Here is a 72,089-nt window from a genome sequence, read left to right as displayed (position 1 = left end):
TTGGGAGATGGAGGGGAAATGCAGGCAGTAGGGGAATTCCTGGGGCTGAGCTACAACCACCAAGGAATGGATACTGCTATTTGGGAGGTTGCCAGGGTTACTGGTGTAAGGAGATTGGAAGAGAAACTTTTTAGCAAGGTGTTTGGGGAGGAAGAGTAGCTGAAATCCACCTTTGGAGGCAGCGGCCTGTGGGTTACAAGCCCGTATGGAAAGGACCATGCCTTGGGGGGGGGGGGGCATGTAGACAACCACACTCATTTAAGGGACTATGCAGTCTGATGGATTTAGAGAGATAACTAGATATTCCCCCACCCTTCCCTTTGCTCCTTGCTGCTAAGAATCTTTGCCAGTTGATGGAAGTAGACTTTTTTTAAAAAAAGAATTTATTGGATTTTACTATTTTATATGTTGGGATATTTTGTCTACATGCCAGTTCTGCAGCTTCACACAAAGCAATTAAGAGTTGGCCAAAAGCCAAGAAGACTGAGCAGAGTTATTCTGCCTAGAGATATGAAACCTTGGATACAGCTCTATTATTGGTAAAGGTCTCCATACAGGCATGATGACTCATGACCTTCCTGACTGGATAGTGTGTTGGTCAGTGTGGTGTTCTGTAAGAAAAGAGTCATTTGGAGTTTGTTGAGAGAGAGCTAGTAAAGATCTGTATCTGTATCTGTTCTTGTATATAGTAACTTGAAGTCTGCTGTAAATAATAAACACCTATAAGTAACCAAGTTACTGGTAGCAGCGTTCTTGTTCCTACTTCATCTATCCTGCTGCAACTGATTGCTTTCTGGAAGTCTGCATATGCTCTGCTGGGTCTGGCTAAGGTCCTGCAACAGGTCAAAGTTGCGAAACACCAATATTATATTCATTACAATACATATTATCTCTTAAGGAAGTTAGAATATTAAGAAAAAAGAAAACAAAGAATTCCCCAGCTCTGCGCCCCCCCCCCCCCGATTTTCCTCATCTTCCCCTTCTGGTTTGTTACATTGATTGCTGTATTCTGCATGTATACATACTATTCCTTGTTGTTACATTGTCGTCCTCCATTTTTTAAATCAATAAAATTGTGAAAGTTTATTCAAATACTGCCAATGAGTCCATTTCTTTTTGTTGTTTCTGCAAATAATTTGTAAAAGGTTCCCATTCCTTTTTGAAGTCACTATTGTCTCTTTCATGTAATTTGTTTGTTAACTTTGCTAATTCTGCATAGTTCAACAGTTTTTCTTGCCATTTTTCTTTCATTGGTATTTCTCCAGATTTCCAATTCTGAGCTATTAGGATTCTTGCCGCAGTTGTCGCATACATGAATAATTTACATTTCCCTTTTGGTAGATCTTGACCTAAAATACCTATTAAAAAGGCTTCTGGTTTTTTTTTACAATTGTCATTTTAAACATTTCATTATATATCATTTCCCTTTTTAAAATAATTCTGCATTCCCAGCACATATGATAAAAAGTACCCTCCTTTTCTTTACATCTCCAACATTTATTTGATTCTGTTTTATACATTTTTGCCATTTTAACTGGTGTTATATTGCATCTATACATCATCTTCATGTAATTCTCTTTCAACAATATGCAATATGTGAATTTCAGATTCACTTTCCAAAGTTTTTCCCAATCTTCAAATTGCATATTATGCCCAACATCTTGTGCCTATTTAATCATTACCGATTTGACTTCTTCATCCTTAGTTTCCCATTCTAATAATAAATTATACGCTTTTTTAATAATTTGGAATTTTCCTCTATGATTTCTTTTTGAAATCTGGAAATTGTATAACTAAATCCTTTCTTATTGTCTTCCTTGAAAATCTCATTTAATTGTCTGTGATGAAGCGAGGTTTGGACGTATTCCTTTAAGTCTTCATATTCTTTTAATTTTAGCTTCCCTTCTTGTTCTATTAATAAATCTCTATATGTCGGCCAAATTCCCCTCTTGTTTATCAATTTAAGTGATGATGCTTCTATGGGTGATAGCCACCATGGTGTTTTGGATTCTAATAAATCTTTATATTTTTCCCATACCTTCATTAATGATTTCCTTATACACACACTACACTTGATCTTAGCCAAAAGGCCGAGAAGCAATCATCGTTCCCATATTCAAGAAAGGCTGTAAACTTGATCCAGCCAATTACAGACCAATCAGTCTCTTAAGCATCATTAGCAAACTTTATGCAACTCACTTACGTGAAAAGTTTGCGGACTGGCTGGAACAGGAGCACATCCTAAAGGAAGCCCAGGCTGGTTTCAGGGCACATAGATCAACTCTAGACCAAGGACTGGTATTGCAACATCTAGTGGAGAAATACACCTCAAAGAAAGGAGGCTCTCTCTATGTAGCCTTTATAGATTTCAAATCAGCTTTCGATTTGATACCCCGGCACAGACTTTGGGAAAAATTAAATGCCACAAACATCGATAGACGTCTTTTGCTTCTTATCCGTAGACTACATGAAAATACTCGGATCCGTGTTAGATGCGACCGTTATGGGAACCTATCAAAGGAAATCCAAAGTTTCCATGGTGTCAAGCAAGGCTGTGTTCTTGCCCCTATTCTATTTAACTACTATATAAACTCCTTAGTCGGAAAGATGGAGGAAGCAAGTACTCATTCCCCAAACTTAAACAATACACCAATCCCAGTCCTTTTGTACGCAGATGATGCGGCACTTATTTCCTTCTCTTGTGTGGGTCTAAGAAAACTTTTACGAGCTCTTACAGAGTATTGCGAAGCTGAACACCTAATAATAAATTACACTAAATCAAAAATTATGGTGTTCTCCAAGAGAAAACTCCGACATAAATGGAAAATTAATAACCAACCTATTGAGCAAGTAACATCTTTTAGATATCTTGGAATAATTTTCGATGAGAAGGGATCTTGGTGCCATCAGATTAAGAATTCCATTGTAAATGCGCAAAGATCTTTCAGAGCTATCATAAGATTCTTTTACAGAAAAGGAGGTCAATATGTTCCTGCTGCCTCCCAGGTCTTTGTTGCAAAAATACTTCCACAATTGATGTATGGCACCCAGATATTTAATTCTCAAAAACTCAAGTCCCTGGAATCTGTACAAACTAAATTTTACCGCTCCCTACTAGGGTTACCTACCTGTGTCTCCAACACTGCCATTAGGCTGGAGGTAGGTCAACTCCCTATTAATGCCAGGATATGGATCCTGAAGATTCACTTCTGGCTAAAACTCATATTTTCCCCAGTGGGAGTGGCTCCATTGACTCTACTAGACCCGTTCCAGTCTAAATGGAGATTGTCGCTTTATGAAAAATTGAAGGGCCTGGGGCTTTCCCCACAAGAACTTATAGCCTCAGGTTTTGAAAAGGCTAAAATGATGGTGAGCCAGCGAATAGGAGATGTAGAGCTTCAGGACCATATGAGCAAGATAGATAAATACCCAGCTATCCAAGATTATGGAAAAGGGTTTAATCTAACCCCATATTTGCTGGATCTACAAATCGCAAAATATAGGCGGGCGTTTACCCTTACCAGATTTGATGTACTGCCATCTGCCTTACTAAAGGGCAGATACGAGGGCACACCCTATGCTGAACGAGTTTGCCCATGTGGTCTGAAGGAGGTGGAAACGGCTTCACATGTGTTGTTACACTGCGACCTTTACGGGGATATCAGGTCACTGTTTATCTCCCCTATCGTTCAGAAATTTCCAGGTCGATCTGAATCTCAGCGGCTGAAAATCCTACTAGGAGATAAAAACCCAGAAGTAACACTGAAAGTGGCCAAGTTTTCTGCGGCCGCGATCAAGCGGAGGGCATTAGTTGTAAAAAAGTAAAAGATCTGACCCCTGGACAAGCCCCCCCCCCTTTTTTTAAGTCTATACATATACTGTAGTGCATATATGAGTATATATGTGTGGGTGTGTGTGCATATGTGTATTGTTTTTATGTATAATTTTACAACTTTTAATTGACACCATCATTCCCTCGTAAACTACTGTTGCCTTTTATGTTTTTTCTTTTCTTCTGGTCTATGACCGTAATAAATTTATTCATTCATTCATTCTTATTAATATGATTATAAAATCCTTTGTTTACTTTACCTTTCCCATACCACAAACATGCATGCCAGCCAAATCTATTATCATGCTCCTCCAATTCTGTTGTCTCTTTTTCTAATTTGATCCAGTCCTGAATCCAAGTAAGACATGCTGCTTCATAATAGAGTTTAAAGTCCGGAAGAGAGAGGCCTCCTCTTTCTTTTGTATCTGTAAGTATTTTATGTTTAATCCTTGGCCTCCCCGCCCCGATAAAATTTGAGATGTCTTTTTGCCATTTTTTGAAACAAATGCTGTTACATATTATTGGTATTGTTTGAAAGAAGAACAACATTTTTGGCAATGCATTCATTTTAATTGCTGCAATTCTTCCTAACAGGGATAGGTTCATTCTACTCCAGATTTCTAAATTTCTTTTTATCTCATTCCAATTTTTTTCATAATTAATTTTGTAAATATTAAGATTTTTGGATGTTAGCCGTATTCCTAAATATTTCACTTTTTGTGGATTTCTATATCTATAGATTGAGATAATTCTTTCTTTTCTAATTCTTTTAAGTTTTCAAGTAATAATTTGGTCTTATTTTTGTTTAATTTAAATCCTGCCACCTGCCCAAATTCTTGAATTTTTTCTATTACTTTAGGAAAAGACTTTTTTGTTCTTCTACTGTGATTACTAAATCATCTGCAAATACTTTCAGTTCAAATTCATTTTTACTTGTTTTTATTCCTACGATTTCTTTATCAGCTCTAATATTTCTTAATAATACCTCCAGGACCAGAATGAACAAGAGCGATGATAGCGGACAACCTAGTTTTGTTCCTTTCTGTATTTTACATTGATTGGTTATCACCTGGTTTACAGTTAATTTAGCATTTTGTTCTGAATAGATAGCTTGGACCCCCCTTATAAATTTTCCTCCAAAATTTGCTTCCTCTAGAGATTTTTTTTAAGAAGTCCCATGAGACATTATCAAATGCTTTTTCCGCATCTATAAACATCAAGGCAGTTTGTTTTTCATTTCTTACTTCAAGGTATTCTATTATGTTTAAAATATTCTTAATGTTGTCTTTCATTTGTCTGCCTCATAAAAATCCTGCTTGGTCTTGATGGATATATAATTCGAGGATTTTTTTCATTCAGTTAGCTAAAATATGTGCAAATAATTTGTAATCATTATTTAATAATGAAATAGGTCTGTATTTTTTTACTGAGGTTAAATCCGCATCTTGTTTTGGAATTAATGTTATATATGCTTCTTTCCATGCCTCTCGGATTTTGCATCATTCTAAAATCTCATTCATCATATCTTTTTTGGGGGGGGGTCACCAGCGGTTCACTTTTTTTTTGTAGTATTTTGCTGTTAGCCCATCTGGTCCTGGTGATTTACCTGTTTTTGCTTCATTTATCGCTTCTAAAACTTCTTGTACTGTTATTTGATCATTTAATAATCTGAGTTTTTCATCTTTTATCTTTGGTAGGCTGCTATTTTTTATATATTCATCTATCATTCTCTTATTCTCACATCCTTTCTTGAACAGGTCTGTAAAATATTTTACAAAGGCTTCTCTTATTTCCTTGGTTTATCTACTAATTTCCCATTTAATTTAATTTTATTTATGTAATTTTTTTGTTCACTTCTCTTCATTTGCCATGCCAACAGCTTTCCCGGCTTGTTGGCATGTTCAAAATATTTCTGTTTCATTCTCTAAATTTTCCACCCTATTTCATCATTAGTTGTAATGGTTGGGTCTCTCCCACAGAAGCGAGACAACTCCGGGTGCAATTAAATCAGGTTTATTGCTCAAAACACACAAATCACTCTGGAGCTCAGTCACTCAGTATCTGCTTCCAAATTAGCTGTTGCCGAGTCTGAGTTCCGCCCCTTCCTCTTCCCACATTTAAAGCCCCCCTTTGCTTCCTTTCCTGTTCATGCCTCTCATTAATTCTTGCTCACCAGCGCATCATGGGATGGGCTATTTCTGGTGGCCCTCCCTCTGATTCCGAGCCTAAACTGTCAATCTGTGTCTTCCCCCTTGAACTCCCCCCTTCCTTCTCCATGTTCTCGGAGCTCAGGCTTCTACTGCAACTAGGCTGCTCCTCCCTCGTTCCACATTCCTGCCTAATTATCTCCTCCTGTCTCTCCACACTCTTCCCCTCTGTCAGCAATGGGACACAGCTGTAGTAATCATTGAATATTGTGTTTGTAATAATTTAATTGCTTGTTTAACTGATTCTTTATTTGGTTTTTTAACTAACTCTTTTTCTTTCTCTAATATTGCACCCAAAATTTCATTTTTCCTTTTTTCTCTAATCTTTCTTTTAGTTGAATTTTGTTGGACAAACAGTCCCCACATTACTGCTTTACTGGCATCCCACACTACTTGCTGCTTAACTTCAGTATTAAGGTTCAAATCAAAATAGTTTCCTAAAACTGTCAGGACGGCACGTTCCTCTCTTCACAAACAATCACCTCCGGAGACTTCTGGCGCTTTAATGGTCTTTATTTACAATGGTCATCAAGAGTTCATTATCATTCATCAGAGTCATGCAGTTCAGATACCAGTAGAGGCCTCCGCTTACACCACCAACACCACATAAAATGCGGGAAATTGTAGCCCTGCCTTTCAAGTTTTCTCTTGTCCATGCGCCTCGCAAGAGCAGTCATAAATCTCTTCCCAGTTTCTGATCCAGAACTTAACCCTTGCTGTCCCTGTGGAGCTGATGGCTCGCTTGCTGCCTCTTCCTGTCCCTCTATGCCTAAAGACACTGCCCTTCCTTCGCTAGCTCCTCCAGCTCCCTCCCCCTCAGGCACAGCGTCCTCTTCTTCTACCCTGAAGTTCTCTCCCACATCCAGGGAACTCCAACGTACTGACTCAGCCCTGACATCACCCCCCTCTCTAAGCCCCTCCCCATCCCCTTCACTAGCACTGTCTTCGGAGGGGCCAAAACCTACAAACTCTTCCTCCTCTTTGTCAGTTTCACTAAATACTGTATCTCCCTTACCAGCCAATCCTGGGGTTTTGGTTTATGGGGATATCGCTTGTGAAATTCCCTCTGCAAATCTGGCGCATGGATGTTTTCTACTGGTTCCCAAGAATTCTCGGAGGAGTCAAAACCTTTCCAAGCAACTAAGTACTGCACCCCCCCCCCCCCGTGCCTCCTGGAATCTAGGATCCCTTCCACCTTGAATTCCTCCTGGTCTTCCACTATTACCGGAGGGGGCGGTGCTTCCTTTGCTCTCTGATATCTATGAGCCAGCACAAACACTGACAACAGAGACCTATGAAAAACAGGATGTATCCTCATGGTCTCTGGCAACCTGAGTCTGAAAGTCATGGGATTAATCTGCGCCGTTATTTCAAAAGGTCCCAACCTTCTCGGTTCTAGCTTCCTGCACCTCCCTTTGAGTGGTAGGCCCTTTGAAGACAACCAAACCTTACTCCCTATTCTAATTGCCTCCCCCACTTGTCTATGCCTGCCTGCAGCTTTTTTATAGGCTGCCTTCGATACTTCTAAGTCTTCTTTGAATATCTCATGCCAACACCTCAATTCCTCTACCATTTGGCTCAGCTGCCAGCACCAATAACTCTTCTTCTTAGCCCAGAAATGTTCTGGGGTGCAAACCATAGTTTGCCACGAAAGGTGCCCACCTAGTGGATGCGTGTACCGTGAACTCTACCAAACTTAACCTTTTTGCCCAATCATCTTGCTGGTAGCCTGTGTAACACCTCAGATACTGCTTTAATGTGCCTTTCGTTCGCTTCGCCTCCCCATTGGTTTGAGGGTGTCTAGCGGAGGTGAGGCTTACTTCCACATCTAACAATTGCATTAACCTTCTCCAAAATTGTGAAGTAAACTATGTTCCTCTATCGGATATTACCCTCGAAGGCATCCCATTTCCACTTGTCTCCCTCTCTGATCCTTATTAGGTTATATGCCCCACGGAGGTCGAGCTTAGTGAAGATTTTCGCCGACCTTACTCTCTCCAGAAGGTCATCTATATGGCGCAAGGGGTACGCCCTCGGTTTTGTTTGGGAATTGAGCAGTCTGTAATCACAAACCAGGTGATGGTCCTCACTTCCTTTCTTTTTTACAAAGAAAACTGGGTAACCTCCCAAGGCAGTTGATTCCCTGATGAAACCCCTCTCCATATTCTTTTGAAGGAACTCTTTTAGGGCTTGAGACTCTGCCTCTGACATGGAGTATATTTTACCAGGGGGTAATTGAGCTCCGGGGGTCAGGTTTACCTGGCAATCATAAGACCTGTGAGGGGGTAACTTGTCAGCCTTTTTCTCACAAAAGACATCTTTATAGGCTGCATACTGTGGGGGTATTAAACTCTCATAACCCGTGAGCCTCCCCTCCACTGCTACCCCCCACTGCTACCCCCATCATTTGCACTGATGTCGCCTCTCCCTTCCCAAACAATGCTTCATACAATAGGAAGAGCCAAGGACCAAGGACCTTTGCCCCCAAGCAATCACCGGGTCATGTTTGGTGAGCCAGCTCACGCCCAGCACCACGGAGTGCCCAGCCATTTTAGTCACATGGAAGGCCCTTGTCTGGGAGTGATGCGCCACCTCCACTCTCGTCAGTGGTGTCTTGTAGGCCACTTCTCCTGCCAACAGTGGTCTGCTGTTGATCGTCTTCGCACCCAATGGGACACACAGGGCAGTAGGGCTAGCCTGTGCTCCCGCACCAAGTCTGTGTCTGTAAAATCGGCTGAAGCTCTCGATTCCAGCAGGGAGTCAACTTCCACCCAACGGCCGTTTGGGAGTTGTAGTTTCACCTTCACCATGATTCCTGTGTCAGAGGGGGATTTTCCACTGGTGGCAGATGACAGAAGACTGTGACACCATGAGACTGGTGTAAAACCAAATTAAATAAAGACTTTATTTCAAAACAACAAACAGAAACGCTTGTGGGTGTTTTTCCCGCAGGCAAGGTTCAAACTGCAGCTTTTCTCCTTTTGTAGCCATGGCCAGCTGCAACCAATTAGCCCAGAGCTCACAAAAACTGTTCTTAAAGGTACAAACATGTTTCTGTGCAGAATGTCTCCCAACATCCTGGCACTGGTGCGTATGCTTGAGATCCCTTTACTGCTTCTCCACCCAGCTGCTGGCCCTCACTTCCAGCCGGGGGTGCTTGTTTCCCTGCTGCATTTCCTTTGGTTCCGCTTCTCCTCCCATGTCTGCACCCGACAGTGACTCCCAGCCCTTAAGACTTTGACACTGCCGTGCAATATGACCCGGTTTCCCACAGATGAAGCAGTGCCTCATTTCTCTCCAACGCCTCTTGGTTCCTTTCCCGGGGGCAGCTGTGGAACCAGGAAGGGCCTTCGCTGCACCTATTTCCATCGGCACCCCTTCTTCTTTGCTAGGTGCACCGCCAGCTCTACGCTCAGGAATGTCTGGAATGCTGTTTTCGCACCAACGCCGCCTGTCCTGTTCCTTATGCTCCCCTGCTCTCCGTTCTTGTCTTAAACCCAACAGAAGACAGGCTTTAATCAGGGCGTCAAAGGATTCGGGCTCCGGCATCTTGGCCAACTGGTCTAGTATTTCACTGTTCAGTCCTTCCCTAAACAGGGCTGCCACTGGCGCAGAGTTCAGATCCCATTTCAGCCGCTGCACCAGTAAGCTGAACAAAGACCAGTAAACCCCCACAGTGTCCTTCCCTTGTTTCAGGCGCAGCAACTGTTGGGCCGTGGCCACTTCATGTGCAGGATCCAGAAAGATCGAGTCCAAAACCTGCATGAAGGACTTGAGATTTCCCAGTGCCGCATCACGGCTCGCCATAAGGGGCACCACACAATCTTTTGCCCTCCCATCCAAAAAACTTATAATATACACAATTCTCTCCCGGTCTGATTTAAATTCCATGGTTCTCAGTTCCAGGAGATATAAAATCTCAGTCTTAAAAGACAAATATTCTGAGCTATTGCCCGTGAATCTGCATGGGTGGGCTACTACTGGCTTACTTGCCTTCTCCGTCCACTCCGCTTGAAAAAGCACCCATTGTTCTGTCAAGGCTGCTGTCAGGACATCCACCTGGCTCTTTAGCTGGAGGTTCTGTTGCCATAAATCTTGGAGCGTGAGCTGGACCACCACAGGTGGTTCGCCTCCGCTGACTGCTCCTTGATCTTGCATGCTTCCTCCTGCTTTTCCTCACCGTGAAGAGAGAGGTCTATACTGTCAGGGTGGTGCATTCCTCTCTTCACAAACAATCACCTCCAGAGACTTCTGGCACTTTAATGGTCTTTATTTACAATATTTACAATGGTCATCAAGAGTTCATTGTCATTCATCGGAGTCACTCAGTTCAGAGGCCTCGACTTACGCCGCCAACTGTTAAAACTCTGAAGCCTGTGAGCACTTTCTGAAGTCCTTTTGCATGAAACTAGGACCAGTCTCTTCACCTCTAAACTTCTTCAATGATACACAACTTAGCAGAGTAGTGCAGCTTTTCCTAGGCAACAATCGAGACTGCTCAGTCAGGATGACAATCAGGAACAAAGCTGACAACTAGTAACTTGATTTTGTAGTTTATTATATACGGCAGTAAACTCACAAGCTATATACAATTTACTATATACAGACACGAACTTCATCACTTGCCAAGCTCTTCAGATTACTCCTAACTAGCCAAACAATGTCATAGGTCATGCTGCCTATATGAGAGACCTCAGCCAATCACAGAGCTGTTACTAGGTCCTCTTATCTCCAGGCAAATTTCTCCCATGCTCTGTCTCCCTAGCCTGTAGTCAAAACACTAATTGCTCACTTTCCAAGCTGCACGTAGACTATGAACTCCAACACCAACACCTCATAAAATGTGGGAATTTATTGCCGCACCTTTCAAGTTTCCACTTGTCCACTCACCTCGCGAGAGCAGTCGTAAATCTCTTGCCAATCTCTGATCCAGAACTTAACCTTTGCTGTCCCTGTGGAGCTGCTGGCTCACTTGCTGCCTCTTCCTGTCCCTCTACACCTAAAGACACTGCCCTTCCTTTGCTAGCTCCTCCCACTCAGGCACACCGTCCTCTTCTTCTACCCTGAAGTTCTCTTTTTTAAAAAAAATAATATTTATTACTTTTCCAACAATTTAAACACTACAAAAAAGGAAAAAACACACAATACAATACAATACCAAAACACTACATAACACTTAACACATTAAATTAACAAAACAAAGCAAAAAACGCATCTGTCAGGGGCTCAGGAGCAGAGGCACAGGAAAGGGAAGAAATAGAGAGCGAGGGGGAGGAATCCGAAGGAAATGTTAGCGATGACAGCGGTCCGAGGTCTCTGAGTCTTTCCAGCGAATCGGAGGATTCACAGAAAGGGGCTCCCATGGTCAGAGCAAGGGGGGTGCCGAGGGGGACACCCCAGGAAAAGGGGGCCAGAGGGGACTCAGAGAGCAGCAGTTGGAAATCAGGACCAGCTTCCCCACCAGAGCGCAGTAGGGGGGAGGAGTCCCAGGCATCGGGAGCAGGCGGCTCACCGCCAGCGGGAGGACATGAGTCAGGATTGGCCACGCCTCCATCGGGGAGCGAGGAAACGGTCAAGAGGAAGGTTGGAGGCTGGGCGCGCGCGCCAAGTTCAAATGTACAGGAGGGCGGCGCAGTTGGCAGCCCGGATAGGGAGCCAGGTCCCAAAGCCCGCCGAAAAGAGGGGGAGGAGTCAGGGGGGTCAGCGTCAGAAGAGTCCAGAAAGGAGGAGACCCCGGGGGGCAGAAGGACCCAGAGGAGAAAGGAGAGACGGAAAAGGTGGAGTAAGATTAGAGCCTTAAGTTGGTGTACAGGGGGTGGAGACTCAGATGGAGCTTCGCCGGTCTAGCCTCTAAGACGTAGAGCTGGGGCGCTGCGGCTTGGAAATGGAAACTGTACTTCAATAAAGACTTTTGTACATTACTACCGGCTAGCGTGGGTCCTCTGTGAGCTGGGACCTGGAGCCAGCTCTGACAGCATCAAACAACATCGAACATCATCAAATCAACATCAAACAATTTCAATTCCTTATCTTTCATTCACTTATTTCAACGACCTCCTCACACCTCCCTTTTTGTATTCCACTTCTGTTAATTGTTTCAGCAATTCCTTTCCATCTTCCTCTGTTTTCTATCCTATAATTATCTTAACACATTCTAACCTTATTTTTTCCTTTAATACTCTATTAATTTTATACCTAGTTCCTTATAACATTTCTACTAAAGCCATATAACTTCATTCCAACATTTTTCTAACATTCATTAATATTACAATATTTCTGTAGATAGTCTTTAAACTTTTTCCAGTCTTCTTCCACCGACTCTTCTCCCTGGTCTCGGATTCTGCCAGTCATTTCCGCCAGTTCCATATAGTCCATCAACTTCATCTGCTATTCTTCCCGGGTGGGTAAATCTTGTGTCTTCCAATACTTCGCGATAAGTATTCTTGCTGCTGTTGTTGCATACATTAAAAAAGTTCTATCCTTCTTTGGCACCATTTGGCCAACCATGCCCAAGAGAAAGGCCTCTGGTTTCTTCAGAAAAGTATATTTGAGAGCCAGTGTGGTGTAGTGGTTAAGAGCGGTAGTCACGTAATCTGGGGAACCGGGTTCGTGTCTCCGCTCCTCCACATGCAGCTGCTGGGTGACCTTGGGCCAGTCACACTTCTTTGAAGTCTCTCAGCCCCACTCACCTCACAGAGTGTTTGTTGTGGGGGAGGAAGGGAAAGGAGATTGTTAGCCGCTTTGAGACTCCTGAAGGGGAGTGAAAGGCGGGATATCAAATCCAAACTCTTCTTCTTCTTCTTCTTTTTCATTTCATTATAAATCATCTCCCAGAATGTCTTAATCCTTGGGCATGTCCACCAAAGGTGAAAGAATGTACATTCAGTCTCATTACATTTCCAACATTTATTATCGGGCAAATGGTAAATTTTTGCAAGCTTGACTGGTGTCATGTACCACCTATAAATCATTTTCATTAAATTTTCTCTTAGGGTATTACATGCCGTGAATTTCATACCTGTGGTCCATAACTGTTCCCAGTCAGCCATCATTATGTTATGTCCAACATCTTGTGCCCATTTAATCATAGCTGATTTCACCATTTCATCCTGAGTGTTCCATTTCAACAGCAAGTTATACATTCTTGACAAATTCTTGATTTTTGGATCTAACAACTCTGTTTCCAATTTTGATTTTTCCACCTGGAAACCAACTTTTTTGTCCAAATTGTATGCCTCCATTATTTGGTAATAATGGAGCCAATCTCGCACTTTGTTTTTCAATTTTTCAAAGCTCTGCAATTTTATTCTGTCTCCATCTTGTTCCAGAATTTCCCAATATTTCGGCCATTTGGCCTCCATATTGAGTTTTTTCTGTGCCTTGGCTTCCATTGGTGACAACCATCTTGGGGTTTTCTTTTCTAACAAATCCTTATATCTTATCCAAACATTAAACAATGCTTTCCTAACAATATGATTTTTAAACGCTTTATGTGCTTTTACCTTATCGTACCACAGATATGCATGCCAGCCAAATGCATTATTGAAACCTTCTAAATCCAACACGTCAGTGTTTTCAAGAAGCAGCCATTCTCTCAGCCAGCAAAAAGCAGCTGATTCATAATAAAGTTTAAGGTCTGGCAGGGCAAATCCACCTCTTTCTTTGGCATCAGTTAATATCCTTCTACCCTGAAGTTCTCTTCCACATCCGGGGAACTCAAATGTACTGACCCAGCGCTGACAAAAACTTTTTTTGCTTTTTCCAAAAAGATTTTATGATCAAGTAAATCTTCATTTAGCCTCCATCGAAAGGAGGATTGATTTTCTTTTTGGATTTCCATCGTTAAAGAATTGTGATCTGAAAAAGTTCTAGGATTTATCTCTATTTTTTTAACCTTTGGTTCCATTTCTTTTGAAATCCAAACCGCATCTAATCTCACACTACTTTCATGTACATGGGAGAAAACTGTGTGTGTGACTGTTTGTCAAACAAATGTTTCACTCTCCAAATATCTACCAATTTTAGTGTTTCAACCATTTCAAAAAAAGTTTTTGGCCATCTTCCTTCTTTGGTTTCTTTTTTCCTAATTGTTCTATCCATTTCTAGTGATGGTACCCCATTTAAGTCTCCCATTAGTATTAATTTTTCATCTGCAAATTCCAACAACTCCATTTCTAACTTTTGAAAAAAATCTGCCCTATTTTCATTTGGTGCATAGATGCCTATCAATATTATTTTCTCTCCCTGTACCTTAATCTGTATTATTAAAGTTCTTCCCTTTTCGTCCTTTTGAATCAATTTGGGTTCAAGTGCAGGTTTAATGTAGAAGAACACCCCTCATCTTTTTGGCATTATCTGCTGATATGAAATCCATTCCCAATTTTTTGTTAGTCAAGACTCTTTTATGTTTTTTTGCAATATGTGTTTCCTGAAGGTACATTATGTCTAGTTTTTGTTTGAGAATTGCATGTTCAATTCTATTTCGTTTTCCTTTATTGTTAAGTCCATTAACATTCCAATGTAGTACTTTGAGATTTGCCATTGTCACGCTTACTTAAAATTCCTTTTCTCCACCTACTGCTCCTTCTATTGACATCTTTTCCAATTCTTCCCAAACTGCTTTTTGTTTTGTTAAGGGGTTTATCCATTCTTTTGCCCCCTGTCCAAAGTCAAAGTCTCTCCAGTTCTTTTCCCAAAATTATTGGGCCTGACTCTCTGTTGTTAACCTAAATTTTCTCTTTTTATGTGTAAATGAAATCCTCTCCGGGAATTTCCATTTGTATCTTATGTCGGCTTTTTTGAGAGCTGTTGTCAAAAATTTGTATTTTTGTCTCCTTATTCTCAGTTTGAAGGGGATTTCTCGGAATACGTCTACTCTGTTTCCTTCAACCTGGAGACCTTCTTCATAATCCTTCACTCTTTTTGTAACAAAAGTCACCAAACAGTCTCCAGGCTGTCGTCTTTCTTTCGAAAGACTTTCTTTAAAATATATATATATATTATAAGATACAAACGTATTGTGAATATACAAGCATACATTTCATACAATCCTTAAATATATACAAACATACCTACATTCAGTCCCACAGATAATTCCTTTTCCCATCACCATCCACCACCCCCACCCCTCACCCCACCTTTGTGTTAGACTTCCAGTCTACTCAATTGCAATTTCTTTCCACTTAGATTACTTTCTTTCACACACCTTTAACCTAATTTCATGCTTCTTTTTCTATTACACATTGTTATCCATCTTATTTAGTATTTCAGTATTTAAAACGGAGCCTGTTTATTCTAATAGGAGTTCTGATTTTTCAATAAGGTTTTGTAAGTATCCTTTAAACACCTTCGATCCCTGTCTATCTTCTCTTTCGAGATCCTTCCAATTCCTCCCATTGTTTTGGATATATTGTAGTACTCCAATAATTTGGCAAGCCACTCTATTTTTGTCGGTATAATACCACTTTTCCAATTTTTCGCAATCAATAGCTTTGCGGCTACTGTTGCGTACAAATATGTCTTGTCTTCTTCCTTTAGACTTCCTGGTACTATTCCCAATAGAAAACCTTCTGGTGTTTTCCTAAATGAATATCTAAACATTTTTTTCATTTCGTTATATATTGTTTCCCAAAATTGTTTGATGTTTAAACAATTCCACCATATATGTATCATAGTACCTTTTCCAGTGTTGCATCGCCAGCAGATATTGCTACAATTTTTATTCATTTTTGCTATTCTTTCAGGTGTTAAATACCATCTATGTTGTATTTTAAGGAAATTTTCTTTCAATATATAACACATAGTGAATTTCATATCTTCTTTCCACAATTTTCCCCATTGTTCAAACATAATATTTTCCCCAATATCTTGCGCCCATTTAAATCATGGATGCTTTAACCAATTCATCCTTTGTTTCCCACTCTAAAATCAGATTAAACAATTTAGATATATTTTTTTATTTTTCTTGTATTAAGTATTTATCGAATTTTGATATTTCTTTTTCAAATCCTAACTTTTTGTCTTTCGCTAATCTATACTTAATTTGAATATATTGGAACCAGTCACTAATATGAGCTTTAATTTCTGTATAATCCTTTAATTCCAATTCTCCGTTTTCTTCCTTTAATACAATTTTATAGGTAGCCCAATTTTCTTTCATATTTAATTTTTTCACTGCCACAATTTCTGCCGGCGATGCCCACCAAGGAGTTTTCGGTTCTAGGAGTCTTTTATATTTCTCCCATATTTTATATATAGACTTTCTGACTATATGCCCTAGGAAGCCTTTATGTACTTTGACTTTCTCATCTATTAAATAGGCATGCCATCCCAATCTCGTCTCTACTCCCTCTAAATCCAATACATCCGAGTCATCTAATTTGATCCATTCTTTTAGCCAGGTCAGACACACCGCATCATGATATAACTCCATGTCAGGGAGGCCAAATCCTCCTCTCTCTTGTCTATCATTATTTTGTGTTTTATTCTTGGGTTTTTTCCTGACAACATGAATTTGGCCAAATCTCTTTTCCAATTATTAAAACATTTATCTCCTCCTAGTATTGGGATACTTTGAAATAAAAACATCACCCGGGGGGCCACCAGGGGGCGCATTGGAAGATGGCCGACAATAACATCTCTCCGACCCACACGAGGTAATTAAGAAGCTGTGATGGGAGTATGCAGCCTCCCTTGCCCCCCCCCAAGGGAATGAGGGGGACTGCCTTGCCAGCTGTGTCCATAATTCACCCCCGGATTCGAAGGAAGGGGGTGACAGGGCACTTGGCACGAAGCCCTCGCGTGAGGCCGGCTCTCCCTGACGCTATCTCTAATTGCGCACTGGTTAGCATTAGCTCGAAATATATAATTGGAAAGAAGCTAATGCACATACATCAAGTGAAGATCGGGAGTAAAGACTGCTGAATAATGGGATATCTGTGAGCGGAGCAACGGGCTGGACAATAAATCAAGTTTAGAATCAACATTAGAAGATCGGTATGTCGGACTGAACCGGAAAGGGGGGGGGGAGGAAAAAACTTTTCTTTGTCTTATGTGAGTATTTAATAACCCTCCCCTCCAGAGAGAAGAATCATTGCAAATTATTAATCACAAGCAGGAGAATAAGAACTGTGTGGAAAGCAATTACTGATTAAAGACAGGACTGGTGGAAACATGGAGGAATGGAAAGAAAGCTTTATGACGCAGTTACAAATAAGACAGGCTTGCGCATAGATGGACGAGGGGGAGGAGGACCAGGGTCATCGGAATGTGTATGTATGGTGATCGGAATGTGATCTTGTCCTGGCAGAGCCCTTTGAGATATAGATTGGCAAGCCTGTGGAAATCAACGGACAGACTGTGAATGTTTTCTATGGAGGTGTGGAAATGGCATCTGTCCTTTATGAAATATGATTCTTGGAGAGTGTAAAATCCACACAGGAATGTTTGTTTTTCAACCCGCTTGTGAAGATTATCAGAGATCACAAAGAAAGGAATATATGATAATAACAAGAAGATGAGAAAATAACAAAGAGATTATCTGGACAGAACTGGATAGAACAGTGTTTCCCAACCGGTGTTCCGCGGCACACTAGTGTGCCGCGAGACCTTGCCTGGTGTGCCGTGGGAGGGAGGCGGGCGAGTCGGGCGGCGAGAGGCGGGGCGGCGGCGGCGAGGATCCGCGTCGAGCCGGGGGCGGCTCCGCGGTGGCGGTGCCGAGGTTTCTCTCTCCATTCTCCCCTCACACACACACACAGGAAATAACACAGGATCAGCTGACAGGACCCGGCCAATGGGGCGGCGGCGGGGCAGCGCGCGCAAAAGGGAGGAGCGCGAGACAGCGGACGAGGAGGAGGCCGGCATGTCCGGGCAGCAGCAGCAACAACAGCAGCAGCAACTCCCGGCGACGGCTCCTCAAGCCCCGGGCAACCCTACTCCCTCACCGGCCTCGGCCGCCCTCCTGCTCCACCCGCCGCCGCCTCCCCCGCTGCCGCCGGCCACCTCGGCCCCGCCGCCGCCCCCTCCTCCGCCCGCTATCGCCGCCACCACCACAACAGCCGCCGCCGCCTCAGCTGGGCCCATGCCTGCTGGGAGCGGCGGCGGCAGCAGCAGCAGCAGCGCCCCGGCGCCCTTCCCTCACGGCGGCGACCCGGCCCTCCTGGTTCGTGAGGCGGGCGCGAGAGCCTCACCCCTCGGCGCTCGCCAGCTCAAGCGGCGCCTCATGCGGCTCTACCCGGCCGTGGACGAGCAGGAGGAGGAGTTGGAGGAGTCCCTCAGTCCCTCGCTTTGCTGCCTCCTCCCCCCCACCCCCAAAGCTTGGAGGTTCCCCGGCAAGGGGGAGGGGCAAAGGCACACTTGATTGATGAAAAAAATCTCGAGGCACACCACCATTACAGCCCCGTGACGTCAGCGCGCAGCGTCACGCCGGGAGGGACGCACGAAAGTGTAAGTTTCAATTTTTTCCGCTCCCCCTTGCCGGGGAACCTCCAAGCTTTGGGGGTGGGGGGGAGGAGGCAGCAGCTTGAGGCGCCGCTTGAGCTCCTTCTCCTGCTCGTTCAGGGCTGGGTCGCCGCCGTGAGCGGAGGCGGCGTGGGGGACCCCGCAGGTCAGGGCGAGTCGGCTCGTCAGCTGCCACGACAGGAGCAGGGCGGGCGGCGAGGGGGTGGCTGGGTGGGGGAGATCCCCCTCGGATCTGCTCCCTCTCAGGCTCGGTCGGCGCTGTCACGAAGCGAGACGAGGCTGGAAGGCGCCGCTCTCCTCCTCCCTCCGCAGCAAGCGTGGCCTGGCGCGAATCAAATCGCCGCTCCTGTCCCGTGCGCTCAGGTGGGCAGCTCCAAAGGGGCGCCCGCGTGCGCCGGCTTGGGGTGGCTGCCCAAGCGCCTTCTCTCTCTCGCCTCCTCCCACGAGTTCGGGGTCAGCCTCCCGCTCCTCCTCCGCTTCCTCCTGCCAGCCGCCGGGGTCTTTGGTCGCCGCAGCCTCCCGTCCAAGAAGCACCTTCGCCCAGGCAAGGACGCGCGCGGAGCTGGCGAGCGCCGAGGGGTGGGGCTCTCACGCCCGCCTCCCGAACCAGGAGGGCCGGGTCGCCGCCGTGAGGGAAGGGCGCCGGGGCGCTGCTGCTGCTGCTGCCGCCGCCGCTCCCAGCAGGCATGGGCCCAGCTGAGGCGGCGGCGGCTGTTGTGGTGGTGGCGGCGATAGCGGGCGGAGGAGGGGGCGGCGGCGGGGCCGAGGTGGCCGGCGGCGGCGGGGGAGGCGGCGGCGGGTGGAGCAGGAGGGCGGCCGAGGCCGGTGAGGGAGTAGGGTTGCCCGGGGCTTGAGGAGCCGTCGCCGGGAGTTGCTGCTGCTGTTGTTGCTGCTGCTGCCCGGACATGCCGGCCTCCTCCTCGTCCGCTGTCTCGCGCTCCTCCCTTTTGCGCGCGCTGCCCCGCTGCCGCCCCATTGGCCGGGTCCTGTCAGCTGATCCTGTGTTATTTCCTGTGTGTGTGTGTGTGAGGGGAGAATGGAGAGAGAAACCTCGGCACCGCCACCGCGGAGCCGCCCCCGGCTCGACGCGGATCCTCGCCGCCGCCGCCCCGCCTCTCACCGCCCGACTCGCCCGCCTCCCTCCCACGGCACACCAGGCAAGGTCTCGCGGCACACTAGTGTGCCGCGGAACACCGGTTGGGAAACACCGTTCTAAGGTACCCCTGCCAGTACGGGCCAGTCGTGTCCGACTCTAGGGTTGTGCGCTCATCTCACTTAAGAGGCCGGGAGTCAGCGCTGTCCGCAGACACTTCCGGGTCACGTGGCCAGCGTGACGAAGCTGCTCTGGCGAGCCAGCACCAGCGTAGCACACGGAAATGCCATTTACCTTCCCACTATAAAGCGGTACCTATTTATCTACTTGCACTTAGGGGTGCTTTCGAACTGCTAGGTGGGCAGGAGCTGGGACCGAAAGAGGGGAGCTCACCCCGCCGCGGGGATTCGAACCGCCGACCATACGATCGGCAAGTCCTAGGCACTGAAGTTTTACCCACAGCGCCACCCGCGTCCGTCCTCTCTTCTACTTTTATCTTATTTATTAATTTTTCATTTCTTTGTTTCCTTACTTGCCAGGCAAGGACCTTGCCTGGTTTATTTGCCCATTCAAAATTTTTATATTTCCAAAATTTGATTTGTTGTTCCACCTCCTGTTCTATAATTTTTTTGTATTCTACTCTCAATAATTTAATTACTTGATTTAATCTCTCTTTATTTTTGCTTGCATAGGCCAATTTTTCCTTCCTTTTAATTTCTTCTAAAAGCTCCCTTTTCTTTTTTTCTTTATTCTTATATGCTATTGAGTTTTGTTGTATGAAATATCCCCTAACAACTGCCTTCCCAGCATCCCTTTCCTCCAATTGTTTTCAAAATATTCCTTCATCAACTTTCTGGCTCCTTGTATTACTTTTTGGTTTTTTAATAGGAAAACATTCATTCTCCACCTTTCCCCCCCTTTCTCCTCTTTTCCTTTAAGAGTTAATGATACTGGATTGTGATCTGTGAGTGTTTTTGGTAATATTTCGGCATTCTCTGCTTTAATTGTCATATCCTTAGTAATCCATATACTGTCAATTCGACTATACGAATTTTTTGGTTCTGAGAAATATGTGAACTCCTTTTTGACAGGATATTTATATCTTCATATATCCACTAAATCAAAAATCCTTACCATTTCCACAAAGCTTTTTGGCAGCTTCCCTTCATTTCCCCCTCTCTTCTTCTGCGATCTGTCCAATTCTGGTTCCATTACTCCATTTAAATCTCCTAACATAATAATTCTCATATCTATATATTCCATTAATAACGATCTTACTTTAACATAGAATTCTGATTTTCTTTTATTTGATGCATAGATTCCCGCTACTATAATTGGTTCCCCCTCTAGTGATATTTTGACTATTACAATCCTCCCCTCTTTATCTTCATATAACAATTCTGGTTTGTATTTGCTTTTAACATACATTACAACCCCCCTCTTTTTTCTTACATCAGATGCGATGAATTCTTCCCCTAACTTTGGTTTTACCAATAATCTTTTATGCTTAGTATTCATGTGGGTTTCTTGTAAACAAGCAAGGTCCCACTTCTGCCTCTCTAGGATATGTTCTATTTTCTGCCTTTCCCTCCTATTGTTTAAACCATTTACGTTCCAAGATAACAATTTAAATTTCATTCTTTGTTAGTTAAAAAATATATAAAGTTAGTAGAAAGTGTTTAAGTTATCTGCGGTGGTAAAGGAGAAGAGTTTTGTAATAGTTATTGGTCTGATTATTTACCACTGGTGTAGTTCTTTATCCTTCCACCCTTTGCTGAGCTCTTTCTTCTTCCACCTCATCCGATAGCTCTCCCTTTTTTCCTTCCTCATTTCTTACTTCGCTTTTCCCTCCTCCTAATTCTCCTCAATACTTCCTCCAAAACATATCTGCTTCCTCAAATGCCTCAATTTGTCTTCTTTTTCCTTTGAAATTGAAGGAAATCCCCACTGGGTATTCCCATCTGGAGGATATTGATTTGGCCTTTAGTGCTTGTGTTAGAAATTGGAGTTGCTGTCTCTTTTTTATCAACCTGGGTGGGACTTCCCGTAAAATTATTATTTCTTTTCCATCTATGGTTAACTTGTTCTTACTCTTTGCTTGGAGGATCTTATCTTTCATCCAATTCGATGTGAATACAATGATGCAGTCTGCCGGCCATTTGTTCATTTTTGCTTTTCTTGAGTTCACTCTGAAGATTTTCTCTGTTCTATTATGTCTTTTTCCTGTAAATGTAGCCTCTTTGCTAAAGTTTCAATCATCTTCTTCCAAATATCCTCCCTCTCCTCTTCTGGAATATTTCTGAATCTCAAGGTCTTCTCTAGCGCATCCCCAGTAGCTTCCTGGATTGCTTTTTGTTCCTCCATCTCCTTTTTCGATTTGTCCATTTCTTTTCTTTGTTCCCTTTGTTCTTTGCTAATTTTATTCACCATCTCTTCCATTTGTTGATTTGTATTCTTTATTTCTTGTAATTTCTTATCTGTCTCCTTCATTCCTTCTAAGACTTCTGTTAATTTTTTCTTTATTTCTTCATTTTCTTTCATTTTTTTTTTCATTGTGTTTTCTAATTTTTCTAATTTCCCGTCAATTGTATTGATTTTTTCCTCCAACTCTCTTCTCATTCCTCCAATGTCCAACTTCAAACTTATAAGCTCCCTCAAATCCATTTCTTCAAAGCCTGAGTTTCTTCTTAATTGTTGCTGTTGACTTCCAGTTCCAGTCGTCTGTTTAATTGCATGAGACATTTTGCATTCTCTTTTTCAACCACCAGGTCTCCTTCTGTTGCTTCAATTTTCCTTTATTGTTGCTTTTCCTACTTTGTCCACTGGGTGTCACTGTGTTCTTATTTACTCAGCTTGCCAGCTTCTGTCCTCCTTTAACCCTCTCTTTCACTATTTTGTCTTCGTCACTTCCTCCTTCTTGGTGATTACTCAGCGTCTTCAGACCCTCGACGCCATCTTATCTGTTAAATTCCCCTCCTTTCCCCCACAGCGTTCCTTATTCCTTTGTCTTTGTCTTTCCTTCAAGGACCTTCAGTTTCAAAGCGGCTGCTTTACTCCACCCAGCTCCAACAACAGGCAGCCTGCACCGCTTTGCACTTTGTAGTAAGTCCGTTTCAGATAGTATGCTTTTCAAATGGTTTAATTGCAATGTGAGTGATTTCTTTACACTCTCTCTATATTTTTTTTGTTCTGTCTTCCATTTACTTTTGTGGTAGCATTACTTCCCCTCCTCTATTTTTACTCTTTATTTTGTTTTGAGTTTACTCACTCCGTGAGGGGTTTCCCCCCCTGAGTTCCCCTCCCCCCCTTGTCTTATTTCCTTTTAGGTTTTATTGCTGCTGCTACCACTTTACGTTTATTTTAATATAGAAATAGAGATTTTACCATCTTGTTGCTGCTTCAGTGATGTGAGGCTTTTCACCGGTCTGTTTGATGTTCTTCTCTGTGCCTGGATTCCCCCCCACCTCAGCCTTTTTTTTCTTTTGGCGAGGGGTGCCAGGACTCCAAAAAGACACTGCCAAAGTTCCTTTGGCTTGAGCTTCCTTCCAAGCCTTTTCAGGGGTCGTTTAGCCAAACGTTGCCCCTCACAGTACCGGTGTACTTGCTTACTGCGATCAGAGCTCACACTGTTGCAGCTGTGGTAAAAGCGGAAGTCTCTCGAAGGTTTTTCGTTGTCTCACCGTATTTGCATTTTGTTTAAGTTGTAACATCAAAATTTGGTACTCTAGGTCATTCTGTCTATTAGAGATACCTCCAATAGCCCCCACAGCAGCTCCCTGATCTTCTTTTAATTGTTCCACTTCCTCAACTGTTTTTTCAAATTTTCCTGTTTTTGATTCCAAATTTTTTATTCTTCCATCTAATTTTTCAATTTTCTGGGAGAGTATATTCATACTATTCTCAATATCAGTTTTTACTTGCTGGGACAACCCATGCAGGGTCTGTGCCATCTCCTTCCGGAATTCTGCAAATTGAAGTGAAAGAAGTTCAGCAAAATCAGCCTTACCCATTTTTTCTGAAGAGGTTTCCTCTTGAAGAGAAGCCCCCCTTTTCGCTTCACCCACAGCCACAGCTTTTCTTGTTGCCACTGACATTTCTGGTTTATTTTTATCCATGTCTGTTCTCAAAACAAATGCTTCAGTTTAACTGTACTCAAGGTCACAGTTGCAAATTCACTGATTAGCTCAGCAACGGAAAATTCCACTCCTAGGCCAACCAGTTGTACATTTCTATACATAATCACCCCCTCCCTCACAGAACCTACGCTTAAAACAATACACTATGAAAAACGAATCCCCCAAAATAAAAAAATTTTAATACATATCAACATAAAAACTCAAGAGACTTATACTTTGCTGAAGGAATTATGATCAAGAGTAAAGGCAAGAGTAAAGGCAAAAAATAATAAACCATAGGAAGATGCTAAAAATACTTAAGAGTACTAAATATACTTGTGATTGCTCAAAGTCATCAAAATTATTGAAAGCTGTTAACCTTGTTAATGGCTTCTTCTCCTGTATGGCTGGTGTAGATAATGTGATGAGAAGGTCCCTCCTATTCCAAATCTCTAAACAAATTATAATCCAGTCTTTTCTTTTCTTCAGTTTTACTGCATTTGCTTTATTTTGTAAATCCAAAATTTCCACAGATGTAGTTGTAATCCAAATATTGCTTTTCCCCAATGAGTAGCAAATATCAATATTCCAATTAATATACCCTGGTCTTCAGTAATTGTATAAGATTAAAAGCCGATCTAACTCCAGCTATTCCAGGCACTCTGCTTCCTCTGGGTTAACCCCCAAAGTTAGCTGAGTGTTCTCCTGCCAAGCTTCAGTTCCAATTGTGAAGTTCCAGAGTCCTTTAAATCAGCAGAATTCCACTATATGCCAAAATATATTTCACTGCTGTTTGCTTTCTATTTTTGCTTTCTCAACCTTTCTGTTAACAGAGCTGTTTGGTTCCAATGCACAAACAGAGAAAAATAGTTCAAGTTCAAATATATTCATCCAATTCCAACAGGAGGGAGAAACTGTAATATTCCTAAAATGCAGTTAAGATGTTAAAGTCACTCCAAAGGCTGCGGAAAAAAGAAAGCTCCTCTCTCATTCACAAATTGCAGCTTGCAGAGCCTGTCATTCAGAAAATGGAAGTTGACTTCCTGTTTCACTCCTTTTTTGCCAAATTAAACTTTTAAAGGCAAAATTCTTCTCAGCTGAATTTTGGCAATTGATTATCTTAATTGGAAGATCTGTTGCTTACCAGTGGCGGCTTGTGGCTACAGCTGATGGGTGTGTTGGAGCCGTGAGCAGACTCAAGCCGCTTTTCCTCCCTTCCCCCCCCCCCTCGCTGCCGAGACAGCCACGGGCTGCAGAGAGGTCGCAGCGAGTTCTCCCACTCTGATGGTCCCCTCAAGACCCCACTCTTCCATGGGTTTTTTTAGGGGGGTATCTAGCCCTGATACTCTCCTCTGTAGCCCGAACAGCTTGAACCAGTTGTCTTTTTACTCAGACAACACAGAACAAGCTGCCATTCTGCTCCCGCAACAGACCGGAAGTCCCAATGGAAGTAGACTTAGGCAAACATAGCATCTGAGGTCCCGGGTCCTAAGGAAGTCAGATTAGCCTCAACCAGGGCCAGGGCCTTTTCAACACTGGTGGAACGCTCTGTCTCATGAGACCAGGGCCCTGTGGGATCTGATTTCTTTCCGCAGGGCCTGTAAGACAGAGTTGTTCCACCTGGCCTTTGGCTTGGAACAAGCCTGATCCCCTTCCCCTTTCCTTCTGTGATGGAACCCCTATTTGGGGACTTCCCTGGTTTTTCTGGCCCACGTAGAACCAGCCTTGGTGAAGATTTGATGTTTTCTCCCCCCAAACAGTTTTTGATCTGGGCTTCCACTGAAATGAGGCTGCATTTTAAGTAGTATTTTAATCAATTGTTTTTATACCTGATGTTTGCTGCCCAAAGGCCGGTCTTGGCCAGGGAATAAAAATAAAAATAGCAGAGCCCATACAGGCAACCCACCGTTTCCAGCTGGATGAAGATGTCTGGCAGCCATCTCTGCGCCTGGTGTCTCTCCATCTGCCTGGCTGCAGTCAGCAAAAGACGTCCTTTTACTTTTCTTTTTTGTGCTGCCACACTGCTGGGTGAATCAGGTGTTTGGAAGTGTGATGGAAGGTGCAGGGGAATCGGCATAAAGCTGTTTGGAGCATCGAAAGATCCTCTTTCCACCTCTTGCCTCTCCCCCCCCCCCTCCTTCCATCAGGCAAAGCTCCCCCCCCCCTTCCCCTTTCGTAGAGAAAACCTGAGAACTATTAGTGGAGCCGATTTTCCCCCCCAGAAGAATTAAAATAGAGGGTCAGTGTAAAAAACAGGCATAATATATGTCAAGCTCAAATTGCTGTGCAATAAATAATAAAGTGGCAAAGGGGCCTCCCTTCCCTGTGAGCTATCATACTATCACATCAGCGATGGTAAAGCTATGATGTTTGGACTATTTGGATGGAATATTTGGACCGAATTTTGGTTTCGGGACATCTCATATTTCACTTGAACATGATTGTGGTACTGTATATGTTATGTAAAGTATATATTTAAAGAATTGGACACTTGGTGGAATATAAATGTCTTATTCTTGCATTTTGTCATTGGGAATTTCTATAGAATTGCAGAGTTGTTTGAGATGAATCTTTACTTGTCAGGATGGCAACAATGTAACAAGCTGTATTATTTATATATCAAGTTCAACACAATTTGTTTCTGTCCCATGAGCCCGAGAGGGTTTAGTCTTCTTGCTCCAACAACACAGTCTTTTGTAGCAATGCATAAATAATTAGTCCATAGCTTGCCTGTTTTCATAAACTCTTTCAGACACAGTCTACTTGAAGTCTTCATACTTCCATGTTCTCAGTCAACAAAGCAATGGCAAGACAACCAGCCAACCCTCAACTCCCACATTTTGTTCTAGCACTAACACACACACACACACACACACACACACACACACACACACACACACACACTTACTTTTAAAGGCACTTAACAAGGCAATGATTCAGCATGTCTGTGACCTTGATTGGAGTCACCGGCTTTGCAGAGGTTACAGTATATATGTTTTCTTTTCCCCAGTACAATTGTAAAATACATTTTCTAACTAATACAGTACAAATACTAACAGTTACTCCCATGTGTCATCAGGTCTTTGACTGGCTCCTCTAGAAACCCACAGCACCTCTCAGAACATAAATCATGTCACTCAGTTTTACCTGGATTGGTATCTTCCCAGTTTGCACAATATACTGAAGCAGATTCGTGTCATTTGGTTGAGTAACCTATACACACAGATGTGTTCCACATATGGGAGTACAGTTGTACCTCAGAAGTCGAAGGGAATCCGTTCTGGAAGTCCATTCAACTTCCAAAATGTTCAGAAACCAAAGTGTGGCTTCCGATTGGCTGCAGGAAGCTTCTGCAGCCAATCGGAAGCCGTGTCAGACATTCGGGTTTCAAAGAACGTTCACAAACTAGAACACTCATTTCCGGGTTGGTGGCATTCAGGAGCCAAAACATTCGAGAACTAAGCTGGAAGCATTTGCTGGTTACCCCTAGTTCCAAGAACATTCATGGTGACAGTATGCTTTATTTCCTCTACTATGAGTGTGAAAACATTACCCCTGCATCTTTCCATGGGACCAGCAGGAAAACATACTTCATTGCATTCTTCTTCTGTCTTTACATCTCCTTGGGGATGAAACCTTCCAATTATTTGCAGAAGTATGTTTGCTTAACTCACAATCTGTTAGTAGGCTTGTATCCTTGCCCTCTCCCTCAGCTTCATTCACAGCAACCATGATGATGTGTCTCAGCAGAGACTTCACTTTTTTATATATATTATATGCTTGCACAACCTGAGCCATACCCCTTAAGTAGAAGTAGTGAGTTAGATGATGCTGACCTCAAAGATAAGGCCATTTTGCCATCAGATTAATCATGTGTGCTACATCATTCCTGATGTAGCAATAGGGCAAATTTGGCAATCAATCCCCGATTTTCATTCAAAATCTTAGCACACTCATTCAGGTAGCCTGACAGGGATGGAAACTGTGTGAATGCCTGGATACAGGCAGACATGAGAGCTGGGGACATGTCCACAACAACCTCCTTAGGCTATTGTGGCATCTGCATAAAGGTGAACAGCACTTGCTGACAGGTTTTCAGTTGCCATTTTTTTAACAGCTCTCTCTCTTGAAACACTGGACAACTTTCTTTTTTGCAGTTCAATCTTTATTGGTTTATAATCGACACAGACACACAAGGAAAACTTAAAAAAAAACACAAAACACAGCACATAACTCAAAAATAAAAAAAGAAAATAGAACAATACAATGCGAAAATACAAAAATATTTCAGCCATCAACTTCTGACCTCCTTGGTGTGGGTTCTTTGTTTCCTTATTACTTGCCTCTGTTTTCAATAAACTTAGCCTCTATTAAATCTTATTTGTGTTATTTTTACCTTATGTAATTCCAAGAGTTATTCAAAGCATTCTAAAGTTTTTATGTGGGTACAATGTTCTTTTAAATATTGCCTATAAATTTCCAATTCCTTTTTAAACTTTTGGGTTGCTCAATCCCTGGTCTTTTCTGTCATATTTGCTAGTTCCATTATTCAAGCAGTTTTACTTGCCACTCCTCTTCTTTTTTGTTAAATAATTTTTATTAGTTTTCAATTACAAAAATCCAATATATGCCATGTTGTATCAATACCAGATTACCCCACACATTTCTCATTAACATTAAAAAAATAACCCAAAAGAAAACATTTTTACACCCCCCCCAAATCCCCAGACTTCCCTGCACCCCCTCTTCTGGTTCTTTAAATAAACCAAATCATCTTACATTCCAGATCCCTTTACCCAATTTTCCAACTACAGTGGTGCCTCGCAAGACGAAATTAATTCGTTCCGCAAGTTTTTTCTTCTTGCGAGTTTTTCGTCTTGCGAAGCACGGTTTCCCATAGGAATGCATTGAAAATCAATTAATGCGTTCCTATGGAAACCGCTTGCCAGGCTGGCAGTGCGGAGAAGGGCTTTTCTCCCCACCGCAAGCCTTCAGGACAGGTACGGGAACAGAGGGGAAGGCGCGCAGCGCTTTTCCTCTGTTCCCAGGGCTTGCGTGGGAGGAGGGTTTTTCCTCCCCACCGCCAACATTCAGAACAGCATTCTGAATGTTGGCGGTGGGAAAACCCTTCTCCCAACCCAAGTCTTCAGGACAGCCATCCGAAGGCTGGCGCGGGGAGGTCTCTCCGCCCCGCAGCCAGGCTTCGGAGCAACAACCTCCTTAGGCTCGGCGGGGCGGGAACACCTCCTCCCGCCGCCCGGCTTCGGAAGGATGCTCCGAAGCCGGGCAGCGGGGCGGGGACACCTCCTCCCGCCGCCCGGTTTCGGAGCATCCTTCCGAAGCCGGGCGGGAGGCGGTGTCCCCGCCCCGCCGCCCGGCTTCGGAGCAGCCTTCCGAAGCCGGGCGGCGGGAGGTGTTCCCGCCCCGCCGCCCGGCTTCGGAGCATCCTTCCGAAGCCGGGCGGCGGGAGGAGGTGTCCTCGCCCCGCCGCCCGGCTTCGGAGCATCCTTCCGAAGCCGGGCGGCGGGAGGCGGTGTCCCCGCCCCGCTGCCCGGCTTCGGAGCATCCTTCCGAAGCCGGGCGGCGGGAGGAGGTGTCCCCGCCCCGCCGCCAGCCTTCGGAGGAGGTCCGAGGACAGTGGGGAAGACGCGCTGCGCTTCCCCGCTGTCCCGGAGATTTCCCTATGGGCTTTCGTCTTGCGAAGGAAGCCCATAGGGAAATTCGTTTTGCGAAGCGCCTCCAAAACGGAAAACCCTTTCGTCTAGCGGGTTTTCCGTCTTGCGGGGCACCACTGTACTAAACAATTAAACTTGTGATATACTGCACAGATATTTTAAACATTCAAACCACTTTCTACATTACACATCTATGCTTACGGACGATTTCCACTTTTAAAATTATCCTTATTGTTACTTTTTGCAAGCGTTTAATCCATGTCTGATGATGTCCCGATTTATTTACAACCACTGCCCCCTTAATAAAAACCATTTCCCAGACTGTTACCCATTCTTTTTTCTTACTTTGGCATATTTAAATCTCCTCTGGAAGAGGCTTCCCATTAGGACAATTCCCAATTTCAGCCCTCCTTCCTTCCAAATTTCTCTGTCTCCACGGTTGTGATTTCACCAAAATTTCTGTTGAATGGTTTCTTTAAATGTAAAGGTTCATCATTGTTCCACTCGATGTGTATATCTTAAAGGGGCCAGAGCAAGGGCCAGAGCAAGATAACGAGACCCAACTTTAAAGCTGTGAAACATAGCAGGTGCTGCTGAGTTGTATTTGATTAAGGTGTGTCAGCATTTGGGTTTAGTATATAAGGAGCAGCACCTAGCTCTCCCATTACCCTGGGGTTTGGGTTGGTGGTTGGGTCTGGTTTGGTTGTTAATGTATTTAGTGTAAATGGAGTTTTTGTTTTTCTTATTAAAACCTTGTTTAAGTTATTTTTGAGTCCTTTTCATTTTTAATGCATGATCTCCCCAGCAAGCTATCTGCAGCGCTACCATACTGCAAATAGCCAACATCTTTGGTTATGGGCCCAGCTGCTGAGTGGATGACTGCATATTTTTGGACTCTGAGAAAGGTTTGAAAACTCCTTCTCCTGTTAGTGTAATTTTTTGTGGGTCTGGAAGAGTTCCAGAATGGTTGACCGGGTTCCTGAAGCTGAGAAGGCTCTGGTCTTCCCACAGCTAACAGATGAGAACTATAGTTTATGGTCTTTTCGGGTGGAGGCGCTTTTGACCTCTAGAGAAGTATGGACCTATGTAACTGATGACCCTCCTGACCCTGTAACTAATGCTTGGTCGAAAGGAGATGCAAAAGCCAGGGCGATAATTAATTTGGCAGTCAGCGACCAGCAAGTAGTCTATATAAGAAATAAGAAAACTGCCAAAGAAATGTGGGACAGTCTTGTAGCAGTGCATGTTAGAAAAGAGTCAGCATCTGCATTGTCGTTTTTCAAGCAGTTGTACCAGACGAAGTTGCAGCCTGGTGGTGATTTGGCAGCACACTTGAGACGTCTGGAGGCAATACGCGGCGAATTAATTCGAAGGGACATGGTGATACCTGATATTCAGTATGTTTTTATCATCCTTTGTTCCCTTAATGAGGACTTTGATGGTATAGCTAGCCAGATATCTGCTGTTCCACCAGCACAATTAACTGTGGAAGGGGTAACGGCAAGATTAATGGGCGAGTTGGATAGAAGGGAGGCTTGTGCCATAAGCACTCCTATTTCCAGAAAGAATGAGGAACGCCATATGCAAACCTGTGGTGATACAACTGCATTTAAAGCTGCAAAGCGTTGTTGGTTCTGCAATAAGCAAGGACATTTTGCAAAGGACTGCAGAGCCAAAAGAAAGCAAAGTACTCCCAAGTCTGTTTCTGTTCGTCAGTCACGGTTGTCAGCCCAACAGCAGACATCGTATAGTAAAGACAGAAACGAGCCGCGAGCTTTTCATGCTTGGACTACAAATCGCAAAAGAATTAAAGATGCCAAGTGGAAGTCTTTTATTATAGACTCTGGAGCATCTCAGCACATCTGCAATGATCGAAGCTTGTTTATTTCTTTCGAAGAGGAAATTGGTAATGTACATTTAGCCAATTCACAAGTCTTGCAGTCGCTTGGCAGAGGTACTGTTAAACTTGACTCTTTAAACATTACAATAGCAAACTGCATTTACTGCCCGTCAGTGGACAATTTATTGTCAGTAAGGTGCTTTGCTCGTCAAGGCATAACTGTGCGTTTCTTAAAATCAATGTGTGAGTTTTTTGATGGGAACAAACGTTTATTGTATGCCCGGGACTCTGATGGTTTATATAGACTCTATTTTCGCACCTACTCCCAATCGCCTATAAATTGCAGAGCAGCACAGTCAAGCCAGGGGTTGAGGAATGTAAGGCCTCATTCCGGGTGTGTCCATGAGGCGCACAGAATTCTGGGACACCTGAATTTTGCTGATGTAATTAAGACAAAGAATATCGTTAATGGCCTCAACTTAAAACCATGTAAATTATTTATGCAATGTCTATCCTGTTGCAAGAATAAGATTAAGGTTGCACGCAAGGGTAGGTGCTCAGATAGGAAAGTAACTGAACCATTTGAGCGTGTACATTGTGATTTAGTTGGGCCACTCCCACCATCATTAGGAGGTTCTAAGTACTGGCTTACTCTGATAGACCAGTATAGTAGATACTGTTGGACTTATGCAATAGCTGAGAAGTCCCAAGCATTTGAAAAGTATAAAGTTTTTTGCAACTGGGTAAAAACGCACTTTAACAAACCAATTAAGAACCTGTTTTCTGACCGGGGCGGGGAATTTGTTTCTGAGGATTTTGAGAAATTCCTGGAAGCGCAGGAGACTACTCATGAGTTATCTTGCCCCCGAAGTCCCTGGCAAAATGGGCTTGTTGAAGTTGTGCAGCGTGACCTACAGGCAGGGGTTAAAACGTATCTGCATGATGCTAATCTGCCCAAAGACTTTTGGGCTGAAGCACTTAATGCATTTTGTTACATTAGAAATCGCAGTTATCATACTGGTTTAGATGTCACCCCCTATGAGAAACTATTTAAAAAACGCCCTAATCTGAAATACCTCCGCATTTGGGGTTCAGATGTAATTATGCATTATCCTGCTAAGCAAAAATTGGGTGAACGTAGTGTCCAGGGAAAATTAATGGGCTACCAGCAGGGGGCGTACAGAATTTACATACCAGCAACTGGCAAATTTCATATTACCAGAAGCATGATACAAACTGTAAATTGGAATGGAGTTGCTGTCTTCCAAGATACTGATGGTATAGATAATACTGAGGAAGAAGAGGAAGAAACAGCAGAAGAAGCAGCAGGAAATAGTGCTTCTGAATTAATGGGAAAAGACAAAAAGCCTGTTGAGTCTGATAATTTGTTTGATGATTTAAAGTCACAGGCACCCGAGGGGAGGTCAGATTCTCTTGAGTTTTCTGACCATGAGCTTAGCCTACAGGCACCTTTTCAATCTGACAATGATTTACAACCTGAAACTAGTGGTTTACTTAGTCCCATTAAGTCTGAGAAGTCTGACTCTCCTTCTGGACTGAGACGTTCAGATAGAAAGAGACAGAAGCCACAACGATTTGCAGATGAACATTTTAATACTGTGTATGCCAATAAGGTAGTTTTTGAGCCAAAAAGCTACAGTGATGTTCAGAAATTACCTAAGCAACAAGCTGCAAATTGGTATAAAGCTATGAACTCCGAGATAGCTTCTTTAAAAGAGCATAACACTTGGTCTCTTGTACCACAAACCCCAGATATGAGACTTATTGATTCGAAATGGGTTTATAGAGTTAAAACGAATGACAAAAATGAAGTTGTAAGGTACAAAGCAAGATTAGTTGCTAGGGGTTTTCAACAAATTCCAGGCGAAGATTATGATTTGTGTTATTCACCAAGCGTAAAATATGAAACAGTTAAGCTTTTGTTAAAAGATGCATCACAGCGTGGACATTCCGTTTATCACCTAGATATAAAAACTGCATATTTGTTTGCAGATTTAAAAGAACAAATTTTTATGCGTGTTCCTGAAGGCATAGACGCCGCTGAAGGTTTGGTATGCAAATTAAACAAATCCCTTTATGGTCTGCACCAAAGTGGAAGGAATTGGCACCAAACTTTAGCAAAAGAATTGCTGGATATTGGTTTTTCACAAGGAAAGGCAGACAATTGTGTGTTCATAAAGGAAAGGGCAAACTCTGTAACAAAAATATGTGTGTATGTAGATGACGTATTAATTTCTACAAAAACTAAACAGGAATATGAACAGGTGGTATCACAGTTACAGAAGAAATTTGATGTAGTGGAATTAGGCATAGCTAAAAATTACTTATCCATGCAAATTGAGAAAGGCAAAAATGGATCTTTTCTGGTTCATCAAACTGCAAAAATTGATGATCTTGTTGAAATGCTATGTTTAGAAAATGCAAATGGGAAGGAAACACCTATGGTGTGTGGTTTCACCTTTACAGGTGAAGACAAGCCATTTCCTAACAAAACTTTGTATCGTTCTGCTATAGGCAAGCTAAATTTCATTCAAAGAATCTCAAGACCAGATATAACTTATGCTTTTCACTTTCTGGCAAAATTTGTGGAAAAGCCTACTACACAATGTTTCTCTGCTCTTAAGAGAGTGGTAATGTACCTTAAACATACCAAACATTATAGGTTGCAGTTTACAACATGTATTGACAAAGGTTTTGAAATTTTCTGCGATGCATCTCATGCAATGGAACAAAATAATTGCAGGGGTGTGTCTGGTATGGTGTTTTGTTATAACGGTTGTCCATTTGAATGGAAGTCCCAAACACAAACCATTATTTGTCTCTCCACAACAGAAAGTGAATTGTGTGCATGCGTTCAGGCCACTCGTGATGTAGAATGGTATCTGCAAGTGTTTGCAGACCTACAGATGCAAGTAACACTACCAGTAAAAGTTTACCTTGATTCCCAGAGTGGACTTGCTATCCTGTGCTCAGAGACCAATACGCAGCGCACTAGAGTCTTAAGGTTACGTTTAGAATTTGTAAAGCAACTAATTGCTGATGAAATGGTTGTATTTGAATATGTTCCTGGTGACAGTCAAATTGCGGACATTTTTACAAAAGCACTTCCAAAGGTTACACATGAAAAACATGTACAAAGTATGCTTTCTGTTTTTGTTCCACAATGATGAACCGCAGGGGAAATGTTGAATGGTTTCTTTAAATGTAAAGGTTCATCATTGTTCCACTCGATGTGTATATCTTAAAGGGGCCAGAGCAAGGGCCAGAGCAAGATAACGAGACCCAACTTTAAAGCTGTGAAACATAGCAGGTGCTGCTGAGTTGTATTTGATTAAGGTGTGTCAGCATTTGGGTTTAGTATATAAGGAGCAGCACCTAGCTCTCCCATTACCCTGGGGTTTGGGTTGGTGGTTGGGTCTGGTTTGGTTGTTAATGTATTTAGTGTAAATGGAGTTTTTGTTTTTCTTATTAAAACCTTGTTTAAGTTATTTTTGAGTCCTTTTCATTTTTAATGCATGATCTCCCCAGCAAGCTATCTGCAGCGCTACCATACTGCAAATAGCCAACAGTCTGATGATGTCCCGATTTATTTACAACCACTGCCCCCTTAATAAAAACCATTTCCCAGACTGTTACCCATTCTTTTTTCTTACTTTGGCATATTTAAATCTCCTCTGGAAGAGGCTTCCCATTAGGACAATTCCCAATTTCAGCCCTCCTTCCTTCCAAATTTCTCTGTCTCCACGGTTGTGATTTCACCAAAATTTCTCTATTTCCTGTCTGTACTCATATTTAAAGCTCCTCAAGAATGTCAAGGATTAACAAGCAGCTCTCTTCACACAGAAGGCTGGACACTCTGACAGTTTTATAGTCTTAGTTTTATTATTATTTACACAAGAACTCCACCACACTCGTAATCAATCCTCACTGGAGCTAGATGTTGGCACGATTAGCCTCTTTTTACGACCCCAGCATAAAGAGCGCCACCCTTTTCCTGCTTTGCGACATGCGTCATGTTTTTCCCTTATTCTCCCTAAACAACCTGCACGAGGGGACTCATAAACAGTATCATTGCTAGAACTTAACTCCTGCCCTTCTTCTGCTTGCTTGTTTTCACTGACAGTTTCTCTCCCCCCCCCCTTCCTCCCCCTCGCTTTCATTTTCTCTCTCTGCAGCTGTCTCTCCCTCCTGCTCAGAATTTTCATTTTGGCTCATGTCAGGGAAGGCAGGAGGCTCCCTGGCAAAGAAGCTGCTACCAGTTAGGACAATTTCCAATTTCAGCTCCTCTTGTCTTAACATTGGTGATTTTACCAATACTTCCTCAAATGTTTTCTGTGTATGCTGCCCTTCAAATCCCCCTGCTCTTTCCTTTCGGTTTTTCTTCATAACAATTAGCCTTTCCACCTTTACAAACTTTCCCTCCTGTCTTTGCCCAAGAGTCTTCCCTGTGTCTATTATCATTTCTGGTTCTTCCGCTGTGTTGTTATATTGATCCAATCTGGTACTGATGGTCTCAGATATCTTAGCCATAGTTTCCATAAATTCTCTTCTCCATTGGTACAAGAATGCCATAATTTCAGCATCTGAGTTCATCTCTGGCTGCCCTGCCCATCCTTCCAATGTTTTCAGAGCAGCCAGATTCCTCTATCAGACCTGATTAAGTCCAAGGCTATTCAGTAGAGTTTCCCAGTAAACACCAGGGAGATCCAGTACTTTTCCAGAGGAAGCATATTAAAACCACTTGTCCACTTTTCCAAAATGTCTCAGAGTGGGGTACAAAGTCACTTACAAACTGTTCCTTAAAGTCTCAGTTGTGTTTGTGGAGCCAACTTCAAGCTTCTTCCTTCTTTTATTCCTCCCAGCAGGATATCTTATAATCCTCAGCAGAGCTCTTCATATATTTAATCAAAGTCTCTTCTGCCAAGTTCCTCAACACAGTACAAAAATAAATTCCCAATTTTATAATCCAATAGTGATAATATGCAATTATGAATAGATTTCAGTTGCTAAGAACTTTCCTTTCCACAACCATAAGTGAAAGGTTTGAGAAAGTGGTGTTAGGGCTCCCTGATGCTCCCAGAAGTCTGGCACTACCTTCCCTTTTCTGTCTCTCAATACAGCATCGTAGCCACTTTTAAAATCTCCTGATACTGACAATCAGTGAAGGATGGGTTTTGGTGGTTCATCAACAGGCACTTGTCCATATGTTTTTAGTAAAATAAGTTATCCTACTTGCAACTTTTCTCCATGCAATGTAATTTACCCAGAAAGTGAAGGGTGGACCCTTGTGTATCGCCAAATTCAGTCTAATTAAATCCAATCTGATTATATTTCTTTCTTCAAGCAAAACTGTAGAAGATGCAGAATTCTTCTTACCCTTTTATTTCAGCTTGAATATTTTTAGTTGTGAATCTCCTGCTGACAGCAGGCAGCTCGAGAGTCACGGTACAGCTGAGAGCGCTCTCAACCGCTCCCCCCCCCCCCCGCTTGCCCTTCGGCAGCGGTTTTTTCAGGGGGGCGGGAGATTGGCACTCCGCTGGACCACTTGACACTCCACACACCTTTGCGGAGCTCCCCTCTAACCTCTGTGGGGCTCGGGTCTGCCCGGAGATCAGACTCCTCTTTTGAAGGAATTTTATCTCCTTTCCAACCCTTGGCAATCAGCATCCTTACTGACGTTGTTGCATACAAAAAGATCCTCCTTTTCTCTCTTGAGATGTCTGATGCCATAATGCCTAAGAGGAAGGCTTCAGGTTTTTTGATAAACGTTATTTTGAACAGTTTTTTAAAATTCATTATATAAGTTGCCAAAAGCTCTTTATTTATTTTTTTGCAAGCCCAGCGCATGTGGTACATTGTTCCCTCTAACTCTCTACACCTCCAGCATAAATTTGAGTTGGTTTTCTATATTTTAGCTAGTTTGCTGGGGGTGATGTACCACCTGTATAGCATCTTCATAAAGATTTATTTTTTATAGTAAAACAAGCCATAAATTTCAGCTCCCTTCTCCATAAATTTTCCCATTCCACCATCTGTATGTTATATCCAAAGTCCATCGCCCACTTAACCATAACCGATTTTACCTCTTCTTCTTTTATTTCCCAGTTTAGTAATAGTCTGTACATTTTGGAATGCAATTTGTCTCTATTTTTTAATAGACCTCTCTCTAATTCCGATATTTCCGTAGCAAAACCAATTTTTTATCTACCTTAAAGATGTCGTTCAATTGGTGGTATTGTAACCAGTCTGAGATGTCTTATATCCTCAAACTTTCTCAGTTTTAATTGATTTTGTCCTCCTCTAACAGTTCATTATATGTTGCCCAATTCTTATTTATTTATTTTTTCTTTACTGAGAAGGCTTCAAGTGGGGATAACCACCAGGGGGCTTTCTGTTCTAATAAATTCCTATATTTATCCCATACGCCATACAATGCTTTTCTTATCACATGATTTAAAAACCCCTTGTGGACCTTCACTTTCCTGCAACACAAATAAGCATGCCACCCATATAGGTTATCAAATCCCTCAAGAGTTAATAAATCAGTATTCTGTAAATTCATCCAGTCTTTCAACCAGCAGAGACAAGCCACTTCATAGTACAATTTTAAATTCGGTAATGCAACCCCCCCTCTAATGTCAATCAGCAATTTATGTTTTATTCTAAGTTTTTTTTCCTTGCCAGATAAATCTCAATAAGTCCTTTTGCCAATCCTTAAATTTCCCTGCTCCTCCTACCACTGGAATTGATTGGAAAAGATGTAACATCTTGGGTAGTACCATCATTTTTATTACGGATATCCTCCCCCATAGTGAGAGGTTCAACCTATTCTATATCTCTAGATCTTTTTAAATCTCTAACCACATTTTAAAGTTGTTGTTGTTTAGTCATGTCCGACTCTTCGTGACCCCATGGACCAGAGCATGCCAGGTTCTGTCTTCCACTGCCTCCCGCAGTTTGGTCAAACTCTTTAAACAGGTTTATATTTTTCATTGTGAGCCAAATTCTGAGGTATTTTACTTTTTTGGTAATTGAGGTTTTTTGCAGCTCCTCTTTAACTTGTTCTGACATGTTCTTCACTAACATCTTAGTTTTAGTTTTGTTAAGTTTAAATCCTGCCACCTGACAAAATTCTGCAATTCTTCTTAACACTATGGGTAGGCTTTCCATTGGATTTTCTGTTGTAATTACTGTCGTCTGCAAATGCCTTCAATTTAAATGATTTGTTTCCCACTACGATTCCTTTGATCTCACTGTCCTTTCTTATTTTGCTCACTAAAACTTCTAATATCAGGATGAACTGTAGTGTGGACAATGGACATCCCTGCCTTGTACCCTTTGTTATCCTAAAATTTTCTATTAGTCCGTTGTTTATAATTAGTTTGGCTCTTTGATTCTGATATATCACATTTATTCCTCTATTGAAGGTTTCACCTAGATCCATTTTCCCCATCATTTTTAAGGAAATCCCAAGATATATTATTGAAAGCTTTCTCCGCATCAACAAACATTAATATTGCTTGCTTATCACTTCTCATTTCCAAATATTCCAGAATATCAATTCTCATTCTTATATTGTTCTTCATTTGTCTGCCTGGTAAAAAACCCCACTAGGTCTTCCATTTATTATGTCCTTTAATACCCTTTTTAATCTGGTTGCTAGAATGTCTGCAAATAATTTGTAACCATTGTTCAGGAGCGATATTAGTCTATAATTTTGTACCGACTTTGGGTCTAGACCTTGTTTAGGTATTAGAGTTATGAATGCTTTTTGCCAAGTTTCTGGTAGCTTCGCTTTACTTAGAACAACTTTCTTTTCAGGTTGGGTGGATGATTATCATTATCCTGGAACCCCAATTTGCTGTATTACTTGCTGTGCTTTTGGGGGGTGCTGTAAAACATGAGGTTTGCACTGCAAAACGATGCAAAACAATTGCAAACAGCTGAAAGTCTATAATTTTTGATAATAAACCTGATTTGCAATGGGGGTTGAATAATTTTGATTGTAACTGTAATATTCTTCCTACCAGTAACTGAACTGCTGGTGGTCAAGGAGTGGGAGTACACAAGTCTGAAGCAGTTTCAACACAGGACAAAAAAGAGGCACATTTTAATATTTACAAAGCATAGAATTTGGGCTATAAAGGTACCCAACACAGCTAAAAAGAAACCTGCTCCTTCTTAGTTACCTATCTTTCCAAACAGTGGTATACACACATTTAAGGTCACAAGTGTCCCAGTTTCAAAGGAGTAAGACTCAATCTTGCACAACATCTTTAACTCAAGTAGTCCTTTCCTAGACCATCATGCTCCTTTCTTGGGGAAGTGGAAAAGTAAAGCTTTACTAAAGTTTTAAAATGGTTCACTGGCTGGGTTGACGCTGAAAGAACTTTCTGTTTTGTATTTTTTTTTTTTTTTGCTGCTGCAGGGAACCTTGTTAAAAGCAGAAAGATTTAGAATATTGTCAAGAAGTTTTAAAAATGTAATACTATTTATTTTTGCTTCAAAAACATTTCAGCATTCTAAACATACAAAAAACCCCAACATAACATTTTTTGAAATTTTTTGTTTATCTTTTTAAATACAGGGTGTTTTTGAACTTCAATTTTCTGTGCCTTCTCTTCACATTTTAAGCTGAAAACGAAGAGATCTTCAGTTTCCATTTAAAAATTACCCCACTTAATTAAAAAAGGAAAGAAAAGTATCCATACAATTTCTCATGCCAGCTGAAATTCCCCCTCCCCTTCTGCAACTAAGAATGGCAGCAGAATGCTAGTTTCACTATATACAGAAATAAAACTTTAGGCTAAATGGATGCCCACTGTACTGTAAATAGATCTAATTTTGCAGAGTGCGCTTTGAGATACGACCCCTCTGTCCCTCTGTGGAAGAGTGTTACAACCTTCAGGGAGTTACTGCCCATCCCCCTCTGAGGCATCACCACTGAAAGCATGAACCACAAGAATCTGTCTAGTTTTTACAAACTATAGATATGTATAGTTTTATAACCCAGGATTTTCTAACCAATAACCATATAGTTAAACACCACCTTACAAATTAAAAAATAAGATGCTTGAGAAACATTTATAAATGCTTTGTTACACCAACAGGAAAAGTGCACAGAGTTGAGGAGAACACAAGAGTGTCTTGCTTCCACCTTTTTGTTTTAAAAATGCTTGGAAATATGTACAACTTTGTTACAATTTCAGAGTGCCTATGGACACTTAATATAAACCATGGTTTGGTTATATTTAGTTTTTCTTTCCTGGATTTTCCTACCGCAACTTTATTTAATTTAAGCTCCCACCGCTGGTGTGGTCAAAATCTAAATTATGTTATTAAACCTAATAAAAAGGGCAAATAAGACACCCTCTTAAATAAGAAGTGCCTGTTTATTTTCTCTTTTCCAAATGGTGTTTCCCCTACTCTATGGTATTCACATGGAGACAAGTATTATAGTTTCTCATTCCTCCTCCTCCTCCTCGTCTTCCTCCTCCTCGTCTTCGTCATCCTCCTCCTCCTCTACCTTTTTCCGAGCTGCAACAGCCGCTTTGGCCACTGCACTCTTTGCACCATCAAACTTGCCTTTAGACTTGTAGTCTGCGACATCCTGCAAGAGCAAGAGGATGAGTTTCACTGGCCTTTGTGTTATCAACCTATTTGCCTTGTTGGGGGGGGGGGCTTTCAAAATAGCCTATTTCACATGAAATAAGCTAAAGGCACTATTTCACTTATCACTATTCAACACCTTGGGGGAGGTGGGGAGATACGCAGGATTAGACTGATTTATTTATTTTTTAAGCCAGTAAGGAGGGTTATTTTATTACATTGCCACTTCCTCAGTTGGAAACTGGTGGTGGTTGTTAGCAAACTGCAACTATTAACACTTGCAAAACAATGACTTAGATACATAGAACTGTAGGTGTGATGTTACTTGAACAATGGGCCTCCAGTCTCTTGCACCCCGCAAAATTCCACTTCCCATGGAGCTGTACATAATGCAACACAGGAGGGAAGACCCACCTGCACAGCATGAGAAACCCCCTCCCATTCACTCAAGCGGCTCTATGCATTAAGCAAGTGATATCATACTCATTCTGTGCTTTTTAAAAGTAAAAATTCAGTGCCAAAGTAGCCAAAACTCTGTTCCCCCCAAAGTAGGAGTAGCCCCTCTTGGATATGGTTGAACTAAGAACTCCCCAGCAGCCCTGAAAATGGACTGTGCTAGTTAGGGCTGATGGGAGTTGGGATCCAACAACATCTGCTGCAAGTTCCATGGGACCTGCCTCTTTCCACCAGGCCTAGGGTGGGACCCTGACAGACTACAAAGCACTGGGGTTGCCCAGCAGAGAACACTGTTTACACTGGTAAACTGCTTGTAATTGTTTTAATAATTGTAATGATTTTTAACTAGTTTTGTAAGGGCTCTTTGTGGGATGTGCCTGGGAGGAGAGGAGCAGGGGAGGGTGGCAATTACAGTGGTTCAGGGGTAGGGGGAGGTATGGTGTGGGAAGAGGGGCATGTCGTGTAAGGGGCAGTTCGTGATTTTTGTTTCCCATTTGGATTCCCCCCCCCCCCCCCGTTTTTGTTTTTCTTATATTTTCAAAACATGTGCCTGAGAGGAGAGGAGAGGAGCGGAGCGTGGGAGAGCAGGGGGAGGCCCAGTTACAGTGGTTCTGGGTAGGGGGAGGTATGGTGTGGGAGAAGGGGTAGACCAGGTTAGGAGCACACGGCACAGGCAGCTAGTGACTGTGCCATGTGCCAGCCCCTCCTCCAACCTGGGGAATTGTGGTTGCCGTATCAGTCAGCCCTCAGGTCTGAGAATGCTGCTGTTGAATGCCAGGTCAGCCCAGAATAAAATCTCCCTCATCCATGATTTGATTATGGATGAGGCGGCTGATCTGGCATGTATCACTGAAACCTGGGTGGGTGAACAGGGTGGAGTTGGTCTCATCCAGCTGTGCCCACCTGGGTACTCAGTGCAGCATCAGGCCAGACTCGAGAGTCGGGGAGGGGGAGTTGCTGTGGTCTATAGAGATTCATTCTCTCTCTCTCCAGGCTCTCTGTTGAGTCGGGGTGTGTGTGTGTGGGTGGGTGTGTGTGTGATCTAGAGTGTGTTCCTGGCATTGGGCAATCAGGACAGATTAGGGATTCTGCTGGTTTATTGCCCACCTTGTTGCCCAGCAGTCCTCCTGCCTGAGCTGACAGAGCTGGTCTCAGAGGTGGTGTTGAGGATTCCCAGACTGCTGGTGTTGGGGGACTTCAACACCCATGCCAAAGCAATTGGCTTTAGGGCGGCTCAGGACTTCTTGGCTGCCATGACAACTATGGGGCTCTCCCAACATGTCACCGACCCAATGCATGTGGCAGGCCACACTCTGGGCCTTGCTTTCTCAACTGGGCGGGAAGAGGGTGATTTGAAAGTGGGGGACATTGACATCTGTCCCCTTTCATGGTCAGATCTTCTGTTGAGATTTAGGCGGTCATCACCATTTCCCCTCCACAGAGGTGGGGGACCTATTAGGAAGGTCCGCCCTTGGAGGCTGATAGATCCAGTGGGATTCCAAATAGCTCAGGTCATTGACACGATCACCCCTGAGTATCCTCTCCCACTTTGTGGAGCCCCTTTGGCCCCCTGTAAGCCCCCATAGCTTAGAGCGAGGAAACAAGCTGGGAGACGGCTTGAATGCAAGTGGAGGAAAGATCTGAATGAATGCAACCAAACACTGGTAAGGGCTCATTATCAAGCCTACCTAGTGGCAGGGAAGGCAGCAAGGAAGGCATACTTTGCTGCCTCCATTGCATCCTCATTATGGCGTCCAGCAGAGCTATTCCAGGTCATATGGGGCCTTTTACAGGCTGGCCCAAAGGAGGTGGTGGAACCAATGGTAGCTTGCTGTGACTTGTTTGCAAAGCATTTGGAGGATAAAATCATTTGCATCCACAAAGATCTTGACTCTGTTGTTATAGCAGAGGAATCTCATGGGGTGTCCAGAGCACAGTCTAGTCCTGTTGTTTTGGTTGAATTTCTAAATAATAATAATAATAATAATAATAATAATAATAATAATAATTATTATTATTATTATTTATACCCCGCCCATGTGGCTGGGTTTCCCCAGCTACTCTGGGCAGCTTCCAACTGAATATTAAAAACAATACAGCATCAGACATTAAAAACCTCCCTAAACAGTTGTCTTTTAAAAGTAAAATAGTTGTTTATTACCTTGACGTAATAAGGGCAGGAACCACTACCAAGAAGGCCCTCTGCCTGGTTCCCTGTAACCTCAGTTCTCGCAGTGAGGGAACTGCCAGAAGGCCCTCGGTGCTGGACCTCAGTGTCCTGGCTGGATGATGGGGGTGGAGACACTCCTTCAGGTATACAGGACCGAGGCCATTTAGGGCTTTAAAGGTCAGCGCCAACACTTTGAATTGTGTTCGGAAACGCACTGGGAGCCAATGAAGATCTTTCAGGACCGGTGTTATATGGCCTCGGCGGCCACTCCCAGTCACCAGTCTAGCTGCTGCATTCTGGATTAACTACAGTTTCCGAGTCACCTTCAAAGGTAGTCCCACGTAGAACACATTGCAGTAGTCCAAGCGGGAGATAACTAAAGCATGCACCACTCTAGCAAGACAGTCTGCGGGCAGGTAGGGTCTCAACCTGCGTACCAGATGGAGCTGGTAAACAGCTGCCCTGGACACAGAATTAACCTGCGCCTCCATGGACAGCTGTGAGTCCAAAATGACTCCCAGGCTGCGCACCTGGTCCTTCAGGGGCACAGTTACTCCATTCAGGATCAGTGCGTCCTCCACACCAGCCCACCCCCCCATCCCCCAAGAACAGTACTTCTGTCTTGTCAGGATTCATCCTCAATCTGTTAGCTGCCATCCATCCTCCAAGCACCTCCAGACACTCACACAGGACCTTCATCGCCTTCACTGGTTCTGATTTAAAAGAGAGGTAGAGCTGATGATCTCTCCCAGCGGCTGCATGTAGATGTGAAAAAGCATGGGGGAGAGGGCGGAACCCTGAGGCACCCCACAAGTGAGAGCCCAGGGGTCTGAACACTCATCCCCCACACCACTTTCTGGACACAGCCCAGGAGAAAGGAGCGGAACCACTGTATAACAGTGCCCCCAGCTCCCAGCCCCTCAAGACGGTCCAGAAGGATGTTATGGTCGATGGTATCAAAAGCCGCTGAGAGATCCAGCAGAAATAGGAAACAGATCTCACCTTTGTCCCTAGCCCGCCGGAGATCATCGACCAGTGCGACCAAGACAGGTTCAGTCCCGTGGTGAGGTCTAAAGATGTTTTTTTAAGAAGCGGTTTAATGACCGCCTCTTTCAGTCGGCCTGGGAAGACTCCCTCACAGAAGGAAGCATTCACCACCCCACAGAGCCCATCGCCCAGCCCTTCCCAGCTTACTTTTATCAGCCAGGATGGACAAGGATCAAGGAGACAGGTGGTTGGTTTCATTCGTCCAAGCAGCCTGTCCACATCCTCGGGGGTAACAGATTGAAATTGATCCCATATAATACCAGAAAGAAATGGATGTCTCGTATACCCCAGGTAGTGTGGTTGCCGACCTTGAGCCAGACATCCTGGAGAGTGAAGTCAAATGGGCTTTAGAAAGCACTGCTAAGTGGCCAGTGGAAGTGATGATATTCCAGCTGAACTATTTAAAATTTTAAAAGATGAGGCTGTTAAGGTGCTACACTCAATATGCCAGCAAATTTGGAAAACTCAGGAGTGGCCAGAGGATTGGAGAAGATCAGTCTACATCCCAATCCCAAAGAAGGGCAGTGCCAAAGAATGCTCCAACTACCGCACAATTGCACTCATTTCACACGCTAGCAAGGTTATGCTTAAAATTCTACAAGGCAGGCTTAAGCAGTATGTGGACCGAGAACTCCCAGAAGTGCAAGCTGGATTTCAAAGGGGCAGAGGAACCAGAGACCAAATTGCAAACATGCGCTGGATTATGGAGAAAGCTAGAGAGTTCCAGAAAGACATCTACTTCTGCTTCATTGACTATGCAAAAGCCTTTGACTGTGTCGACCACAGCAAACTATGGCAAGTTCTTAAAGAAATGGGAGTGCCTGATCACCTCATCTGTCTCCTGAGAAATCTCTATGTGGGACAAGAAGCTACAGTTAGAACTGGATATGGAACAACTGATTGGTTCAAAATTGGGAAAGGAGTACGGCAAGGCTGTATATTGTCTCCCTGCTTATTTAACTTATATGCAGAATTCATCATGTGAAAGGCTGGGCTGGATGAATCCCAAGCTGGAATTAAGATCGCCGGAAGAAATATCAACAACCTCAGATATGCAGATGACACAACCTTGATGGCAGAAAGTGAGGAGGAATTAAAGAACCTTTTAAGGAGGGTGAAAGAGGAGAGCGCAAAATATGGTCTGAAGCTCAACATCAAAAAAACGAAGATCATGGCCACTGGGCCCATCACCTCCTGGCAAATAGAAGGGGAAGAAATGGAGGCAGTGAGAGATTTTACTTTCTTGGGCTCCATGATCACTGTAGATGGTGACAGCAGCCACGAAATTAAAAGACGCCTGCTCCTTGGGAGAAAGGCGATGGCAAACCTAGACAGCATCTTAAAAAGCAGAGATATCACCTTGCCAACAAAGGTCCGTATTGTAAAAGCCATGGTTTTCCCAGTAGTGATGTATGGAAGCGAGAGCTGGACCATAAAGAAGGCTGATCGCCGAAGAATTGATGCTTTTGCATTATGGTGCTGGAGGAGACTCTTGAGAGTCCCATGGACTGCAAGAAGATCAAACGTATCAGTTCTTAAGGAAATCAGCCCTGAGTGCTCACTGGAAGGACAGATCGTGAAGCTGAGGCTCCAATACTTTGGCCACCTCATGAGAAGAGAAGACTCCCTTGAAACGACCCTGATGTTGGGAAAGATTGAGGGCACAAGAAGAAGGGGACGACAGAGGATGAGATGGTTAGACGGTGTTCTCAAAGCTACAAACATGAGCCTGACCAAACTGCGGGAGTCAGCGGAAGACAGGAGTGCCTGGCGTGCTCTGGTCCATGGGGTCACGAAGAGTCGGACACGACTAAACAACAACAACAATATGACTAGACAGGACTCTAGCACTCTCCCGCCTTGGCCCTGCTCCCACAGTGGAGTCTACCTCCTTCCGAATCTGAGCAACTTTATCTGCAAAAAACTTTGCAAAAGCATTGCATGAGATCTTGGGGTCCCTACCCGGCCCCGATGATGAAGGTGGTTCTGATAGATTGCGAACCACCTGAAAGAGTCTCCTCCTGCTGTTTTCTGCAGATGCAATAGAGGCGGCAAAGAAGGTCCACTTCGCTGTCGCCATTGCCACTTGGTAGGCTTGACGTTGAACTCTAACCTGTGTTCGATCCAATTCAGAGTGAGTTTTCCGCCACCGGCGTTCTAGCCATCTCGGCGATTGTTTCATCACCATCAGCTCCAGGGAAAACCATGGGGCTGTCCGGGCTCCATGCAATCGGAGAGGATGCTTCGGAGCCATGGTATTGGTAAGCCTCGAGGATGTGGACAAGGTGCTTTGATAGGTCAGGGCAACCACTTGTGCTCCAAACCCTTGCCCCTCTTGCTGATATAAACCAGCAGGGAGGGAACAGCTGGCTGGGCCAGGGAGGTAATCAATGCCTCTTTGCGAGATGGGGTGGTCCCTGCCTGTTTGAAGGAGGCAGTGGTAAAACCACTCCTTAAGAAACCTTCCATGGACTTAGAAAATCTAACTACCAGCCAGTTGCTAATGTCCTTTTCCTGAGCAAGGTTCTGGAGCGGGTGGTTGTGTACCAGATCCAGGCACTGTTGGAAGACACTGGTTTTGTAGATCCATTTCAACCAGGGTTTAGGCCCAGAAACTGCTTGGATCGCCCTTTATGATGAGCTGTGTCATGAGAGAGACGGGGAAAGGTGCCCCTGTTAATTCTCCTTGACCTATTGATGGCTTTCAATATTATCAACCATGGTATCCTTCTGGAGAGGCTGTCTGAGTTAGGGGTGGGTGGTACTGCTATGCAGTGGTTCCAGTCCTGCTCAGATAGTCATTCCCAGGGGGTGTTGCTTGGGGAGTGCTTTTCAGTCCTGTGGAGCCTTCAATGTGGGGTTCTGCAGGGCTCGATCCAATCCCCTATGCTGTTCAACATCTACATGAAACCGCTGGGTGGGGTTATTCAGAGGTTTGGAGTACATTGTCAGCTGTATGCTGATGATACTCTGCCCTACTTCTCCTTTACATCTGCAGGTGAGGCAGTGGAAGTGCTGGACTGTGGTCTTGCCTTGATAATGGACTGGATGAGAACCAACAAACTGAAACTCAATCCAGGTAAGACTGAGGCACTGTTGGTGGGTGGTTCCCTAGACCAGATTGGCTCTTGATGAGGTTTCACTTCCTCTGAAGGAGCAGGTTTGTAGCTTGGGGGTACTCCTGGATGCTTCGCTGTCACTTGAGGCTCAGGTGGTCTCAGTGGCATGGACTGCCTTCCATCAGCTTCAGCTGGTGGCCCAGCTATGACCCTATCAGGACAGGGATAGCCCAAGTACTGTTGTCTATGCTGTTAACCTTGAGGTTAATTACTGCAATGCGTTATATGTAGGGCTGCCTCTGAAGACTGTTCGGAAACTCCAGCTAGTGCAGAATTCAGTGGCCAGGTTGCTCACCGGGGCAAAACGGTTTGAGCATATTACACCAATCCTGACCCGATTGCACTGGCTACCAATTAGTCTCTGGGCCCAATTCAAAGTGCTGGTTTTGACCTATGAAGCCTTAAACAGCTCAGGACCCCAGTACCTTAAGGACCGCCTCTTTCCATATGAACCTACCCAGACCCTGAAGTCATCTTCTGATGCCCTCCTTAGTGTGCATCCTCCTCGAGAGGTCCAGAGGGTGGCAACACGAGAGCGGGGCCTTCTCTGCTGTGGCTCCCCGTCTCTGGAATGCTCTCCTCAGGGAGTTTTGCTTGGTGCCTTCATTATACGGCAGGCAAAAATGTTCCTCTTTAACTAGGTCTTTGGCTGATTCACACCCAATGCCCTTTTAAAATGTGTTTGGGGGTGGTGTTATTGGGTTGTTGTTTGTGTGTGTGTGTGTGTGTGTGTGTGTGTGTGTGTACATATACACACAAATTGTGTGTATGTGTGTGTGTGTTTTTATATTGCGATCTTATCCTGTGAACCACCCTGAGACCTGCAGGTATAGGGTGGTATAAAAAATTAATAAATGATAAATGATAATAATAATAATCTGGGTGGCCACAGGTTTCTCATTCCTACCATACAGGCTTACACAAGCTAAGGAAAGTTGCATGCTCTCCAGCCCTAATAGCTAGGAAAAAGAGCAAAGGGGTCCTGGAACTCTCAACCCCATAACATCTTCACCCTTTGCCCCTTTGCTTACAGAAGGCACCGCCAACTTTCAAACTTGAGTTTAGCTTAAGCACCACAGAAACAATTTCCTGTGGAGCTTAGTTCCTGGTATGTTTCCCAACCCACTTCAACATGATGGTGCTAACTGGGTTACTTTAAGACCGTCGCTTTACCCATATGGCCTTGCCTATACACTGAGATCTGCTTTGGCGGTCTTGCTTTGACAGGCAAGGTACACACAAGAGATGGCCCCTTCCAATTAACCTATGCTTGTTTATACACTTGTGTGATTTCAAACACCTCTCCTGTAGTAATTTTTACACCTAACTGATGTGCCTAAATAATCTTATATCATTCCTCCTATACATTGACGTATGCTACTTTTAAAGGTTTGTCCCTAAAAAGCCCTTTATAGTTTTTTGGGAAATGAGATTAGTTTGTGAGATCAGAACTCTGTATTATCAGTTCCACCCCATCCCCCCAATCTATACCAGCAGAACTGGTTTCAAATTATTTGTACCCTGCTCAGTAGTCTCCCACTGAATTGGCTTTCCAAGTGCAATTCAAGATGGTGTTATTAACCATAGGGCTCTCTCACGTGAATCTGCCCATCCTCCAAGTTTGGGTTTTACATATCTCTTGCATGCACCATTGGCTTCTGAAGTAAGGCATCCCATATGTGGAATTCCCTGCCACAAGAGGCAAGGTTATCTTTCTCATTTATTTGTGTTTGTCCAGCAATTGAAAACATTCCTTTTAAAAACAAACTTTTGATTATGTGCTGATGCTTAAATGTATTGATTTACATCAAATGCTAGTACTTGTATCTTTTACTGCTATTTTTAGTTTTGATAATTTGCATTTTAAAGGTGGAAGCACTGCAATCTGTATGCTTGCTTTTATATTTGTAAGCTGCTATGAGCAACTCCTTTGTTACTGGAGTATAATTTTTTTAAAATTAAAATATTATGCCATAGGATACAGCCCAGCTACCTCTCTAGAATTTCTTTGTATTTCAGGACAGACAAAAGGAAGCACTTCTTCACACTGCATAGTTAAACTAGGGAATTTACTCCACAAGAGGCAGTGATACCAGCCAAGATGGATGGATTTAAGAGTCTTATCCTTCATGATTTTGTCTAATCCTATGTATGTCTACAAGCTATGGTGGCTATGTTCTACTTCCACTGCAGGAGGCAGTGGAGACCAGCTATTGGGAATCATAGGTGGAGAGAGTTCTGTTGCGCTCAGGTTCTGCTTGTGGGCTTCTTATTTGTATCTGGTTGGACCACAGGATGCTGGACTAGATGCACATTTGGCCTGATCCAACAGGGCTTTTCTTACATTCTTAGTTCAAATTATGAGCTTTTTATGCCTTTTAGCAGAGCCCATCACTGCTAATTTGCAATGGCTGATGCCAGAGGATAGAGAAAGAAAAAGAAGTTGCATCTTTACAACATAAAAACACATAAATTAATACAATATTCCTGCTTGGGCTGGCTTCTGAGACAGGGACAAGTCTGGAAATGGCAGGAAAGCTTTACATATTTCAGTACCGAGAGTGTTACAGTATTTTGTTTCTTATCTGCTCTGAAACTCTGGGATGAGGTGGGATAATACACTTCCGATCTAGCAAAAGGAAGGTATGCCAAGGTTTCCTCCAGTGACATAAAGACAGCAAGATAAACATGGCATATCTTGTCAGTGTTAATAGTTAAAAGGCCTTGGAGTCAGCTGAAATCCCTTTAAGTAAATTGTTAAGCACAGTTTCCTGATAAACGTGCACTCACCGATGTTACTGGAATTTGTTTCCAGTGAAGGAACTATCAGTAGGCTTGGAATGCCCTCTTAGCTGGGAAGTACTCCACTGATTTGGGAACACCACATGTGTTAGCACAGTTTACATTTAAAGCAGGCTTCACCAACCTGGTGCACCCTCCAAATGCTGTCAGAACTCCCAACTCCCATCAGCCAGCTGTGCTAGCTAGTGCTGATGGGAACTGGTAGTCCAACAAAAGATCTGGAAAGTGCACCAAGTTTTAAAAAGTCTGCTTTAAAGTGTCTGTCATGAGACTGATGTTTCATTTTTGGAGCAAATGTAAGCAAGAATTTGCAGCATATGGACAGAAGCCACCTGAGCCTTACCTTCTCATACTTCTCCTTCAGTTTCGCAGCCTTGTTGTTGTAAGGCTGTTTCTCCCCATCACTGAGGTTGTTCCACATTTCACCCAATTTCTTTGCCACGTCTCCAATGGAGATGCCAGGATTAGTGGATTTGATATTGGGACGGAATTCTGAACAGAACAGGAAGAATCCAGACCTTGTGAAGGATGGGAGGGAGAAGACAAACTGCAGTTGAGAGCTGGCATGGTGGCCAGGGGTTTATTACCTATACTACAAGCAAACTAGTTTTTAAACAGTAGCTTCCTCTCCCCAATAAACAATAGTTATTTGGTTCAGATGCCACACTACAGTTTAGTGTTACATGCACAAGTCTTGGACTTGAATGCTCTCCTGGCGTGGCCGCCAGACCATTGGAAGCTCCAAACCACAGTTTATCTGGGCTCAGACATAACAAGACACTGCTGTTAGAAGCAAAAGCTTTCAAGATTTCAACTATCTCCTCCTTGCATGCCATACCAGCAGAGAAGTGGGGAGTTAATGAGAATGAGGCTTGTACAAATAGTACTAAAACAGCTTTCTCCAGCCTGGTGCACTCCAAATGTTGCTGGACTACAACTCCCATCATTCCTGACTACCAGTCACACGGGGTGGGGCTGATAGGAGTTACAGCCCAGCAACCTTTGGTTGGCACCAAGTTGGGGAAGGCTGCCAGCTAAACCATTTTAACATTGCATTCAAATGAGCTCAGTGTGAAGGTAGCACTAGGGATTCCAATTTTTCCAGTGTTACAGATCCAAGGACTCTCGGTGGGGGATAGAGTGGCAGAAAACCACAACAGTTTGACTGATGTGAAACCAGTTAGAAAATATAACCTAGGCATGAGCTAGTAATTCCCCAATTTAAATTCAACTCAAAACTCATTGGGGGACCTTGGCAAGCCACTAGCCCTCAGCATCAGCACCCCCACCTCCAAGCTGTCTTATGAAGATACTTTCAGTTCAACTTCTGGCTCATCTTCCAGGACAGTTGTAAGCATTAATGTTATGTGAAACACCAAACACGCCAGAGTGCTATTAAATAAATAACAGAATTAGGAGATCAGGGTCATTAAGTGAAGACAAATTTCAAGCTTCTTTCTCCCACCTCCAGGATACTCACAGAAGTGGCAAATGGTGCCACTCTCAATCAACTACTCAGTGCCAAGATTTAGGTGATCAGGTATTAGTAGCCTTCAAAAGCATTAACTTTTTTTTATTAACAGTTGTACTGCTATCTTGAAAACAATCAAGTCTTTCCAACAGTTTGTTAATAGGTTAACTCTCACCCAATGCAGCAGACTGAGACTCTGAAGAGGTTTGTTTAAAAGTGCTTTCTTCAGTTGTTTAGCATGCAGAAGGTCCCGGGTTCAATTCTTAGCATCTCTAAGTAGGTCTGGGAAAGACACCTGCCTGAAACCTGGAGAGCCACTGCCAGTCAGAATACAATACTAACCTAGATGGGGCAATGGTCTGATTTGGTTTAAGGCAACTTCTCACTGTCAGATCTACTTCTTTCTTACTTACTTTGTTTAAATGCAGGCTTGCAATGTTCCACCTAACAAATATGCGAATAAGTTTATGTACACAATTATGTAGGGAAGTTACTTACGGTGGCCGTTTGGGGGCATTGGGATCCTTCTTCTTCTTACCACCCTTTGCTGGTCCATAATCCTTCATTTCTCTCTCATACCGTACTTTATCAGCTTTAGCCATTTCATCAAATTTACCCTTCTCTTTGTTTGACATGGTCTGAAAGGCAAACAGTTACTCATGCACCTTCCCAAAAAGAGTACACAAGCCACAAACTAAGGCAGGAGGAAAGGACCATAGCTTAAGAGGTAGAAAAAATGCTTTGCAGGCAAAAGGTCCCAAATAAAATTCTTTTTGAGGAGACAGACTTCTACCAGAGACCTTGTGGAGATGCTGCCTGCCCAAGTAGGCAACACCAGACCTATGTTCCAAAAATACAGCTGAGTTGCTCTCAACCATCTGAAATAGAACCAAGCGCTCCCTGCCAAAGCCCAAGTCTGTAAGGCCATTGGTTCACCCTTGCATGCTTTAGTTCCAAGGGAAACAGACTCAAAATTAAGACCAGATACAGTGGCTTGTATCTTCCGTCTTCTGTATGTTACTCCCAAGCTTCCCAGATAAAGATAAAAGCAAATTTTAAGAGCATATTCTTGACAGATCAACTATAGCTATACCTGCACACAGTGTTAGAAACTGAGATAGAAAAGCTAGGAGCCAAATGGCCCCTGGAACATGGGTTACAGGCGCAAAAACAGAATGGCTAGTTGCCATCCCCCCCCCAATACAGCAGCACCTTCCATTAATTTTTTCAAACACATGAACTGATTCACAATTCATATCAGTGATACATTGTAATATCACACTTTAATAGCAATGCTTTATTGGAAACCACAAACATAGGTCAACTCCTGCAATAGCAGCAAAAACCATAAGTCATTTGAATAATTAATATGTTCAAATACCAGTCTCTGTGTGTATATGTGATGTGTTATGTAAAGTACTGCACTAGATTTGAACTAACATGCTTTGGGTGGGGAGGAGAGGCAAAGCAGCACATGGAAGGCAGCAGCCAGTGATCTAACAGCAATCTCATAATCTCATAGAAACTTACGAGCTCGAAGGGACCCAAGGGTCATCTAGTCCACCCCCTGCAATGCAGGAATATCAGCTAAAGCATCCATGCCAGATGGTCATCCAACCTCTGCTTAAAAACCTCCAAGGAAGGGGTGGGCAGGGAAGGCAAGGCATACTTGACAGAGATGTTGTAAGAATTAAAAGAATACATACTTGTAGTATCTGAACACTTGAACACAATGCAAAAACTTATTACTGTTACTATATTTAATTTTTAATTGTTGTTTTAACTCTTAACTGTTGCATTGTTTGAATGTACTTGCTTTACTCTATTTTTTATACGTGGATGCTTATTTTAATGTTTCAATGAAATTATTTTATTGTGCACATTTATTACATGCATATATATTATTTCGTAATTGGTTTTATACTTCTAAGCTACATAGAGGTGAACTTTGACAATTAAGCAGCATATAAATTATTACTACTATTATTACTGAACTTGAAAGAAATTTGAGAGAGAAAATGAAACAAATGTGCAACTACTAGATTATTTGGAGAGGGACTGTGAGAAGAGGAGGAAGGGGGAGTAGAAATATAGTTCTATGAGCAGTTCCTCCTAAATAATGGGGTTGGGGGAACAGATGATGTCTCAAATCTCTCCAAAGCAGCCTTCCAGCCTTACTTAAACATGAAAGGAACTTGCCAGCCTCTCTCTCTCCCTCCAACTCCCAAAGCAAAGCTCATTTTGCTTTAAAAAACACACACCCATACACACCCCTTCTCTTCTGACAAAAGGGGGGGTGGCAAAGTGGGGTGGGGGAGTCAACTGCCTGGAGAAGAAGGAAGAAGCAGAGAGAAACCAATCCACCCCTTCTCCGAAAACGGTGCCCCTTTAAAAGAGGAGCAAAAGACTGCTGGTTTAAACACAAGCAGCTCTGGATTGGAGGTGTGGGGGTGGGCTGAAAAACCAGCTGCTTCAGCCTGAGGAACCAGGGCGGAGGAGGGGCTGTGTTTTTGCTATGACAGACCACTTGCTTTTCAGCTTATGCAAATGGTACCACAATGGAGTAAGATTTATTCTTCCTGCAGAGTGTCTTAAGCTCAACAACCTGATCACAGGTTTTCAGCTTTTGTGCTCCCTCTTAGGGACATTGCCCTCACTGGAGACTTTAGTCAAAATGGTTGTGACAGGAAATCTAAACTTGGTCACAAGGTGGGACTATTGAGTCTCAAAAAGCGCCTATTCTGTTTGAACCCTGCCTGTGCAAATACGGCTGTTCTAGACAAAGCAGCATGGGTAGGCAACATGATGCCCACCAAATGTTTAGGACTCCAATTCCCATCATCTTCAGCTGTCATGTTGGCTACTCAGAGATCCTGCATCCTCTACTTTAGGTGTGGGGAACCTGTGTCCCTTCAGATGTTGTTGGACTCAAACTCCCATCGGCTCCAATCAGCATGGCCAAGGTCCATAGAGGGTCATGGCTTCCCTGAAGTAGATGATGCAGAATTCATCTTCCTAAGAACTTTCCTTTAAAAAAAAAAAAAAAAAAAAGCAAGAGTTTGTAGTCCCTATGATTCCAACAAATGCTTTAAAGTGTGCTGGCAATGCCCAGTGAATTCTCAGATGCTAAAAGGGACACAAGCTGGGTTTTAGACTCCTTCATTGCTCTGTAACTCCTTGACTTGGGCTGCAAATCTCTATTCAGTAATTTGAGATAATGGCAATAAGCTTAAATGGCAGAGGGGGACAGTAATTAACAGAATTAAGGACAGTTGATTTTGTTTTAAAGTTGAAAGTGTGTTCATGCAGTGAACACATAGCTTTCTCTCACTAGACCATTGTCTTTATAGCAAGTGTGAGGAATTGGGTCTGGGAGACAATACCTTCCACCTCTCTGAGCACTTCTTTGAGAATTCTGCAAAGTTGACAGGAACTTCTGGATTCTTCTTCTTGTGTTCTTCACGGCAGGTCTGAACAAAGAAGGCATAAGCAGACATCTTCCCCTTTGGCTTTTTCGGGTCACCTTTAGCCATTTTTACTCTCTGGAAAGGTATTTTAAAAGATCACCACTTACCATTCCAACAAGCAATTTATGCTGTGTACACTAGGCAACCAAACTTATAGTCAGGCTACCCTTCGGTTGGTTAAAAATGACATAGTGTAAGACTGACTTTCGCATACATCTTAAGATCTTATCAGCCAAAACCAGATAATTTCTGTCCACTGGGAAGTTGGGTTTTTTTCTTGAGCTGACATGGACATTGTGCAAGTTCTCTACTGCCACAGCCAGTGGCAAAGGAAGGAGAATCGGCACCCAGGGTGACAAACCTGCGTATGAGCATGCGCCGCTACGTAGCGCGCATGTGTGTGCCGCTACGTAACGTGCATGCGCCATACGTACCCCGGCGGGATCCTCTGCTCACGGCTGCAGCGACGGCAGAGGGATTGTTTGGCGGTATCCCGCCGCCGCCCATATGCCGCGTATATGCGTGGTATGTAAGCGGCGCAGATACCGCTGCCATCCATACAGCACTCGAGCGCTGCTGTGCATGCAAGGTACGTATGGCACACACACATGCGCCACTGGGCGGTTTGCCAACAGCGCTGCTCGAGTGCTATACGAACGGCGGTGGAGGGTGGAGGATACTTCGCACGTGGCGGCGGTGGCACGATGGCGGTGGCTAGCACCACCGTGCCCGAAGGGGTGCGAGCCCCCTGTGGGGTGCCTTTTTGTCACCCCCGCTCAGAGACGGCACCCGGGGTGGATCGCCCCCGCCCCCTTCCTCCACCACTGTCCACAGCATTATTGCATAGTTTTTCACTTGACTGAGCTTATTTGCTTACATTTGATGGTCAAGGGCTGTAGCTCAATGCTAGAGCATCTGTTGTACATGCAGAAGGTCCCAGAGTCAGTCCCCAGTGGCATCTCCAGGTATGGCTGGGGAGAGACTTCCTCTCTGAAACCCTGAAGAGCCTGTGCCAGTCAGTGTAGACTATACTGAGCTAGATGGACCAATGGGTTTGACTCAGTAAAAAGCAGTTTTCTATGTTCCAATGTCAAGCACATGTTTGAACCAGCCCATAATACTAGAGGGAGGTTTTCAACCTTTTTGAGTTCAAGGCTCCCTTGACCAACTACATTCTTTCTGCTGCTCCCCTGTGGTGAAACATACTCTGGGCCTCAGAATCCCAGTTATGTTACCCCTTTCCTGCACAGCTGGCAGCCCCTCACCCCTTTTCAATCACCCTCCCTTGTGGAGTGTTCCCTCTGCCTCCTCTCCTTTCCCCTCTTTGAAAGTCCTCCGGGCAGCAGCTGCCATCTCCCCGGTCTCTGAGCACCTCCCCCCCAACCCAAAGAGAGGTGCCTCTTCATGATGCCCCACAGGGGCCTGGGAAGAGGATGCTCCCAGCCTTGATGGCCCGGGAGACTGGCCAAGGGTGAACATGAGGCCAGTGCCTTACCTTGGGAGGCAGCAGTGGCAACAGCGGGCACCGCCAAGCCTGCATGGTGAAAAGGCTCCCTTTCCACACCAGACACTCAGCTCCTAGGCAGGCATTGCACACAGCAAGCAAAAGAAAGGCCAGTGTGGTACCTGCCTGCCCGGTCTCCCACTTGTCCGTCCATTTCCAGCAGCAAGGGCTGGTGGACTGGCTGGCTGGGCTCCCTCACCCACTTACTTCCTTACTCTGAGGCCACCTCAGCTCCTGGCAACCAGAGGCACCATTCGCCTTGTAGGCTGCTGCAACAAACAGTCGTGCAAGCCTTTGGGAGGCAGAGACACAAGATGGCATCAGAGGTAAGGAAACTATCATTCAAGGCACCCCAGAGTGCCACGGCACATTGGTTGAAAACTGTACTAGAGTATTAAAGGGTTAACTAATACACATAGTTGTGACTTGTAGTCTTTGGCTAACCTTCAATAGGATAACTCTCCTCAAGACTTAAAAAATGCATTTCATGTCAGAGTATCTGTCATGCATCTCATATGGACACCTTTTACTTCAGCATTATAAAACCAGGTCTCTGAAATTAAACGTATTTAAACCAAAGAGTTTATTGAATAAAAGCATGACTTATAAGACTGTTACTCCACCAAGGGATCTATAGTTTTGATGTCAGAGTGGTCACTATTTATTAATTTTAATGCCCAGAACAGCTGCTAACTTTTCAGATATGAAAGCATCTTCCCCACCTCATCTCCTGAAAAAGCAAGTATTTATGAGGTTAAAAGCAGGGGTGGGAAATTTGCTCATGATGTTTTTAAAATGTATTTAAATGAACATTGGTAATAAATATCATTAAAAGTTTAAATTAATTTTGTTATTGATTTCTTCCTCTCCAGGAAAAAAAGATCAACACCCACTTTTCTCAAAAATCACACCTAATCCTCACATTTCCCTTTCTTCTAATCAATAATCCTATTTCAATAGGATTCAATAGGCGTGACGGGGTGTGTGTGGCAGGGATCTTCCTTCTTTTTCACCTTACTACATTGGAGCAATTTGTTTTTTAAAAGCCCTTTTATTGCCTTCACAAATACAGCTGGGATATGCCCGGGGTCGCTATATATTTGCTGGAGTGACTCCGAGAAGCTGAGTGAAAAGGCGGGGTGGGGGGGAACTGACGGGTCACTAAAGACACCAATAATTCATCTTCCATTTTGTGTAATGCTTACTCATGAAAGAAAGTGCCCCGCAAATAAGCCCTTCGGCTCGCCTTTGGCCATAAGGGTCAAAGTTGGCTGGAGCTGGGGCAAGCTGTGGGGTTCTTGCCCTTGCTATATAGTTTTGATGCTTTGCTAAGGCAGGGATATGGAGAGAAGGGTTCCCCCCTCGCCCATAGCCAGCCAGCTCCATACGCTAAAATGGCTTCTCTACAAGGCACCGAGACTGGTATCCCTAACAAAGCCACCGGCACCCGTCTGCTCGGATGAAAACTGCAGGAAAGGAAGCCGAAGAACCCGGGCTCCCGAAAACCAACCAGCCCCGTAGAAAAAGCTGTCCTCTTTCCTATGAGGCGGGGTCCGGGAAATGGGGGGGGGGGGAGCTTTAAAGCAGCCTCCCATCCCCATTTCCCTGTTCAGCTCAATAGTCTGTAACAAAGACTGCCTGTCATGAAGCCATTACAAACCCCGGCTAACACTCAGCCGCGCCGAAGGAGGAAAACTGCAAGAAAGCCGACCACCCCATCCAACCACCCCACCACGGGCGTGAACTGATAGAAAGGAGGGGTGGGGGTCTCTGCACCCCCCCCCATTTCCCCCCGCGTCGCTCCTGTTTCCCGCCTCTCTGTTGCCTTTACGTTTTTCTTCCTTTAGTCGTACCACTAAAACGCCAGCCATATTAACGCACACAAGACCTCAGCTCAAGCATATGGCAAAGGGCGAGGGGGGGGCGGTTCAGGGCTTAGCGGCGGTCACAAGGGGACGAGGGACACATTTATGTAGAGGGTAAATAAAAATATTGAGGAAACGAAAGGCTTGGGGCGGATCAGAAGGCGAGGAGAAGACATGGTGGGGAAGAAAGAGGGAGGCGAGGGAGAAGTGATGTCCTGGATGCGCAGAGATTATCCTTTTCAGATTCTAAAGCGGCAGCCATTACTAACGCAGAATAAACACCAGGCACCAGAACAGTCCGCTGTCCCCAAGAAGGCGAGACAAGGTGAGAGGCAACACACGTGGAGAAGCGGAGACGGGGCTGACATGACAGTTAAGCGGGAGGTCCCCCGCCCATGCGGGAAAGTTAATGTACCAGCCATATTCTACTGTAGCAGCAGAAAACCCATGTGTGTGGACTTACTAATTTTCCCTGCAGAATAAGAGACACCCCTAAATGATAATGGCTGTATGTGTGTGTTTTTAAGCGCCTATCTGGGCGTCGCCGCCCACGCACCCCTAATCAGAAATATAAAAATAAGCCTAGCTCAATTTACACCAGGATCCGGGACAAGTCTCGATTTCCCACGCCTACTTAAGAGGAAGGTTTGGGAAAGCCAAGTTAAAGTTGATCGGAATACATATATACAGACAAAAATTAAAAACTGAGAAACTTCTTTAAGCAAAAGGATTCCCCCCCCCCAAAAAAAAAGAACAATTAAAACTGTTTTTCTTTAAAGGGGGGCATTTAAAAGGGCGAGCAGAGCAGCCGCCCCAAAAACAGTTGCAAAGTGCTCCAGAAACCTACCTGTATTTTTCGCTTTAACCTAGGCGATAAGCAAGGAAAGTGAGCAAGGCGCACGCAGAGGACTCAGCGCTAGTAGCTGCGGCTCAGCCTCGCGTTGGCTGCCTACGAGAGCGGCCTGATTGGCTGTAGGGCTCTGCCGTTTAAAACAACCTCCTCGCCCTGCCACTGGCCTAAAGACTTATGAATATTAAGCATAGCCCCACGCCTATTTGGTTAGAAGTGGTTATGTCATTCATTCACAATAACACCCTCTAGCAAAAAAAAGGAGCACACAAACGCACAAACCACTTTGGAGAAAGAAAGAAAGAAAGAAGGGGGAGAGGAGATTGTGGAGTTACAAGCTTGGTGGATCCGAGATACTGTGGATATAGTGTATCTTGATTGCAGTAAGCAGGACACCCACCTGTCACCATCCTCTGTCTGCCTCTGTCTAGCAGATTCAGAATGACATGTCTCAACAATAGATGTTTTAAATTACTTTCTTTTGACCCCAAGTGCTCAGAAAAATCTGTCAAAATCTTCAGTAATTTGAAAACTAGGATATTAGATTTAAAAAATTAACACTTTCATGCAGTTAACGAATATATTTTACAAAACTACAAAGAACACACCTTTTTCATATTATTTTAAAAGAATCTAAACTAAAACAAGTTTCCTTGGATTTGCTGAAAACCTTTTCAGCACTTCCTTCTCAAATTCCTCCTTTTTCCAATTCTGTTTTTCTGTGCACACACAATAAGCATAGCCTATTGAGACGCTCCCCTGTCATCTCAACCTTAATCAGGTATTTACTCTCTGCAAGGCATGGGCATAGCCAGGATTCATGTTGGGGGTAGCAGGATCACTGTTGGGGATGGGCAGAACCCCCTCCCCAACACGATTGGTCAGTTAGTTAAGTATGTTTATTTACTTGATTTATTTATTTACTTGAGGCATGGGCATATTCCCCCTCCCCCAACTTGGATATGCCCATGCCTCAAGGTACTTAGAATGACCGTTCTACGGTACAAGTGATGCGTGGCTGAGCAAGAGAGATGAGCAGAGCCTTTCTTGTGGTAGGTTAAAAGATTTCTGCCTCTTTTACTAGGTCTGCTATGTTCAGCTCTTTTAACTGCTCTTTGCTGAGTTTCTTCTCCTTCCACATGCTGTGCCATAGTTCAGCTTTGGAGTCAAAGTCTTGCAACTTATAAAAACTTGAGAACTGCTTGACTTTCATCTTGAAGTATTGAATGGTCGTCTCCAACATGATAATAGGGTATAAGTGAAAAAGTGAAAAAGCAGGCAAATGCTCTTCTGAGATATGTTGCTCCAATGAAGAGTCCAAGTAAGGAATTACTAGGGAACTCTTCCAGTACTCTAAAGGGCTGGACACCGGAGTGCTAGAATGCACAACGTCATCATCCAAGTGACCTCAGCAAGCATTGGATGAGGTAACTGTTAGGTGGATCTGTAGCTGGCTGACTGACAGAACCCAAAGAGTGCTCACTTATGGTTCCTTGTCATCCTGGGGAAAAGTGACAAGTGGGGTCGCACAGGGCCCATTGTTTTTCATCATCTTTATAAACGATTTGGATGAAAGAATTGAGGGGATGCTCATAAAATTTGCAGATGACAGGGAGGAGCAGCTAATGCCGCAGAAAACAGAATCAGGATTCAAAATGACCTTAAACCAATTGGGAGAACTGGGCAGAAACTAGCAAAATGAATTTCAATAGGGACAAATGTAAGGTTCTGCACTTCGGCAGGAAAAATCAGCTGCACAGATAATGTATAAGATGGAGGACACCTGGTCAGCGGCAGAGCATGTTCCAACGGTGCCTGGGGCAGGCACAGGTGCCCACGCCCGACACCCCTGGAGCGCTCTGGGAGGGCAGAATGAGAAGGATGCAACAGCCATGAGTCCTTCAATCCCAGGCTTTGCTCAAAGGGTGGGGTCGGAGGGCACTTTGCAAGGAGTGTTTCCATGGTGGGGCACGGAGGGTGAATGGAGCCTGCTGTGCCAGGCCAGACCTTGAAACAAAAGTGACACCAGCTGCTGGAGCTACACCGCCATGTGCCCTTGGGGGTCCTTATCATGCCATCCTGGTTGTGAGGAAGGTGCAGGGGAGGTTGTATTTCCTGAGAATGCTCAGGGGACTGAATCTATCTCAGCACCTACTTCTGTCCTATTATCACAGTACCATCGAGAGTGTCTTAACCTATAGTATATTATCGTGGTATGGGAGCAGCTCTGAAACGGATAAAAAAGCTTTACAGAGAATAATTAAAATTGCCCAGAATGTTATTGGGCTCCAACTACCAACCCTGGATGAGATCTTCACGTCTCGCACTTTGAAGAAGTCACACAATATCCTGAGAGATCCCACCCATCCTGCTCACAACTTCTTTGAACTGTTGCCTTCGGGCAGAAGATATAGGACAATGAAAACACGAACCACACGCCTTCTGAATAGTTTCTATCCAAGAGCTCTGATTGCACTAAATAATGATCTCAGGGCCAGTTGCAAGAAATAGCAAGCAGGGAGCAGGAAGGAATGAGATAGGTTTTAGGTTATGTTATGCCTTTAATAGGTTATGTTATATTCTGGATTATGTTATGTTTTTATAGATTATGTCTGAATAGGATGAGAGTGTTGGAGATACGTGCAAATGTGTATGTGAACCCGGTCTTTGGGTGGGTGTTTGATTTTCGTTGTTGTGTATACTGTGTATATACGGACAATGACAATAAATTTATCTATCTATCTTATCTATCTATCTCACCAAGCAGCTTTGCAAGGCCAGCTTCACAAAGCCACGCAGGGTTGGCTCGGGGAGGGTGATGTGAGCAGCTCTTCCCCCCACGCACCTGGGGCAATCACCCCAGCTGCACACACCCTCCCACTGCGACCCTGCACCTGGCTTGCCAGTAGTATATGTGAAAAGGATCTAGGGGTCTTACTAGACCACAAGCTTAACATGAATAAACAGTGTGATGCAGTAGAAAATGTGACCTACTCATCATGCAGCCTTTCTGGTCTCCCCAATTGCATCCAAATCTATTGGTTTTGGGTGGGGGTTTTTGGCATCTATGCGAACTCCCATCTTCTCCTCTTACATTTTTTCTAAATGTGTTTTCATAGAATCATAGAACTGTAGAGTTGGAAGGGACTCCAAGGGACATCTAGTCCAACCCCCTGCAATGTAATTGATAAAATGTTGGATTGAAGTTGAAAATGCAAATATAGATGGTGATGGTACTGAAGTTTTAATGTAACTGAAAAGAATTCTTCTAGATATTGAGAAGAAACAAACATTTACACACACATCAATGTAGACATACATACAAGCATCAGATGCACATATCAATACACACATACACTTTTTAATTATTTTTTAATTATTCAATTATTGAGAAAAGTATTTTCAGCAGTTAAAGTTGGAATCACTAGAACCTACAAGTATTCAAGAAGTACAATGTGTAGGCAGTAGTGAAAACAGAATAGACTCGGAAATGTGGAAGCTTTATGTCTGCAGATTCCATATTTTAAAAAGCTGTGGAGACATCATTTAGAAATTACAACATACTATAAACTTGAGTCTCCGGGAAGATAGTGTGGGATGTGAAACACAAGAGCAGTCAGGTATAACATTCCTAGAATGAACATGTTTAGACATGGGGAGGGATGTTTGTCCAGCCAGCAGGTAAACTTCCTGTTTCCCTCTGGGCTGGAACAAACTTCCTCTACATGTGACTAGAGGTGGGTGTGGCCTCACCTGTGCAGGTAATGACAAAAGCACAGGGCAGGGCAGCCATCTCTCTCTCTTTCACCACATGCATCGAAGAAACAACATCTACTGAGTGAAAGATGCACTCTTGGCTCCCAGCCAAGAGAGGACAAAGGGACTGTCTTCTTATAAGATAGATTTCAAATGTATGTTACTTCATTAAGCTTAAGTCTGCCTTCTGGGATCTGATTGTGAACAGAATGTGAGTAAACTCTTTTTATACTTTTGTGAAAGACTGTGTTGTCTCTTCTATTTTATGAGGGAATAAGGGGAAATTACCAGAATAGTTGGGACGCGGGTGGCGCTGTGGGTAAAAGCCTCAGCGCCTAGGGCTTGCCGATCGAAAGGTCGCGGTTCGGGACTTCCGGGTTGGCGCCATCGATTAATGGCGGACTCCCTCCGAGCTCCGGAGGGAATCGGCTCTGCAGAGCTGGGTCTTGCCGCAGCGGCGACGCGGGGACCCTTAAAATCACAGGCGCAGAAGCCTGTGAGCATAGTGACTCGGCGGGCACCATTTGCGCCCCCCCAATCCGTGAAGGAGCCTTTTTAAAGGCTTCGGAATGGGGACGGGGTGCGGTGCGGTGCTGAGAGTACTCCTTCATCTGCAGAGTGAAGCCGCAAGCCATTATCGGAGAGCGCTGACTTTTTCCTTGGAACATTCGGACTTTAAAACATCAACCCGTGAGTAATACGGAAATTGGAATTTTAAAGAAAAATGTGCTGGATCAGGAACGAGCGGGAAAGGGTTAAAAAGGAAGTCCACCCCCCCTTTGTAAACAATTTAAAGCAAAGGACCTGCTAGCTAAGGTCGAGAGAATTTTTTTTTTCTTTTTAGTAAAAGATTTCAATTTCACGGTTTTGACATCAGAAGAATTTTTGCTGGAGGATAATAAGATTAATTTTGGGAGCTGAAGTTTCACACACACCCCCCGGACCCGGGAGTGTCCTACGAGAGAGCCTGTTGATGAAAGATTGGAAAGTCTGACAGCTGTCAAGTTAGCTGTCAAGAAGGAAAAAGAGAATTTTGTTTTTGTGGCTTCTGCTGGTTGATTTGTAACAATCTGTTGAAAATAAGGAAGGGCTGATACAAAATAACCTGACTTTTGGACTTGAGCTGAAAGGAATATTAAGGAACTAAAATCCCCCTAGAGGGGTTTAGTGACATTACAGGAATGGCTGGAGGAAGGAAAATCCAGGCTGAACTGGACAGAGTATTTGTTCTCTTGGGAAAGTTACAAGGCCAAACCGATGTTTTGGCTACAAATGTTGCAACTCTGGACTTGGCAGTAAAGAGCATTGTTGAACCTGATAAGGATTTGAAACAGGAAGCCTATTCAACTGATCAAATAGAGAAAACGGAGAGCTTTGACAATGTGGAGCAGGTGACATATGTTGCTACTGAAGAAAAGGAAGGAGGAGCTAGCTGAAACTTCGCAGAAGTTAAAGGAGAGTTACAATTTGAGGCCTGACATGATGACAAAAAAGGAAAATAAAAATCTGATGTGGATAGCCTGGCCTGAATTGGAGGTGGAAGCTGGAGCTTGGGGGACATTTGGACCTGAAAGGAGTATAAAACAAGATTTGAAGTACCCCATAGGCTTTACTTTTAAATATGGAGGTCTGGCTGGTAGAAATATGGATCCTGTTGGGCCGGAGCTTCTTCGAGATTTGGAGTTTAACATCAAGGACTATCAAAAAGACCGGCAGAGAGAGAATTGAGAGCCTCAGACGTGAGATCTCCAGGCTAAACAGTATATTGAGACTGATGGTTGTTTTTTTTTTTGAGGACTGAATCCGGGAAAAGGGTGGGTGGAGTTTGGGAATCCAAAGGGTATATAAACATAGTTTGCTTTGTTTTTATTTTGTTTTGCTATTAGTATGGAAATTGGGAAAGTCGTGGAAGGGAAATTTTGGTCGACTTTAGGAAAAAATGTTTAAGTAAAAATAATGAGGTATAAATATTGATGTGTAAATTTGGATAAGTTAAAATTGGTTTTTAAAATGGTCTAAATTAAATGAAAATAAGGTTGGTAAATATAAATTGAGGAAATGGAAGAAAGAAGGAAAGTAAAATAATAACATGTTAGAATAAATTAAATTAAGTTAAAATGGAGAAGTAAGTTAAGGATTTGCTGAGCTAATAATTTAAATTGGAATACAAGAAGGGGAGGTGTGAGGAGGTCTGAGAAACAAGTTAAAAGAAAATAAGTATTTGAACTTTTAGGTGTTTTTAATTGTTTATAAGTTTTGGATCTTTGTATTTTTTTGTTTATTTTTGTTTTTGTATTTATATGTTTTTTGTTCTTTCTTTTTTTTGAAAAAGCTAATAAATATTCATTTAAAAAAAAACAAAAAACCCCCGAAAGGTCAGCGGTTCGAATCCCCGCGGCGGGGTGAGCTCCCATCGCTTGGTCCCAGCTCCTGCCCACCTAGCAGTTCGAAAGCACTCTTAAGTGCAAGTAGATAAATAGGTACCGCTTTATAGCGGGAAGGTAAACGGCGCTTCCGTGTGCGGCTCTGGCTAGCCAGAGCAGCGATGTCACGCTGGCCACGTGACCCGGAAGTGTCTCCGGACAGCGCTGGCCCCTGGCCTCTTAAGTGAGATGGGCGCACAACCCCAGAGTCTGTCAAGACTGGCCCGTACGGGCAGGGGTACCTTTACCTTTACCTTACCAGAATAGTTATTATAGAGGCTTTAGCAAGCCTGAGCAAATGCTGCCGTTGCAAACTTAAAATAAAGGGGAATGTATTACTCTGCTGAAATTGGGGAACTTGTTAACACAAGATGGATAAGGATATAATCAGACAATATATCCTCTCCTGCATCCCTGAACATTCCCACAGATAGCATGTTTAATGGGAACATCCATTGACAATATTTCATGGCTCAGTTGCCAAAGCATTTCTGTTTTCTAGCTTCATAAAGATACAAAAAGCTTAGTACCAAACTTGTATGTTTCTATACACTGTAAATCAGAAGACGACAAATTATTTGTTTTTACTGCATAATGACTTCTTGTTTCCTAGGTTGTCCTATTCCTACCACAGGTCAGCATGTCTATGACAATATGCCACATCATGCCCCACATAGGAGCCAACTTCTAGGGGCCAAAGGGGCTTTAGCCCCCCCCCAATATTTGAGGGGGCAGGGGCCCCCCAAATTGATGGACATACCCATTCAAATGGTTTGTGTGCACTGTGTCATGTGATTGATTATGCAGGCCTCGGCTTCCCTGGGCCCGCCCAATATTTTATTCAAGTTGGCACTCCTGGTGCCCCATGGCATTCACAATGGTTCATTGACTACCCCAGAAGCCCACAGTACCTTTAAGAACATAAGTCATGTCATTCAGTTTTACCTGGATTGGCATCTACCCAATTTGCACATCTGCTGTTTCCTTTCACACTTGGGATATTGTTATGTACTGAGCTGAATCCTAGAACAATAGGATCCAGAATGCAGCAGTCTGATTGGTCTGCAGGAGCCACCCAATCCAATTCTAGGTGGAAGTGAATCAGTGACCTGATTGGCCTACAGGAGCAGCCCGGAATTAGCCAATCACATGGGGCCCACTGTGTAAATAATGTATATATAGCTAGATGTTTTCCCCTTCATGGATCACTGCTTTGCCATGGCGAAGGGTCTTGAATAACTCAGAGAAGCTATGAACTATGTCGTGCAGGGCCACCCAAGATGGACAGGTCATAGTGGAGAGTTTTGACCAAACGTGATCCACCTGGAGCAGGAACCGGGAAGCCACTCCAGTATCCCTGCCAAGAAAACTCCATGGACAAAGACAACAGGCATATAAAAGTTATGACGCTGGAAAATGAGCCCCCCAGGTCGGAAGGCGTCCAACATGCTACTGAGGAAGAGCGGAGGACAAGTACAAGTAGATTCAGAGCTGATGAAGCGGCTGGGCCAAAGCCGAAAGGTCGCTCAGTTGTGGATATGCCTGGAAGCGAAAGGAAAGCCCAATGCTGTAAAGAAAAATATTGCATAGGAACCTGGAATGTAAGAACCATGAACCTTGGTAAGTTGGATGTGGTCAAAAATGAGATGTCAAGAATAAATATTGACATCCTGGGCATCAGTGAACTAAAATGGACAGGAATGGGCGAATTTAGTTCGGCTGTCCATCATATCTACTACTGTGGGCAAGAATCCCATAAAAGAAATGGAGTGGCCCTCATAGTCAACAAAAGAGTAGCGAAAGCTGTACTGGGATGCAATCTCAAAAATGATAGAATGATCTTGATACGAATCCAAGGCAAACCTTTTAACATCACAGTAATCCAAGTTACTTCCGGTTCAGCACGGACATCAAAGAGAAGTGCGGAATGACCGCTCTGGTAATTCCGAGCGGTTAGGTTGTTGTTTTTTGAGGTTTGTAAGGGCTCTACAGACCTCAAAACCTCAAGGGGATACCTTGGGGGCGGAGCACCCAGCGGTGCCAAAACTTGCTCTCCTGCTTCTCGGGTTTTTAGTAAGAATCTGAGAACGGGATAGAGCTGCAGGCACAAAGGGGAAGCACCTAACTCACGCTGTGCAATCTCAGGCTTCTGATGAGAAGTACTAAACTTCCACGAGGAACTTTAATTCCAATAAACAAGATATATTTGAAATCTGACTACTGGAAGGAGTTCAAAGATTTTGGTCAGCTGAGGGACATGAGAAGGGAGTCCGTCCCGGCCACGGTGTTAAGATGGCGCAGAGAACAAAGACATGAGAACAAGACGGAAGTGAAAGTTCCCTGCTGAGTAATTGCAAGCTGAAAGTCCTCAGAGGCAGTGTTCTGAGGCAAGTATCATTTTACAACGCTGGAAGAGAGATAAGAGTTCAAAAGGAACTTTGTTTTTCCTCCTCTTTTGCGAAAACTTGGTGACTTGGCTGGAGAAAAAGCGTTTTAATCCTCAGCCCAGAGATTTAGATACTTTGTATAAGTCATTATATAATGCAAAGGGGGAGAAGTTGGCAACATCCATACCTATGATTTTCCACATCCCTTTGATTAAATGGATATAGAAGAGGCTTGAAAATAAATTGTGACTATGCAACAACAGCAGCAAGAATACTCATCGCGAAATATTGGAAGACACAAGATTTACCCACCCGGGAAGAATGGCAGATGAAGTTGATGGACTACATGGAATTGGCGGAAATGACTGGCAGAATCCGAGACCAGGGAGAAGAGTCGGTGGAAGAAGACTGGAAAAAGTTTAAAGACTATTTACAGAAATACTGTAAAATTAATGAATGTTAGAAAAATGTTGGAATGAAGTTATATGGCTTTAGTAGAAATGTTATAAGGAATTAAGTATAAATAGATTATTAGAGCATTAAAGGGAAAAATAAGGTTTGAATGTGTTAAGACAATTATAGGATAGAAAATAGAGGAAGATGGAAAGAAATTGCTGAAACAATTAATAGAAGTGGAATACAAAAAGGGAGGTGTGAGGAGGTCGTGGAAATTAGTGAAAGAAGGATAAAATATTGAAATTGGACTGTGTTTTAAATGGTTTTTGTTTTGTTTTGTTAGTTGTATGTTAGTGTTTTGCAGGGGTTTTTTGTATTGTATTGTATTATTGTATGTTTTTTCTTTTTTGGTTTTTTGTAGTGTTGTGTTCAATTTGTTGGAAAACTAATAAATATTATTATATAAAAAAAAGAAAATAAATTGTGACTATTCTCATATCCCCATTGGAGTACGAAGGGAGAAAGAAAGATTAACTGGGGAAAATATTCCTATATTTAAACACTCTGTAAGGATTAAGCCTTCAAGTGGCTAGAAAATTAACATTCTGGCCCCCTGATTGGATTACAGTTATATTTGGATTTATATGGATTTATAGGGACTTGTATGGATTTTTATTTGGACTCATATGTTGGATTGAGCCCACAAGAGGTGGAAGAAAAGAAGAGGACAGAAGAGGATCCTTAAATTGAAACAGTATCTGAGTTATTACCAGATGGTCAATCCATGCTGGAATAAATATTTAGGACTGAGTTGATAAATGATGAAAGTGTAGAAGGGGACATTTAAATTGCGATATTATTTGGGACAATGTCTATATATTTTTGATGTGTGTCATTTCCTGTTTTTCTCCTTTTCCTTTTCTTTGAAAGAATATTTGATATACAGTTTGAAAAAAAATATTTGATATACAGTTGATATATGTTTAAAGGGGTGAATGTTGAAGTGTGTGGTTAAGACAAGAACTAAAAGCCACTGTGAAGAGAAGGGAAAGAAGGACTCCTAGGGGCTATTGTTTAAACTATAATTGGTGACAAATACAATTTCTAGCTCTTTGGTGTAACCACTCCCCCTAGTGGTGAAAGTATACAGTATGAAAAATATTTGATATACAGTTGATATATGTTTAAAGGAGTGAATTTTGAAGTGTGTGGTTAGACAAGAACTAAAAGTCACTGTGAAGAGAAGGGAAAGAAGGACCCCTAGGGGCCATTGTTTAAACTATAAGTGGTGACAAATACAATTTCTAGCTCTCTGTTGGTATCTGAAGAAGTGTGCATACACACGAAAGCTCATACCAAGAACTAACTTAGTTGGTCTTTAAGGTGCTACTGGAAGGATTTTTTTTTGTTTTGACTATGGCAGACCAACACGGCTACCTATCTGTAACTAGCTCTCTGTTGTAACTGCTCCCCCTAGTGGTGAAAGTATATAACATTGAGTTATCTGTTTAAAAATGTCAGGGGGAAATGGGGAAAAAATTGTAGGAACCCCAGGTGACCGAAGACAGTCAAAACAGGATGAAATTAAGGATTTGGATATACTTTGGCTAAAAATAAAGGAAGAATTTAAACAAAATGAACAATACATGGAGAAAAAATTGGCAGAAGTGCAAGAAACCCTGGATAAGAAAATAGAGGGAGTGGTGGGGGAATTGTCAAGTAAAATCAAAGATTTGACGGTTAGATCTAAAACAACAGAAGAATTAGCTAAACGAACTCAGAAAGAAGTCAAGGAAAATAGAAAAGAGACAGATAGAATAAAAGAGGATCTGGTTGAGGTCAGCAAAATGCAAGAACAGATCTGGGACAATATGGCTCTGATGGAGATGAGGCAGAAACAGAAAAACTTAAAATTTAGAGGGATTATTGAAGAGCCAAATGAGGACATTAAAACAAAAATGATTGAGGAGTTGACAAGGTGGATGGACATGAAGGAAGAAGAAATTGAGTACACAATAGAGAACGTTTTCAGAATTAAGGTGAGATCTGTAAAGGCCAAAACCAAAAAATTACCTGGAGACTGTTTAATGATCTTTAATTCATTAGAGATGCAAAATGCAATTTTGAAGATGAGCTATAACAACAGGTTATTAATTGATGGCAGACCAATTATCATTTTTAAAGAGGTTCCTATTAGACTCCTACGAAAAAGAGATGGATATAAACAATTGGTGACTTTATTGAAGAGAAACAGAATCCAACATAGATGGGAGTTTCCTGAAGGAATCTCTTTTTACTATAAGGATAAAAGAGTCAGATTAACAGATCTGCAAGAGGTAAAGAGATTATCCAGAAGATATGAGAAAGAATTAGGCAAGATAGAAGGAAACCTTATCGGGTCCAGAGCCACTGGAGTAGACCTCTATGGGAAAGACGAAAACAAACAGAAGAAAAATAAAGAACGAAATAAAGAAGAAGGAGATGGAGAGGGAGAAGAAGGGGAAGATGGAGGAGGAGGAGAAGAAGAAGAAGAAGAAGAGGAAGAACGGGAGGACGAACAGGTCACTAGCAAAACCACCCAAATTTAACTTTCTCTATCTGTAACAAATAAGAGAAAGAGATGACGCTGAAATTGATTACTTGGAACATTCGTGGACTTAATGAAAAATCTAAACGAAATAAAGTTGAACATGTTTTTTTAAAAAAAGAATGTTGATGTAATCTGTTTACAGGAAACACATGTTGCAAAAAAAATAGACATATTTTGATTAACAAAAGATTAGGAAAAGAGTTTGTAACTTCTGATGTTTTAAAAAAAAGGTGGGTGGTGCTATATATTAAGGAGAGATTAGATCCCAAATTGATTTCCAAAGATGATGAGGGGAGAGTGATTGTGGTGCAAATTACAGTACAGGGTGAGAAGATAATTCTTGTGGGAATATATGCCCCTAATGGAAATAAAGCTGAATTTTTTGGAAGATAGGAGGAAAGACTGATGGAGTTTATGGATCAGAAGATGATTTTGATGGGGGGGGGGGTTGTAATGGAGTGGTAAGGCCAGAAATGGACAGAATTCCAAAAAGAAAAAATATAAATGAGGGTAAGCTCCCCAAGACTTTTTTTGAATTGGTTGAGAATTTTGGTCTAATAGATATTTGGAGGTGGAAATACCCAACCACAAAACAGTTCACTTTTTTTTCGGAGCCCCATCAAAGTTTGAGCCGGATAGATTATATCTGGGTTTCTAAAGAATTGATTTCCAGAGTAAACAAAATTGAGATTACCCCGCGAACTCTATCGGATCATAATTCGATTTACATGGAATTAAAAGGGAAATAACTATCCTCATTTAGATGGAGGATGAATGACACTTTACTTGAGAACTCAAAAACAGTAGAGAAAGCGAAAGAGACAATAAAGGAGTATTTTAAATGGAATTTACATAAAGAAACTGACTTAGATATTGTGTGGGACGCGAGTAAGGCTGTCATGAGAGGCTTCCTAATTCAGCAAAATAGCCTTAAA

General features: G+C 43.3%; 1 protein-coding gene and 2 pseudogenes across 3 annotated transcripts; 1 reads left to right on the top strand and 2 right to left on the bottom strand.

Moving 5' to 3' along the window:
• Positions 1 to 1,961: 1,961 nt before the first annotated feature.
• LOC144326476 (U2 spliceosomal RNA) lies at positions 1,962 to 2,102 on the bottom strand (annotated as a pseudogene).
• Positions 2,103 to 35,102: 33,000 nt separating this feature from the next.
• On the bottom strand, positions 35,103 to 59,755 carry LOC144326392 (high mobility group protein B3). 3 transcript variants are annotated; one of them, XM_077922960.1, is made up of 5 exons: positions 59,600 to 59,755; positions 55,300 to 55,458; positions 52,415 to 52,554; positions 50,789 to 50,963; positions 35,103 to 36,170 (listed from the first exon to the last, which is right to left on the bottom strand). In XM_077922960.1, exons 2-5 carry the CDS (start codon positions 55,447 to 55,449, stop codon positions 36,144 to 36,146), a joined length of 492 nt encoding a protein of 163 aa, XP_077779086.1. In that variant the 5' UTR covers positions 55,450 to 55,458; positions 59,600 to 59,755; the 3' UTR covers positions 35,103 to 36,143. The 3 variants fall into 3 exon arrangements, with proteins under 3 accessions (XP_077779086.1, XP_077779085.1, XP_077779084.1); XM_077922959.1 differs by lacking the exon at positions 35,103 to 36,170 and adding an exon at positions 39,338 to 39,675; XM_077922958.1 differs by lacking the exon at positions 35,103 to 36,170 and adding an exon at positions 39,715 to 40,852.
• Positions 41,763 to 42,893, top strand: LOC144326404 (uncharacterized; annotated as a pseudogene).
• Positions 59,756 to 72,089: the final 12,334 nt, after the last annotated feature.

Source organism: Podarcis muralis, chromosome W (genome assembly GCF_964188315.1).
Source record: "Podarcis muralis chromosome W, rPodMur119.hap1.1, whole genome shotgun sequence".
NCBI classification, from domain to species: Eukaryota; Metazoa; Chordata; class Lepidosauria; order Squamata; family Lacertidae; genus Podarcis; species Podarcis muralis.
Note: the sequence above shows the minus strand (reverse complement) of the source record. Positions and strands in the feature narration are given on the sequence as shown.

Excerpts from the sequence above, each read along its gene's own strand:
- LOC144326392 (XM_077922958.1), bottom strand. The coding sequence starts at position 55,449 with ATGGCTAAAGGTGACCCGAAAAAGCCAAAGGGGAAGATGTCTGCTTAT. Across the intron at positions 52,555-55,299 it reads AGTGCTCAGAGAGGTGGAAG|ACCATGTCAAACAAAGAGAA; the intron begins GTATTGTCTCCC and ends TTTGCCTTTCAG. Across the intron at positions 50,964-52,414 it reads AATGCCCCCAAACGGCCACC|GTCTGGATTCTTCCTGTTCT; the intron begins GTAAGTAACTTC and ends ATCCTTCACAAG.